This window comes from Neofelis nebulosa, chromosome 2 (assembly GCF_028018385.1).
Source record: "Neofelis nebulosa isolate mNeoNeb1 chromosome 2, mNeoNeb1.pri, whole genome shotgun sequence".
Classification (NCBI taxonomy): domain Eukaryota; kingdom Metazoa; phylum Chordata; class Mammalia; order Carnivora; family Felidae; genus Neofelis; species Neofelis nebulosa.
Window position 1 is genome coordinate 11,453,906 of NC_080783.1, and position 50,480 is coordinate 11,504,385.

The window sequence follows — 50,480 nt, forward strand, 5'->3', positions numbered from 1 at the left end:
ATGAAATTTGCACTTATTTGAAATACCATTTCCTACTGACATTTCCCTTCCGGCTGCCTCGGCATTAATGTAAGAATTATTTATGACTCAGCATTTCCCCACGACAGCTGCCCACAGGACAGAGCATGAACTGAAGAAAAGAAAAGGACCGCGGTGACTTCACCCTGTCCGCGCTGGCCCTCCTGGCTGAGGAGAGGCGGTGGCTACAGGAGGCACGGGCTTCCCTGGGGCCACGTTGGGTTCAGATCCTGCCTCTGGAATGTACCAGCTATGTGATCTTGAAGCTATTGTCTGCAACAGGGGTCAGCAAACAATTTTTATAAAGGGCCAGCTCGCGAATATTTTCCGCCTTGCTCTGCAGATAGTCCCCGGCACAATCACCCAACTGTTAGTGACTACTGTAGCACAAAACCAGCTGAACACAGTGTATTCGTCCCCCAGGGCTGCCAGAATGAAGCACCACAGACTGTGCGGCCTCAACACCAGAAGTTCATTCTCTCAGGGTTCTGGAGGCCAGAAGTCCAAGATCAAGGTGTGGGCAGGGCTGGTTTCTTCCAAGGCTTCCCTCCTTGGCTCGTGGAAGGCCTTCATCTCGCTGTCTGCCTGCGGTGTTTCATTTCTGCATTGTCTGTGTCCCAATCTCTTTCTCTATCTAAGGACATCATTCATATCGGATGGGGACCCACCTTAATCGGTTCATTCTAACTGAATCACCTCTTTGAAGGCCCCATCTCCAAACCCAGTCATATTCTCAGGTCCTGAGGGTTAAGACTTCAACATACGGATTCTGGGGGGACATAATTCATGCCCTAACAGACAGCATGTTAGGTAAGCAGTCTCGCTGTGTTTCGATGAATCTTTGCACAACCAGGCTCGTGGCCACATTTCGCCCGTAGACTCGGGTTTGCGTGCACTTGGTCTCTACTGCCCCCTTCCTCCGGTCCCTCCCTCTCCTTATCCTCACTCACATCCTTCCACCTAAAAGCCTCTCCCTAAGGTCACCAGTGGCCTCATCTCTCTTGCCCCCAGCAGTGCTGGCTCCGCACAGGTGACTCCTTAGTGAGCCTCTCCTCCCTGGACTCTAGTGAGGCCACACTCCTTCGATTTTCTACCTTTCTGGCCCTCCCCTCTCCTGATTCTTTGCTGGCACCTCCTTCTCTAAACCACTAAATGGATTCTACTGCCTTAAAGCCCAGTGCTTTAAGGGGTTCTCCTCCTTTCTTGCTGTGTAATTTCTTCCCCGGTGATCTCATCACTTCCAATGTCAATTGCCCTCTCTAACCTGAGGACTCCCAAATATACAGCTCGAGGCCGTACATCTAACCCTTCCTGCGTATATCCTCTTGTCATTGCTTCTGTAATTTCGTGTGGTGCATCCTGGCTATTTGCTATTTGCTTTTCTTTAACTACGATAATCCCTGAGATAAATTTAGTTCCGTCCTAAAACCATTTCCATGGCTCATCTGCCCTGACTTGCCCCCCTGCCCCACAGTTAAGGTTGGAGCCCTCTTTTCCTTGTTCCCTGAGCACACTGTATGTTTCTTCTTCATTTATAATCACGAATGTGTGTGTTTGATTGAGGTCTGTCTACTTTGGAGGCCAGGACACCCAAGAGAAGCAAGGATCCTGTCTTTTGTTCTCTTGGTATCTGAGCACTGAGCCCAGAGTCTGGCACACTCTGGAGTCTCAATCAATACACATGAGACAATCAAAGAACTTTAAGTAAAATAATTAAATTCTCTGAGATACAGGAGAATGAGTTGACTTCAGCTCAGAATATTTTGTATTAGGCTGTGCTTGGTTAGTTTACCATTTTGCTTATTTTATTTATTTTGGGAGAAAGAGAGAGTGAGTAGGGGAGGGGCAGAGAGAGAGGGAGAGAGAGAGAACCCCAAGCAGGCTCAACGCTGTCAGCCCAGAGCTTGATGCAGGGCTCGAACTCACTAACCGTGAGATCGCGACCTGAGCCGAAACCAAGAGTCGGACATTTAACCGACTGAGCCACCCAGGTGCCCCTGTGCTTGGTTAGTTTAAGATGTGACCCTCCGGAAGGTTTTTCATGTATATTTCCATTCTTTCTATTTTCCTAAATTCTGCCTGTGTGGAAAGTTGAGGTCATTCGAAGAATGAACATCCTGGGCTCTACGTATTTCTTTAGTTTTGTGCATAAAAGAAGGGCTAGAACCCTGGGGGCAGACACTCTTGGTGCACATTCCAAGCCCACTACTCGCTAAAGGTGTGTGACCTTAAGTAACTTGCTTAATCTCCTTACTCATCAGTTTTTTTCACCTGTAAAATGACGATGCTAACACCTGTGTTAAATATATGGCGTACGGACAGGGACTGACACAGTGCTGGCACTAGCAAAGGTTCCTTATTTGTTTCACAAATACTTATGTGCCTACAAATGGGAAGGGTACTGTTTCAGGTGGCGGCGGGGGCGGGGAGGAGGCACACTGCAGTGAGTCAGGGCAATCCTATGCTCGGGGGCTCATGTTCTGGCTGGGAGACAGGCACTAAAGACAAAGCCAGGGGTGCCTGGGTGGCACAGTGGGTTAAGTGTCCGACTCTTGGTCTTAGTTCAGCTCATGACCTCGCGGTTCGTGCGTTCGAGCCCCGCATCGGGCTCTGTGCTGATGGTGTGGAGCCTGCTTGGGATTCTGTGTCTCCTTCTCTCTGCCCCTCCCCCACTTATTCATTTCCTCTCTCTCTCAAAATAATAACTAAACTTAAAAAAGAAAGACAAAGCCAGGCAAGGGTATAGAGGTTGACAGTGAGGGGGCAGGAGGGGAGCATTTTAGCTGTGGGGATCAGGGAAAGCCTTCCTGGTGAGCTGAATGGAAGCAGGTAAAAAGTAGACACCAGAATGAAACAAGGATCCACACATGTTCATTCTTCTCCCCTTTTGCTTCCCTGAAGGCAGAATTCCCACGCCACCTGGTCACCAGGGAGAATGCCTCCCCCCCTACTCATGTCCGTCTGGGTGGGAGCAGTGCCGACAGCAATAGGAGGTGGCATTCAGGGGGCCCTGGGCTGCTCTAGGCACAGATTGTTCCATCCAGCTGGGGGTTAAAGGTCAAGGTCTTGGGCTTGGTTTCCACACTCCAGAAGAGTTGATATGCAAACCAGATTAGGCACAGAGAAGTGCTTCTGTGTAATGGAACTTCTGCTTGGAGAACGATAGGTGAAAATAAAACTTGAAGAAAACCCACGTCTCTTTCAGTTGGGTTTGAGGTAAGAGTGGGCAGTTTGTTTTTTGCCTTTGCTTGCCTCTGAACAGAAAACCAAATGAGTCAAAACACAGCCAGAATGGAATAACTTGAAGCTTAAGAACCTTAAGACTGCCCTGGTAGCTCTCAAGGATTCCTGGGGCCCCAGGGTCGAAGGAGGCCGAGTCGGCCATGTCCCGGTGTGGTTGCCTGTCTTTCCACGCTGCCTACTCCTGCAAGAGCAGGAACCCTTGGCTGAGTTATCGCACCAGCCTGTTGGACTTACAGAACATTTGAAAGACTTCAGATCTTTGTACTCAATAATTTCTCCCCGCCAGGCTCCATATATTTTCTCCTATCTGGTCAATGTGAGGCAATGAGGGACAAAGAACCCTGTCTCCCACGAAGAACCTAGCTCTATTTTGTAACCTTAATAAACTTGAATAAAAGGACTTCCTTCCCATCTCCAGAATCCCTTTCCAGCCAGCCAGCTTGTAGCCACGAGGAGGTGAGTCCTTATTACGTGAGAGATAAATTTGCCTTCTAGGGGGACCAAGAATTGTCAACTTGTAAATAAGACATTTCAGTCAGATAAACAGTTGGACCACAGAGGCAGCTGAGAAATTAGGGAAGGTGTTGATACATTAAGATTGAAGAAGCCGAGGGGCGCCTGGGTGGCTCAGTCCGTTAAGCATCTGACTTTGGCTCAGGTCATGATCTCGTGGCTTGTGGGTTCACGCCTTGCATTGGGATCTGCACTGACAGCTCAGAGCCTAGAGCCTGCTTGGGATTCTGTGCCTCCCTTGCTCTCTCTGCCCCTCCCCACTCGCACGCGCACGTGCGCTCTCTCTCTCTCTCTCTCAAAATAAATAAACATAGCTCCAACACAGTGGGGGAGAGCGCACATCCAAGAACCACCCCTCTCAAAGTGCCAAGGTGGGAGATTCAAAAGTTGATAGATGCCTACTTTAATTCAAAAATGATACATCAATAAAATAAGGGTCCTGAGGAAGAAATTTGGTTCTTCCCATTTTCTCATTTAGGCCAACATTTATGGGGGCCTACTTTGTACAGGACACTCTTCCAGATGCTATAGAAGAAGAAACAGATGAATTTGACCCCCTCTTGGGACTGGAGAGCTTTCCCTTGGGGATGGTATGAGGTGGAGCAGAGAATAGAAAAAGAGATACGCACCGGACCTCTTGGGACTTCTTGTGTCTACGGCCTATTAACTTAAGATCACAACACTTGACCAACTGCCGTGGTTCCATTCAATTCTAAGTTTTGGGAGCATAAACGGTCTGTCCTCCCAGATCCAGCCAATTCCTGGACCCCCCGATGTGCTCCCAATGACCAAGTGTCCCCCCTTGGAGTATGGCCATTTGGATCCCAGCTAGCTTTATCCTTGTTTTTGTTTGTTTGTTTGTTTGTTTGTTTTGGGGGTTTATTTTGGCGGGGATGGGGGGAACACAAGTGGGGGAGGGACTGAGGGAGGGGGACAGAGGATCTGAAGTGGGCTCTGTGCTCACAGCAGCTAGCCCGATGTGGGGCTTGAACTCACAAACTGTGTGATCATGACCTGAGCCGAAGTCAGATGTTCAAGTGACTGTGCCCCCCTCGGTTTTAATAACGAAAGACCTCATCTTAAAATCTCTGTTCCCTCATTTTCAAGGCTGAGCCTCCTCTCTTCATTTCAAGGGGAAAATGACTAATAAAAAGTCAGGAATGATGACCTGGGTATTAGGGTACAAGAAACATGCTGTAGCAGGCTCCAGGTTACCTAAGATGTGTCCAGACTGATTCACAAGTTCAGTCACATTTCTGTTACAGCAGTGTAACGAAAACCAAACAAATTACCAATTATGTAGTCTGGCATCAGCAGAGCTTTTATTATTATTTTTTTTTCTTTAAAGCTTATTTATTTATTTTGAGGGACAGAGAGCACAAGTGGGGGGTGGGGCAAAGAGAGAAGGAGAGAGAGAACCACAAGGAAAACTCTGCACTGATAGTGCGGGAGCCCAAGGCAGGGCTCGAACTCACGAACCGTGAGGTGACGACCTGAGCCGAGATCCAGAGTCCAGTGCCCAACTGGCTGGAGCCACCCCGGCGCCCCCGCCATCAAAGCTTTAATTGGACAAACGGTAGTGCGTTTAGTATACTGCAACGTGTATTTAATATAAGGCTGCCGGAATCCATCTGAATTTAGAAATTAGAAAAAGATGTTCTCAAAAGTGACGTAAAGACTCATCTCTGCTCATTTATACAGAGACTGTCTTCAGGAAGATGTAAGCCCCCAGTGCCCGTGGCTGCCTCTGTTTGGAGGAAGCAGGTGCTCCGGGGAGGAGGTGGGCCTGTAGTGGTTTCTGCCCTGCACTCACCTTTGAACTTTCTGCATTTTGTGCCGTGTGTATGCACTACCTACTCAAACCTAAGTCAGTTTTTATTACATGTTAAGTAATTTTTTTTATTACATACAGAGAAAGAGCTGTAACGCTTATTTATTTTTGTCATGAAGTCACTCCCTCCGACACTTCTCCGGAGTCAGAAATTCTCTCGAGGCCTGGGGAAAATGACGAATCAAACTTTTTCTGACAGGAGAGATGAGCTCTGAAAATCATGCCTGACGGATGCAATGAAGAGTCCTGGCAAGGGACACGGTGCTGACAGGTGAAGGCGTGAGCATCTGACGGGATTCGGACTTTACACCAAAACCAAGATAAAACAAGGAAAAAGACGTGTTTAGAATAGCTTCCTTGCTTCTGTCAGTGTATTCAGCGAATCGGTGTACTTTCTCATCCCCTCTCTATCCTCACTCAGCTAACCGTGGAGTCTTGCTCGTTTCTTCTGAACGAGCTCGTTTCTTCTGAACTGACACGACAGTTGAGAGACCCACTGCTGGTTCGGCACGCGTCGCTGGCTGTGTGCATTTTCCACTGTACGATGGCTCTCTGTGGCCCGGCGGTGACTTGCGGACGCCTCTGGGCCTGGAGATTGTAAGACTGAGCGATGCAACCGGGATTATAGGAAAGGATTAGCAGCAACACAGCCCAGCCAACGCGTGGAGAGAGGGGAGACGTGTGCCTCCAACAGGCTGTTTGACAGAAGTGTGCCGAGGTTTATGTGCGGGGACGTGGCCAAAGAGCCCTTTTTGTGATGCCCTTTGACCTTTTGGGGAAGGTGAGCCTCGTGCTTCCAGGGATGTGTCCCAAACGTTCACCTGCAGCCCTGACTCAAAAGGGATACCGAGGGGCTGGATACAGAGTTTGTCACGACATCATTCACTGTAAGACGAAAGAGGTCTTGGGGCTCCCAGGGGGCTCGGTTGGTTGAGCGTCCGGCTTCGGCTCAGGTCATGATCTCGCCGTTCCCAAGTTCGAACCCCGCGTCAGGTTCTGTGCTGGCAGCTCAGAGCCTGGAGCCGGCTTCGGATTCTGCGTCTTCCTCTCTCTCTGCCGCGTCCCACCCCCTCCGCCCCCAGCCCTGCTCACTCTCTGTCTCTCTCTCTCTCTCTCAAAAATAAATAAACATCAAAAATAATAATAATAAATAATAAAGGAGTCTTTTCTGGGGAAGGTTTATGGGCCTTGCCATCTAATGAGTGGTACATGTGTATGGGGAGGGGTGGCCACAGTTATAGCCTTTCTGTTCCTGTTTCCTCAAAACCCACTTAAAAAAAAAACAACTTGTGACAGAACAGCTTCTAGAATGGCTTCTACAATACTTCAAAGCTTCTAGAATACTAGAAGGCTTCCAGAATACTAGAAGCTTCTAGAACAGCTTCTAGAATACTTAAAAACGCTGGCAGTGAGCCAAATCATGGTGCTACAGGTAGGAATCTGAGGTAGCCATGGTCTCTCACAGAAGTGCTGTGTTACATGGCATTTAGAGGAGTCAGAGTTGGCTTCTGGCTAAAGGGATTAGGGAAGGTTCCGCAAAGAGGGGCTTGCATTGTTCGCTTTGTCGAATAAACCCCAAATCAGTGAATTGCAAGCAGGCCGAGCCAGAAATCATCTCGGGGGCCAAGACCACACGCTTTCCCTGCATCCCCTTGTGTTTGGTAAAAGGTCGCGGCATCCCGGCTCTCCACTGTGCAGTTGGATCCACCGGAGCCAGATGGTCTCTCTAAAAATGTGGCCTGTGGCCACGATCGGAGAGTTGAATATGTGACTTGCATTCTCTTTCAGAGTGAGAATAGATCATATAAGACAGCGCTGGTTGGCCTGGCTCCGAGAGAAAAGAAGCTAATAGATGAAAATATGTGCCCAAGGTTATTGATTTGTGTCCTTATTTATTCATCCTTCCCTCCTACTAGAAAGTGAACTTCAGGAGGGCGGGGGCTGGGGCTAGGTGACCCAGGACTGCAGCCGAGCCCCTAGACTTGGACGTCTGGCACATGGCGAATAAATACACGGTACGTTTTCCTCGAATGCATGAGGGGCTTTCTCAGAATAAAGTTTTGTGATCTGTGATGGATACAGCTGCTGATTCTCTGCAGTCTTGAAGTCTGTTTTTTGTGTGTGAATGTCCCAACAGAGGACAAGTCTTGATGACAGTCAAGGATTGCGGCACAGACTTCCCTACTGCCCTGAACTCAAGGACAAGAATTCCTCCCGGCTCCTGATAGGCTGCCTGCAGAGTCTGACTTCACATCCAGCCTCTTCGATTAGACTTCAGGGCCAGGCTTGCCCCTCCCAAACATATTTTATTCATTCCTTTTAGCTCCGGGAGGTGAGCCAAGAATTCCAGGAGGAGGCGGAGTCCTTTTCCTGGCCCCGGCTGACGTCTGAGCACATACCGCCCTCTAGCGTTTGCCACTCATTTGACAAAATCCTTTCCAACATCCGCTAAAGCCCCGTGAAAGTGAAGTCTTCTAACAGCTCGCAGGCACAAAGATCTCAGCATTCGTGGGGGAGGGAGAACAAACATGCCAGTCTGCCCAGAATAGTCCAGAATGCTGTAAAGATGGCACTGACTATCCAACCCAGAGCTTTGAAAATTAAAAGAAATAACATAAAAGCAGCCTTGTTAGAATCCACATTCAAGGGTTCTCAGACAGAAAGTTCTACTTTGTAATGGAGTTGGACATTTTCCGTAAACTGAAATTAAAATGTTTTTAATGTTTATATACTTTTGAGAGAGAGAGAGAGAGAGAGAGAGAGAGAGCAAGCGGGGGAGGGGCAGAGAGAGGGAGACACGGAATCCCAAGCAGGCTCCAGGCTCTGAGCTGTCAGCACAGAGCATGATGCAGAGCTTGAATTCACAAACCGTGATATGACCTGAGCTGAAGCCAGATGCTTAACCGACCGAGCCACCCGGCGCCCCTCCATAAACTGAACTTTAGACTATGAAGTAGAAGCATGAGGGTGTCCCTCCAGCTTTTTCATGCTCAAGGTATTGCCTTTTGAATCACCTTTCATATGCTTTTTTGTGTTGTTCACTCATTCACACACCGCATACACACACACTCACATACACAGAAATAAACCCATCCGCTGGGTTACTCTCAATCTCAATGTTAAGACTGCTTGTCTTTCTCACATACCTTCTCATGGAGGGAGAAGGACCTTGGACCTCTAACCCTGACGTCCCCTCCTCTCCACCCCTTTAAGCAGGTGCAAGGTGGGTTTCTGGCACAGCCTGACAAGCACCAGAGGCTGAAAGTCTCATATTCGCTGGCCCAAGCGTGGCCTGGAGGAGACTGGTGGCCCAAAACTTCTGTTCTATTGTTTTGGGTTTTTTTAAGACACGAGAACAAAGACACTTTCACCATCAACATTATACAAACCATCTTCTGAACACTCAATTATGTGTTGTCCTGGGTTACATACTATAGATAAAGAAAGAATAAAGACACACTTTGCATTGAAGGAGCATACTTTTTACAGGTCACCTCATATGGGTGCAAAAATGGCAGAAAACTGCAATTAGAATCTCTGGAGGAGGCCCTGGATGCAGTATGAACAATGATCCTGTACGTGTGCAGTGCGCAACCTGAACATCCTTTTGAAGCAGTCCCGGTAAAATACCTTATTGACAAAAGAGCATGAATGCTCAGACTATGCCTTTAAAAACCCCATTTTGGCTGCCACTCAGCAAATTCGAGAAGTCAGGCTTGCCTTCCCTACGTCCCCTTTTGATTCCCATTCAATCAGTACCATGCGTCCTTCCTACTCACCTGTATGCCCTTCCACCTTTGAGGAGAAGGTGCTTTGAGGTGCACCCTGTTTTTAATGGGACAAAATCCCTTGCCTCAGAGGAACAGAGCTCTGCTGGCAAACTCACAGGCCATGTTCGTGACCAGCAGATAAGGGAGATATTGGAGTAGCACATCTCTGATACCCCTTTAAGCACACTTCCTATGTCTGTCTTTGTTATCTCTGTGAAAAGAAGTCTCTCTCTCTCTCCCTTTTAAATGCTTATTTTTTTAATGTTTATTTATTTTGAGTGTGAGAGAGAGAGAGAGAGAGCCAACAGGGGAGGGGCAGAGAGAGAAGGAGACAGAGAATCCCAAGCAGGTTCCACGCTGTCGGTGCAGAACCTGACTCAGGGCTCGAACTCATGAACTGTGAGATCATGACTGGAGCTGAAATCAAGAGTCGGATGCTTAACCGACTGAGTCACCCAGGTGCCCCCCTCCACACCCTCTCTCTTTTTATTTCTTATCCCAGACTCACTGACCAAAGGACACTTGGCCCCAGTGACAGCGTAAATCTGACCTTTGCCTCAAGGGTCTCTGACAGGCAGCCTTGATTACATCTGTGTAATGGGCACAGGAGAAGTATGATTTGTTCTGCACTAAATTCTTCTGGGAAACTTTTTTCTGACTTCTCTTTAAAGTAAATAGAAGCTAAGGGTGGAGGGCAGGACTCTGGGATTCACGGTTTTCTACTGTAAAACCTAACAACGACTCCGTCCTCTCCAGGCCAGTTTCTAAGGTGATGCTCAACCTGATGAGTCGATTAGCATTTCAAAGTGATTCCTGAAGACACCTTCCTCTTTCTGAGACCTGAGGGAGGTCTGTTCGCGGGTGGAAAATCTAAGAGAAGTCTAAATGTAACTGCTATCACCCAAGCCTTGTTCTAACCGAGCCCATTACACCATCCAGAAGGTTCTTTTGGGTCCCCACGTGGCTAAATCCAGGGCACCGTGTCCAGCCCTCCTCATCCTCAAGCTCTTTGTAGGACCTGCCTTCTCAGAGCTGCCCGTTCTCTCCGGAAACGTTCTCTCTTCTTGGCACCTTCCCTGGCTTTCCTACCAGAGCTCTGCCTCTGCTACCACAGGTCCTGCGGGGGCTCCCCTGACCTGGTTCTTCTCTGGGTCTCGGGCACATCCACAGCCTACATGGCATCTCCGTGACATGCTGCACAGGTATTTCTGCTCCTTCACAACGGAGCCCCGATCTTGTCTTCATCCAAAACAACCCAGCAGCAAAACGGCTCCTCCCACACCGGGTCACTCAGAACTGGGAGCAGGTCTTGCTGTCACCCCTCCCTCACCGACCTTGAAGTCCCTGCTAAGAACACGCTCAATCCCTCGACTTCTTTCCCCTGCCGTTGCCCTGCCTACATCCAGCCTGTCCCACTCTCCTCCGGTCACAACATCGCCCTCACTGTCTCTCCTTTTCCATCTCCGTGCCTTTCCCAAGCCGTCTCCACACTGTGGCTGGTGGACCCCCTACCCCTCCCCTGAGCGTACCCCTTGCTCTCAGGAGAGAGTCCAGGATTCCACAGGTCCCACAATGTTCTCCCCAAACCCTGACGTCGCATTGCAAGCCATTCCGCACTTCCTTTGTCCACAGCCCGCAAGCTCTAGCTTTCTTTCTTTTCCTCTAAGTCCAGAACCTTCCTACCCGGGACTCTCTGAACGTGTTCTTGCCTTTCCCTGGATTGCACTCGTTCCTCCACGTTTGTGGCCACGTCCTGGTCACATGTCAGACATCAGTGATTTTCTCCAGGGGCACCTTCCCTGACCCACAAGCTGGGTTAAGATCCCTCTTCTAGGGGCGCCTGGGTGGCTCAGTCGGTTGAGCGGCCAACTTCAGCTCAGGTCATGATCTCGCGGTCCGTGAGTTCGAGCCCTGCGTCGGGCTCTGTGCTGACAGCTCAGAGCCTGGAGCCTGTTTCAGATTCTGTGTCTCCCTCTCTCTGACCCTCCCCCATTCATGCTCTGTCTCTCTCTGTCTCAAAAATAAATAAACGTTAAAAAAAATTTATAAATAAAAAAAAAAAGATCCCTCTTCTATACATCCCTCCTTCATAACACCCCTCACCACTGTAACCAGAACATATCTTTAGTTCTTTGTAATTGCTGCTTTCCAACAAAATCAAAGGACCTTGTGGCTGCTGAACGTCTTAAGGAATCTGCCTGTGAATGTCTATGGGAGAAATAAAATGTTCTACTGAACACAATGGTAGGAAGTAACAAGACTGGGTTTCTCTAGCAATCCCAGAAACGTGAGCAAAGGTGGGCAGTGGGTGAGTGCTGGGGGAGCAAATGGTATGGAGAGGGACCCAATGCAGTGACTGGAAAAAGCCTGTGGAAGAACCGAGTTAGCATTTACAATAAACCATTGTGTTTACCCAGGACTCTATGAGCGGATGCACCTGTCTATGTAAAACACTTCGATGACTCAGCTCCTATTGAACATGAGTTCACGAAGAATTTCTCTTCCAAGTAACAAGGACACATATGGCCAGAGAGCTGTCTGTAAGAGAACTGTCTATAGGAGTGGACAGGGTCAAGCCAGACTTTGGGACGTTGGACATCACCACACCTGGACCCTGACCTGCAAGGGTCTAGGCTCAGATTCCAGGAGGAGGCAGAACTCAGGAAGGCAGGGGATGATGTGGAGGCAGTGCGGGTGGAGGCGGGCAGCCTCCGTCCCGTCCTCTTCTCTCAGAATGAGCTGGCCCCCCAGGCAGACAGCAGAAGCTACAAATGTCACCTTGGAAATTCCCCAAGGTCAATCGTTAGTTGGTAATCCACTCATCGTTTCCAGAGAGGTGACATTAAGGCACATTTATAGCTAATCTGTGTATTCCCAGTCACACGTGGGTGGGAATAAATCCTAGGACAAGACAGAGGCCAATCCAGCACCTGTGCAGTGAGACCCAGTTGGGCATCAGTTCCTCAAGGTCTGCAGCTATCCACTTGCCTAGGCACCCTTGGTTTTTTTTGTTTTTGTTTTTATCATTTTTTTTTTTGAAATTTCCCCAGAATAATAGTAAGTATCTTCTTAATTAAGAAAAATGTTTCTTGGGGCGCCTTGGTGACTCAGTTGGACGAGCATCTGCCTCTTGATTTTGGCTCAGGTCAAGATCTCATGGTTCATAGCTTCGAGGCCCGGGTAGGGCCCTGCACTGGTAGCACAGAGCCTGCTTGGGATTCTCTCTCTCCTGTCTCTGCCCCTCCCCCTCAAAATAAATAAATAAACTTGAAAAAAAAAAAAAGAAAAAACGTTTCTTTCTTATCAGTCAAATAAAGGAAGTCAGAAGGAAGTTCTGCCTTTGAATAGGGCCACCTGCTGTTCCTGCCGCATAATTTATTCTTTTCTTTCTTATTTTGACAACACTTTAACAATGTAAAAACCATCCTGAGCTTGGGGACGGTACAAAACCACACCAATATCAGATCTGATGACAAGCTGACCCTTGCTTTAGGTAAGGAGAAGTAGTAATGAGAACACTCGATGACACTTTATGAGTGCTCATTAGGGGCCTTAGGGGGAGGCATCAGATGGAGGGCGGTGGTCAGAGAGGTTAAGTAACTCCTCCAACTCCAGAACAAGAAAATGCAGAGCCCAGATTCAAACTTGGCCACTTGACTCCAGAACCATGTTCTAAATCTCTGTGCCAAGAGATTTAGTCAAGTGGACTTTACGATGGTCCACTCTTTGTAGGATGTATGCCAGCAGACCTTAAAGGGTGGTCCAGTGGGACTCTCAACCGCTGTAGCACAGGCAAAAGGTTCACACGTGAGCCATCATCCAAAGGACTCCTGAGAACCAGGAGGGAAGGACTCAAAACCTGTGCTCTTCTCGCGATGGGTGCATGGTGCTTTCCCCACATTTGTAAAGTCGCTCATAATTATTTTTATTGCTTATAATTTCTTTAACGTTTATTCATTTTTGAGAGACAGAACACAAGTGGGGGAGGGGCAGAGAGAGAGGGAGACACAGAAATCGAAGCAGGCTCCAGGCTCTGAGCTGTCAGCACAGAGCCCGACACAAGGCTCAAACTCACGAATCAGGAGATCGTGACTGGAGCTGAAGTTGGATGCCAAACCCACTGAGCCACCCAGGCGCCCCTTATTGCCTATAGAATCCAGAGAAAGCTCTCCTTCTAGCTTTGGTTGGGAGTAAGGGAGGGGCTGGGGAGAGACACAATGTTTATTACGTTTCTACTAGGTGCCAAGGCACTGCTGTGAGTGCAAGGCCTCCCTTGCGGGTTCAGGGTCTTCAGCTCTGAGTGTTGGGTCTACACTGAGTGCAGGGTGTACATTGTGAGTACAAGGTCTATACTGTGAATGCAGAGTCAATGTGTGAGTCCAGGGTTGGCTGTGAGTTCAGGGTCTTCAGCTCTGAGGGTAGGGTCTACAGCTGTGAGGTGTTTGCTCTCACTGCAATTACCTTACAGCAGTGGAAGACAGACAATGAGCAGGTAAACAGACAACATGTTCCAGGTACTAATAAGTGCCTGAAGAAGGAAGGTCACCTGAGTGAGAGCATCACAGCGGGGAGTGGCTAAGATCTTTAGAAAGAGTGGATCTTGATGAGAACAGAGAGCCTCTGGAAGACGAGGGGCCAGAGGGTTGAAGCAGAAGGAGCAGTTCTGTACGTTGGTCCTTTCTTTTTTTTTTTTTTTTTTAATTTTTTAATGTTTGAGACAGAGAGAGACAGAGTTATGAGCAGGAGAGGGGCAGAGAGAGAGGGAGACACAGAATCTGAAACAGGCTCCACGCTCCGAGCTGTCAGCACAGAGCCAAACATGGGGCTTGAACCCACGAACCGTGAGATCATGATCTGAGCTGAAGTCAGACGCTCAACCGCTCAGCCAACTGGGCCACCCAGGCGCCCCTCCGTTGGTCCTTTCCACTGCCAACCAGGCGCTGGCCGCTGGGAACCATGTTCTGCAGGCCAACAAGGCCCTCTTCCTCCTCTCAGGAAGAAAGTGGTGAAGGACGGGGGTACAGGGCAATCCACACCCAAACCAGGAAAGACCTTGTAAGGGACCCTAACAAGTCTGGATTTTATCCTGGAAGGTTTGGGGCAGGACTGGAAGTTTAAGGAAGGAGAGGGAATTGAACAGGAAAGAGGAGAAATGGGCAGGACCAGACTGAAGAAACAGAAAGAGGTAAGGAAGTGTAAATAATAATAATAATAGTAATAATAATAATGATAATAAAAATAGTGAAACTTAGAATAACATATTCTGGTAAAGAAAAAAGTGGCTGAAAGGTAATCTGGCAACTATTAGCTAACACCTGAAGGACTCTTTGATTTTTCATTTTTGCCAGATGATTTCTGGCAATAAGAAATCTTATTTTTGCCAGATGATTCTGTGGACGGAGGACCGGCCTCAAGCTATACAAGCATTCAGGTTAGTTACATGGGGGGAAAAATCCTTGATTGCAGAGAGTGGTTAAATAACCTCTTTTCCTAAGAATCTATAAGGATAAGGCAGACAACTAATGATTTTTGGGTGGAAGAAATCTAGTTTAAACCAGTGTTTGAGTGTCCCTAGCAATTAGATCAACACGATTATTGGTTATTTGATCTCATGTGTATGTACATCCAGTCCGTGAAAACTGGGACTCAATTTTAATGCTGTGTATTGATTACCCTTTGTGTGTTCAGAAAGTCTAGGCTCCTGGAGGGGAAGAATACACCATGTGCACATTAAGGAATAATCTGGAAATAATACACCTCATAACATTGTCGTGAGTATGTTATCAACTATGTCAACAGGGATAAGGAGTCACCAGTCATTCATATTATAAATTATTTTTTTTTTTTTAATTTTTTTTTTTCAACGTTTTTTATTTTTTTTATTTTTGGGACAGAGAGAGACAGAGCATGAACGGGGGAGGGGCAGAGAGAGAGGGAGACACAGAATCGGAAACAGGCTCCAGGCTCCGAGCCATCGGCCCGGAGCCCGACGCGGGGCTCGAACTCACGGACCGCGAGATCGTGACCTGGCTGAAGTCGGACGCTTAACCGACTGCGCCACCCAGGCGCCCCAACATATTATAAATTATTTACGGAACATGTGATAGGTCCGCGGCAGGAACCCAGGTAATGGACCCATAGGCGGGGAATGATAAAAGGGAACAGGCCATTAGTGACTCAGCTCTCCCACTGACCCAGACACCCAGCTGGCCAGGTCAAGGTTTCAGCTCCAGCTAATCATGAGAATATCTCAGGAACAAGACATAAGACGTGCTCTCTAACACCCCTCATCTCTCAGCAGCTCTGGGCTCAGAGGGAGACTGGTCCATTCGAATCATGTTCCACCGGACTATAGGTCTCTTACCTGGAGCTCGAGGGGTAGGGTCTCGAAAAGACAGAGAGCTTTTGCCCTGAAGGTGGAAGCCAGGAAAGGAAACCTAAAACTGGACCCCCTTTCCTGGGGCTGAATGCAGCAGGAGGCTCAGATATGGGAGAGAGGACTGAGAAACAAGCAGGGAACAGGCAAGATGAGAGGCGGGCTGGAGTGAGGCCTCCGGTACAGGCCACGCGTGCATGGAATGGACAGAGCCTGTTAGCTGAGGTCACCGGCACCTGGCTCAGAATCCCAGCTTGACGTCACCACTTGGGGGACCTTGGGCAAAGTACGCGACCTCTTTGAGTCTCAATATTTCACCTTGAAATTGGAAGACTGGAGTCTTCATTATCCAGAAGTAATTAGTCCAGAAGGCAGATATAGCTCAAAGTGAACCAATTTAAATAGGCACCAAAGTTGCACAGCAATAATTGAGTCACAAGTTTGATTACAACCTTGTCTTTAAAAATGCAACTAAAAACAAAGAAGAAGAAACAAAATAAGCAACCAAAGAAAAAGGGAGACAAACCAAGAAGTAGACTCTTAACTGTAGAGAACAAACTGATGGTTACCAGAGGGGAGGGAGTGGGGGCACGGGGGAAAGAGGTGATGGGGATTAAGGGCACACTTCTCGTGGTGAGCATGACTAAGATATAGAATTGTTGAATCGCTGTATTGCATGCCTGAAACTAATGTAACCCTGCATGGTAAATACACTGGAATTAAAATAAAAATGAAAAAAAAAATTATCGCTAGGCTACAAAAAAGAAACGAAAAATTATGCATATAAGTTATTTTATTTTAGAGTTAATGAAGCATAGGTTATAATTCCAACTAGGTGCTAATTTCTAGAACAATGAATGACTCAGATGTGATTGCAGGGTTTCTGGCATGTTTTCCTGAGACAACATTTTCCATGCCAGAGGGCTCTGCCAGTTTTTCTGAGGGTTTCTCCTAACATCTCCATAGGCAAAGAATTCTTTCCCCATGATGTGGTATCCAGTTGTCAACACATTCCTTTCAAGAGCAGATAGGCAACGAGCAAGTCTCATTGTTTTTCACTTTAATGTTAACTTTATATACCTTTCTAAAAATTTCTACAGATCATTTCCATTTCTGGCATTACAGTCAACTAGACACACCGAAAAGTCTCCCCTCCCCACAAAACGCTTAGAACATGGGAAGAAATGGAATAGGACTGCACACTGAGTGGGTGAGGGGAGATCTGAAGTGTGGACCCTCAGAGGGTCCCTGTCAATGAAAGGAGGGTTTGGGAAAAACCCTCCTGGGACAAAGTGACACATGTAGTGTGTCTGCTATAGTTTGGGTGGTGGGGAAATGGGAGATTTGCAGATGTATGTTTCATTGTGTGTCTTTCAGTTATTTTCAGCACACATACACACACACACACACACACACACACACGTACTTGTCTAAATGAGTCCACATTGTTCTGTAACTTGCTTTTTCCCTCTTAATTTGTCTTAGAGATTTTTCAATGTGTACTCTATGCATTTATCTCATTTTTTAAAAGTATAATTTTTTTAAAAATTTATTTTGAGAGAGAGATAGCATGAGCACAGGGGAGGGGCAGAGAGAGAGAGGGAGAGAGAGTATCCCGAGCACTGTCAGAGCAGAGCCTGATGTGGGGCTCAATCCCACAACTGTGAGATCATGACCTGAGCTGAGATCAAGAGTCAGATGCTTAACTGACTGAGCCACCCAGGCGCCCCTGTATTTATCTCATTTTTAAACAGCTGCATGAAACGCATGTTATAGATATTATTTAATTTCAAAGTACAAAACCACCCCACACTTATAACTTTTCTTATTTTGCTTTCTTTTTCTATTGAACCTACCACTAATGTACTCAATATTTACCCATGATATTTATGTTTTGTTTCTCTCTGTGAGTGTGGAAGCTTCATAGGGCAGGGATATGTGTTGTGTTTGTTAACTGATTTATCCCATTTGCTTAGAAACAGAGCCTACACAGTAGATTCTCAGTAAATATTTGCTGAAAGAATCAAATTAATGAGCTCTCCTTTAACCAACCCCCCAATGACTTATAAGTTTTCATGACTCTCAACAATGCTGCAAACATCGATGTATGTGCTTCTCTGGGCACATTACAAATTACAAGGTCAAATACTCTGCATCTAAACAATGATGGTCATTGGATTAGCGAGTGTATGGAAAGCGACCTCCATGGGCAAGATAACTCAGTGTCATTTCACTCATGATCATTTCCTGTTGATACCTAATAAATGAATCTATTAAAATTGCTACTCCAAACTTTTCCTGGAGGCTTTTATCATTGCTCTGCCCCAAAGAACATGCAAGACTCCAAAGGAACCATGTGTTTGTTCCCACTTTCCCTTTCACCCTAATCCATGTCCTTCCCTCAGATGGGTATTCTCTTCCCTCTGGACCAAGAATATAGACAAAGCGTGCTCTTGTCTATTTCCTGTTTCATTGCTCTGGGTTGAGCCTTTTTTTGAGGCTATTTTTTGAGCCGATGCAGAGCTGAGCATTTTAGGAAGACGAATGCCAAGGTTCACATTATGTTGAATGTGGACTAAAATCAGGATCCCATTAAGTTAACAACATCGTTAAGATGTTTATCTTCAGAGTAATGTTCTCGGTGAAGTGAGGAATGTGATGCATCAGGGAAATGACCACATAATGGCAACATTAGACGGGAAGAGACTATCTGTGGGGATCCACGAAGCCGGAAGGACCCGTACAAACCAAATGTCTGGTATGGACTACCTCACACCCCAGTGCATTTTCCTAATACGTCATGGCCCCCTTCTAATTTCACATGCAACAACATTCTTCTCCAAAGTTCCTCACTCCTAAAGAATCCCATGAACAGTGAATGACCAGATATTCCATGTTAAAGACGGTGCTCTTGTTTCTTTTGGTGTTTTTTACCTCAGGTTATTTCAGGAAGAACAATGGCCAGGCCACTTTCTAAAAGAGGGTAACTCCATATGAAAGCAAGATCTGAAATGGATCCATTCAAACCCTGCCTCCCATCCTTTGACCGAAGAGGAATAGCATCTTGGGGGTACCCTTCCAGAAGATATGGTTCGGAGCATCGTAACTGACTGCCCAGTGGGAAGAACAAGTCACCTGTTCCCTGGACTACTGTGACTTCTTCCTCCCTTGTCTCACCTTCCAGTGCTGCTAGCACCCCGAGGATGAACACAAAGGGCCTAGAGTGGTTTTCAAGCCTCTCTGGAGTGTGGCCCCTACATTCCTAACTGATCTCCTCCATCCCAGCTCCTCCCTGCCCCTGTGTTCCAATCATACCAGGGCTGTCCCCCGCGCACACCCTGCTCTCAGGGCTGGTGGACGCCCTCCACTTCTCTTTGTGTGCAAGCCCAGCCCTTCAATTTGCAGGGCCAAGATTTGAGTGCAAATGAAACCCTGCGTGCTGCCTGTCTCAGTATTAAAAAGTGATAAGTCCCACCAGCAGATTGTTAAAATATGCTCTGTCCTTCTGCCTTGCCAAATATACCTTCATAACAACCAAATGAAAAAATATGTGTAAATCTGTGATTTTTGGCAAAATACCAAAGGCCTCTGAAGTTAATCACTATTGCATTATGTCTGGGTATTCTGTTGATGGGTCAGGCTGTTTGGATGAGTAGTAAAATAGAGATACTCATAATTCGTACATTATTATATCTTTATTCCAGAATGTTTTCCTTCCAGACCATTCCAAAATGGTCTAAAGGATTAAAAATGAAATGTAACAGTGTTTCAACTATACAAAATTTGGATCTATCTCACCAACAGGACAAAATATAGGAATTGTAAAGGTAAAACATTTTTGAAGTATTTTTCACATGCTTACAAGTTAACTTTCTTGAAAAAAAAATTCTGCAAAATCACCTACAAAACTAAAAGACAAAAAAAAATTATAATTAATGAATATCCGCATTAAAAAATTTTTTTCATACTTTATTTTTGATAGAAAGAGACAGAGCACAAGTGGAGGAGGGGCACAGAGAGAGGGAGACACAGAATCCAAAGCAGGCTCCAGGCTCTCAGCTGTCAGCACAGAGCCCGACGTGGGGCTCGAACTCACAAACCGCGAGACCATGACCTGAGCTGAAGTCAAACACCCAACCGACTGAGCCACCCAGGCACCCCGAGCATCCACATTTTAAATAAAAAATTATGTATTTATTTTTTAAAGTTTATTTTTATTTATTTTGAGAGAGAGAGAGAGAAAGAGCAAGCGGGGAGGGGGGGCAGAGAAAGAGGGAGACAGAGAGAGATCTCAAGCTGGCTCCACACTGTCAGTGCAGAGCCTGACACAGGGCTCAAACTCACAAACCATGAGATCACGACCTGAGCTGAAATCAAGAGTCCGATGCTTAACTGACTGAGCCACCCAGGTGCCCCTAAATCAAAATTATTTAAGTAAAGCTGAAAATGTTTTAGTGTAATTAAATTTTCGCAAATATATGCAGAGGGTGTGTTTAACGTCCATTCATTGCCCAAGTAAAGAATCAATAGCCTGTTTCATGTGCATTACTGCAGAACTGCGTGTAAACAGATCTAAGAGGAATATGTATTGTGCAATATTGTAAACATTGCTCGGCGACTTCCTGCAACTCTTGCGAACACCACACTAACACAGGAGCACCCCGGGAGCAACCGGGAGCACCCCGGGAGCAACTAATTAGAACCCCGGGAGAAGCCAGACACTGGATGCTCGTCACTCCTAAAGTGAGGCTTTACCAGACGAGATCGTTTTGTATTTGTGCCGAGAAAGATTTAGCAACTAAATCTGTCTTTCCTCTTGCCTAAGTATTTCCGTCGCACGAACCCTCCTTCCACACGCTCTGAAGCAACCGGCCCACAGACCTCCGTGACAGAGGCACCCAAGCTCCCATTTCGGGGACACCGGGCAGGCCGGAGGACCCCACTGTCCCGGGGCCTGAGAGGGTTAGTCACCTCGTGCAGCGCAAGCTTAGGCTCACAGGCTGAGCTCTGGACCCTAAGCGGCAGAGGGACCCCCGTGTTCTTCAGTAGATGTCTTGTTGTGTGCTGGTGGCACGTGAGACCCTAACGCGCAGGGCCCAGAGAGCCTCCTGCCCATATCTAAGGCTGCCCCTCGTGCGTGGAAGGCTGCCGTGATTCCTGAGGAACCCTCCCACCCCCCACCCCCAGACCTCCTCTGTGAAGGAGGGCCTATCCCCCGGGCCTTTACAGCCGGGCTCAGCACATCGCACTAAAGTGACTTGTGTGCTCCCACTCAGCTGCCTGAGGGCCTGTAGCCGACAAACAAGTCTTGCTTGTACTTCACTCTGTCGTATTTTGAAGGCAGTACGTGTTGAATTTGCCAAATACAAAATCATATTGAGTAAATTTTTCCAACTACTACTATTATCCTGTTTATATGCCTTGGTGGAAAGCCACCGTGCTCTAGGAAAAGCCACCATGCTCTGGGGAAAGCCACCATGCTTTCGGGAAACCCACCTTGCTCTGGGGACAGCCACCACACTCATGGCCCACATTCCTGGGCTGCACAGCCCCTAGGGTGGGCCTGTCTACATTGACTCACTCACACTTATGACCCTGCCCATGGCTTGAGGAGCACCAGAGGCTCCAACGCTTGACTCCACGGCACAAAGTCTTGCAATTTGGTCTTCTTTTGCCTAACTTCTTTTCACTAACTTTTGAGAGACTCTCCTCATATCTCTTAGTTTATTGGCAGGAAGCATGACAAAGGGTGGCCAAGGCCCCACAGGATTTTCTCCTTGAATCCGGGACATGGGAGGTTTGGGTGCTTCTAACTGGCCAACACGTCAGCCTCAGAAGGTGTTTCCTTTCTCTTAAGAGAAAGGTTATCAGAGAGGACATGGAATAAAAATGGAAAAGATCAGATGTCGTAATTCTAGTCAAGGTCTATAATTCAGATCAAGACTTCAGAGTCAGACTGGCATTGGCTGTGTGGACAAGAAAGATGACAGTAAAATGTTTCAGACCCTCATCGTCTTCTCGTAAAGATGTCTTTAGAACACATAAATTCGGAACTGAAGTAAGCTATGTTATGAGGCCAAATTTTCTCAAGGAAGTAAACCAGAGGCCCTGCAAAATGTGCCCAGGGAAATGGAAATAAACAACAGGGAGGTAGTCAGGTGCTTGGGTCCAGCCAAAGCCAAAGATGGTAGGGAAGGGCCTCCCCCAGCGGAAGGCCCCCCTCGCCGCCTGAGTCTCCCTCCTCCCCTCTCCTGAGTCCTCTCTCCTGACACCATGGGGTTCTGTGGCCGTGCTGGCGGCGGTGGCTGTGGCTGCGGAAGGGCAGCGGCCAGCAGAAGAGCTGGAAGAAACAGTGCCCCGCCTGGCGGCCAGCGGCCCAACCTCTGGGCAGGTGCTGCGGGGGACGGGCTCGGTCCCGTGCCGAGATCTTGACACATTTTGAACTTTCATCTCTTCTGGGCCACCTAAATGTCAAGCTTGGAATTGAAGAGATACCTGACTAGAAGTCAGAAGTCCCAAATTCAAGTTCACGCTCTGCCACAGCAACCTGACGACAAATACATCATCTTAGCCTCCCTGAGTCGTACCGTCTTCCTCACTCGTCTATAAAATAATAAGGTTAAACTAAGAATTTCTGAGGACCTTTACAGCTTTAGCAGCGTACGACTCCATTAATTCTGAAAACTAAATTCACCATGTCCCCACCTCACAGATTCCCTTATTTACCTTGGCTATGGTGGACCTTAAAGTTTGTGCGTATATATATATACACATACACAAATATAAACATACACATATATAAAAACACATGTATCAGCACATATATATATGCACACACATAATATAAACATACGTATCAGCATATAAATATAAAAACTCTCAATCCAATATGATCTAGCAATCAAAATCCACACTGCAAAAAAAAAAAAAAAAAGAAGAAAAGAAAAAGAAAAAGAAAAAAGGCCACAGCTCACTCCTGAGGCTACAAAACCTCACATTAATGAACTCACTGCTTTTTCATATTTTTCTTCTTTTGAAATATTTACTTTTCTGCCTGTGAAACTTCTGCTGCACTTATATTCCTACTTAAACTAATGGTTATGTACTATATATTTCTTACAATTTCTAGTGTTCTCAAATTTTCCTAAAATATTCAAAAAAAATTTTTTTAACGTTTATTTATTTTTGAAAGAGAGAGAGAGAGATGGAGTGTGAATGGGGGAGGGGCAGAGGGAGAGAGGGAGACACAGAATCCGAAGTAGGTTCCAGGTTCTGAGCTGTCAGTACAGAGCCTGACATGGGGCTTGAATTCACGAATGGTGAGATCATGACCTGAGCCGAAACCAAGAGTCAGACGTTTAACCAACTGAGCCACCCAGGCACCCCTAATTTTTTTTTAAATGTTTATTTATTTTTGAGAGAGAGAGAGAGAGAGAGAAAGGGGGGGAAGGGCAGAGAGAGGAGACAGAATCCGAAGCAGGCTCCAGGCTCTGAGCTGTCAGCACAGAGCTGGAAGTGGGGCTCGAACTCATGAACCGGGAGATCATGGCCTGACCCGAAGTCGGATGCTTAACTGACTTTACCCAAACATATTTTTAAAAATAAAACTGCAGAAGTCAAATTCAGTGATCCAGGGTCCGGTCACCAGCCTCGAGTTTGTGGAGGGTCACTGACAGCAACACTGGGGGTGGCTTCCTGGAACCGCAGCTGGAGTGGTACATGCTTGAACTCAGTTATTCCACGTGGGGCTTCTTGATTTCCGTGACTTCTAACTACGGCAGGTGCAGCAGCACCCCAGCGGCCCATTCGGCAGTTAGGTCCTAGGAAGCATTTCTGGAGGCCGGCCTGGAACCTGCCCCCGTCCCCGTCACCAAGGCCCCCAGCAATTTCGTACCCATAATTCCACAATTACCTCTCTGAGACTTTGGAGTTTCTGCAATTGACAATGGTAGACGAAATGCCCCTCGACCGTCGTTCTATGTCAAACTGCAGCCACCCTCCAAAGCGGGGAGGAATCGTAGCTCCCTGCCTGTCTCGATAGAATCCTTCCTTTTCCCGAACACTTGCTGCTTCAGCATGGCATGTGAGAAGTCACTTCTGTCTTTTCTATCCTTGGTTTTTGTAACATTCCTTTTTCGGGGTTTTTTTTAGTTGTAAAAAGATAGAAATCCATTTAAAATAGTGTCAAAGGGGTGACTGATTATAATATAGAGGCATCTGACAGAAAACAAAGACAGAACCTACAGTCAGTCTTCATGTGGTAGGAATCAAGAAGAAGAAAACCTTTGAGAAGCCAGATGGCTACTCTTTCTCTGACTCACTCTAAAGCCACATGGTCTGTCACTTCTTTCTGCACATCTGCATTTTCTCCTCCTCCGCTTCCTTCTTTTGTGCCGACTGGTTTCTCTATTTCCCCGGGGTATGACTCATGAATTTATATGCCCTGGTAGAGATTGTGAGTTGCCCTCCCAGTACCCTCTGTTGCCTACTCGCTCTGCCCCCTGCCATTTTACCTGGGTGCAAATCAGTTGAAATAATATAAAAAAAAAAATAATAATAATACATATAATAAATATTATGTAATCCCCAGACCCCCTTGCAGCTAAATGTTGTCACATGGCTCCATTCTACCCAACGAGACGGCTCTTTAAAAGAAAGAAGGTGGGCCTTTCTCTTCCTTTATCCTTCTGAGTGGAGAATACATATGATGGTTAGAGCTATGGTCGCCATATTTCCATCATGATAATGAAGGGATCAAAGACGTGGTGGGGTCCATAAGGTGGAAGGGTCTCTGAGGAAGTGGAGCTATCATTCAGGCTCTTGAGTACTTACCTCCAGACTGCTTATGAAGAACTAATTTCTGTCTTATGTAAGCCATTATTATCTTGAATTTCTTTTTACGTGCACCCAAAGCCTAATCTTAATTGAGAGGTGTGTGTCCTCCCCATTTCATGCATAACAGACAATAACTACGGTCTTTTCCATTTCCTTTTTTAAAATTTTTTTAAAAATTTACTTATTTATTTTGAGAGAGATAGAGACAGCGTGAGTAGAGGAGGAGCAGAGAGAGAGAGAGAAAGAGAGAGAGAGAGAAAGAGAGAGAGAATCCCAAGCAGGCTCTGTACAGTCAGCACGGAGCCCAATGAGGGGCTCAAACTCACGAACCCGTGAGATCGTGACCTGAGCCAAAACTGAGGGTTGGATGCTTAACCAACTGAGTTATCCAGGCTCCGCACTAGGGTCTTCTTCAATTCTAAGATCTCGGGAGAGATTAGAAGAGCTTAGCTTCTGTATCTACTTGTATTCCAATTAGCAATGACTGGTGGGAGCCAAGTTCCAGAATACAAATGAGGTACAGAAGGTCTACTCATGTTAACTGTGGGGATTGTTTTTACAGAAGGAGGCATATGGGTCACAAGGCTACCTTCAAAGTTGTCTGCTGGGAGGAGCCAAGATGGCGGAACAGCATGGAAGCTTTTTGTGTGCCTCGCGTCCATGAAATACACCCAGACCAACACAAAACCATCCTACACACCTTGAGAACCGACGGGAGGATTAACACAACAATCTGCACAACCTGAACCACAGAATTCAGCAGGTACGCGGCGCGCAGAGGTGAACTTGGGGAGAGAGAAGCCGGCAGCAGGCAGGGAGCCACTTTTGCAGGGGGAGAGAGGACGGAGACTGGGGAGGGGGGAGAATACGGGAAAAGCACCCCTCCCCAAAAGCAGCTGGAGAGAAAGTGGAAAATTGGAAACGGCCGCAGGGACTAAACTAAGAAGGGAGAAAGGAGAAAGGAGAGGGTTTAAATTCCATTAAGACTGTAAACAAGGGGAGCGCAACGGCTGCAACTCCGCAGCTCCCTACCTGGCGGTGCTCTGGCGGGAAGGGCGAATCCCCAGGAGCAGAGTGGGGTCCGGGACGTTCTCGGGCCACAAGGGGAAAAGCGGTTCCACTGCTGGAAGGACGTTTGGTGGAGACGGTTGAAGCCACCTGGTCCCAGCAGACCCCCGAAAACGGCCACATTCACTGGTGCTGGAACAAGGTCATTAAGGGTGAAGCCTGGTGCCAGATGTGTGTGGTGATTTTCCATAATCCCTGAAACACTGCTGGTACACTATCTCGTGAACTTTTTCTGGGGAGGGCTGGCACCTGGCGGCAGTCTCGGGGCACCGGCAGCAGCAGGGTCCAGAGGGTGTTCCTGGGTGCAGCCAACATTTGGCCACTGCTCATTCGGCCATTGCTGGGTGAGACCCTCCCGCAGAGGGACGGAACGGGTCAAAGCCGCAGTCCTTCGGAAGTAAGGGTCCGGGAAAACAGCCAGAGGAAAAGAGAGAGGTACTGCCTGTGGCCTGGTCGCGGGGAGTCAAAGAGCAGGGAGTGGACGACAGCTGAAGACGGAGGACAGACCGGGTAGCTGGGTTGCGCATTTTCACCGCTCCCGCACATGCGCATATGCACCTATGACCACCGCAACAATCCACCCCAGGAGGCTAGCAGCGCCATCTAGTGGAGAACGGAGCTGTTACACTGAGCCCCACCCAACTGGGCCAACTTCGCTCTTCAAGAACACAAGTCTCACTGCTGGCTTAATTTATGGACTATAAAGAGCTACATAGACTGACTTCTAGGGGAAAACGAAGCAATTTCAGTCTTACTTCAATCTGTTAGCAGGTTCATCTATTCAATTTTCTTTTTTTTTCTTTTTCCTTTTTCTCTTTTACAATTCTTTTTCTTGAATACAGAAAGAGAAAAAATTCATTTTTATTTTCAATTTTTATTAAAAATATCTTTCTTTAAGTTTTATTACTATATTTTTTACTTTTGTGTAAATTTTTTTCAAATTCTACTTTATTTCCATCATTTTATTTTAGTCTACTTCCGTGTACTCACCTTTTCAAATTTTCAAACAATTTCCTCTTTTTTCTTTCTTTTTCTTTTTTTCTCCTTTTTGTTTCTTTTCTTTTTCTTGAATGCAGAAAGAGAAAAACCTCATTTTTACTTTCAATTTCCATTAAAAATATTTTTATTTAATTTTATTACTATATTTTTTGCTTTTATGTAAATTTTTTCAAATTCTATTTTACTTCCATCATTTAATTTAGTCTACTACAGTGTATTCACTTTTTCAAATTTTCAAATAATTTCTTTTTTCTTTTCTTTTTCTCTCTTTTTTTCTTTTTCGTTTCTTTTCTTTTTTCTTAAGTACAGAAAATGGAAAAATTCATATTTATTTTTAATTATTATTAAAAATGTTTCTCTTTAATTTTTTCTACTATATTCTTTACTTTTGTGTATATTTTTTCAAATTCTATTTTATCCCCATCATCTCATTTTAGTCTACTTCAGTGTATTCATTTTTTCAAATTCTCAAACGATTTCCCTTTTTTTTTCTCTCCCCCCCCCTTTTTTCCCCCCTCTAATCTGTCAAACGACTTTCAACACCCAGACCAAAACACACCCAGGATCTAGCATCATCTATTCGATTTGTGTGTGTGTGTGTGTTTAATTTTTAATTTTAATATTTTTTAATTTTAATTATTTAATTTCAATTTTTCTACCTCATTAATTCCTTTTCTCCCTTCAAAATGACAAAATGAAGGAATTCACCCCAAAAACAGAGCATGAAGAAATGACAGCCAGGGATTTAACCAATACAGATACAACAAGGTGTCTGAACCAGAATTTAGAATCGCAATAATAAGAATACTAGCTGGAGTCGAAAATAGATTAGAATCCCTTTCTGCAGAGGTAAAAGAAGTAAAAAATAGCCAGAATGAAATTAAAAATGCTCTAACTGAGCTGCAATCATGGATGGATGCAGTGGCGGCAAAGATGGACGAGGCAGAACAGACAATCAGCGACATAGAGGACAAACTTACAGAGAATGATGAAGCAGAAAAAAAGGGAGATTAAGGCAAAAGAGCACGATTTAAGAATTAGAGAAATCAGTGACTCATTAAAAAGGAACAACATCAGAATCATAGGGGTCCCAGAAGAGGAACAGAGAGAAATAGGGGTAGAAGAGTTATGTGAGCAAATCATAGCAGAAAACTTTCCTAACCTGGGGAAAGACACAGACATCAAAATCCAGGAAGCACAGAAGACCCCCATTAGATTCAACAAAAACCGGCCATCAACAAGGCATATCATAGTGAAATGCCCAAAATACTCAGGCAAGGAGAGAATCATGAAAGCAGCAAGGGAAAAAAAGTCCCTAACCTACAAGGGAAGACAGATCAGGTTTGCAGCAGACCTATCCACAGAAACTTGGCAGGCCAGAAAGGAGTGGCAGGATATATTCAGTGTGCTGAATTAGAAACATATGCAGCCAAGAATTCTTTATCCAGCAAGGCTGTCATTCAAAATAGAAAGAGAGATAAAAAGTTTCCCAGACAAACAAAAATTAAAGGAGTTTGTGACCACTAAACCAGCCCTGCAAGAAATTTTAAGGGGGACTTTCTGAGGGGAGAAAAGATGAAAAAATATATATATACATATATACCAAAAGCAACAAAAGATTAGAAAGGATCAGAGAACATCACCAGAAACTCCAACTCTACAAGCATCATAATGGCAATAAATTCTTATCTTTCAGTATTCACTCTAAACGTCAATGGACTCAATGTTCCAATCAAAAGACATAGGGTAACAGAATGGATAAGAAAACAAGATCCATCTATATGCTGTTTGCAAGAGACCCACTTTAAACCTAAAGACACCTTAGGATTGAAAGTAAGGGGATGGAGAACCATCTATCATGCTAATGGTCAACAAAAGAAAGCCAGAGTAGCCATACTTATATCAGACAATCTAGACTTTAAAATAAAGACTGTATCAAGAGATGCAGAAGGGCGTTATATCATAATCAAGGGGTCTATCGACCAAGAAGACCTAACAGTTGTAAACATTTATGCGCCAAATGTGGCAGCACCCAAATATATAAATCATTTAATCACAAACATAAAGAAACTCATCAATAGTAATACCGTAATAGTAGGAGACTTCAACACCCCACTCACAGCAATGGACAGATCATCTAATCAAAAAATCAACAAGGAAACAATGGCTTTGAATGACACACTGGACCAGATGGACTTAACAGATATATTCAGAACAATTCATCCTAAAGCAGCAGAATATACATTCTTCTCCAGTGCACATGGAACGTTCTCCAGAATAGACCGTATACTGGGACACAAATCAGCCCTACGTAAGTGCAAAAAGATTGAGATCATACCGTGCATATTTTCAGACCACAACGCTATGAAACTTGAAATCAACCACAAGAAAATACTTGGGGAGGTAACAAATACTTGGAGACTGAATGGGGTAACCAAGCAGTTAAAGAGGAATTTAAAAAGTATATGGAAGTTAATGAAAATGATAACACCTCAACCCCAAATCTCTGGGACACAGCAAAGGCAGTCATAAGAGGAAAGTATATAGCAATCCAGGCCTTACTAAAGAAGGAAGAAATATCTCAGATACACAACCTAACCTTACACCTTAAGAAGCTGGAAAAAGAACAGCAAATAAAACCCCAAACCAGCAGAAGACAGGAAATAATAAAGATTAGAGCAGAAATTAATGCTATCGAAACCAAAAAAAACGGTAGAACAGATCAATGAAACCAGAAACTGATTCTTTGAAAGAATTAACAAGATTGATAAACCACTAGCCCATTTGATCAAGAAGAAAAAGGAAAGGACCCAAATAAATAAAATCAAGAATGAAAGAAGAGAGATCCCAACCAACACAACAGAAATAAAAACAATAATAAGAGACTATTATGAGCAATTATATGCCAATAAAATGGGTAATCTGGAAGAAATGGACAAATTCCTAGAAACATAGACACTACCAAAACTGAAACAGGAAGAAATAGAAAATTTGAACAGACCCATAACCAGTAAGGAAATCGAATTAGTAATCAAAAATCTGCCCAAAAACAAGAGTCCAGGGCCAGATGGCTTTCCAGGGGAATTCTACCAAACATTTCAGGAAGAGTTAACACCTATTCTCTTGAAACTGTTCCAAAAAATAGAAATGGAAAGAAAACTTCCAAACACTTTCTATGAAGCCAGCATTTCCTTGATTCTAAAACCAGACAGAGACCTCATTAAAAAGGAGAACTATAGACCAATTTCGCTGATGAACATGGATTCAAAAATCCTCAACAAGATATTAGCCAACCGGATCCAACAGTACATTAAAAAAATTATTTACCATGACCAAGTGGAAATCATACCTGGGATGCAGGGCTGGTTCAATATCTGCAAAACAATTAACGTGATTCATCACATCAACAAAAGAAAGGATAAGAACCATATGATCCTCTCAATAGATGCAGAGAAAGCATTTGACAAAATACAGCATCCTTTCTTGATAAAAACCCTCAAGAAAGTGGGGATAGAAGCAGCATACCTCGAGATCATAAAAGCCATATATGAATGACCCAATGCTAATATCATCCTCAATGGGGAAAAACTGAGAGCTTTCCCCCTAAGGTCAGGAACAAGACAGGGATGTCCACTCTCGCCGTTGTTATTCAACATAGTATTGGAAGTCTTAGTCTCTGCAATCAGACAACACAAAGAAGTAAAAGGCATCCAAATCGACCAGGAGGAGGTCAAACTTTCACTCTTTGCAGATGACATGATACTCTATATGGAAAACCCAAAAGATTCCACCAAAAAACTGCTAGAATTGATTCATGAATTCAGCAAAGTTGCAGGATATAAAATCAACGCACAGAAATAGGTTGTATTCCTATACACCAACAATGAAGTGACAAAAAGAGAAATCAAGGAATTGATCCCATTTACAGTTGCACCAAAAACCATAAAATACCTAGGAATAAATCTAACCAAAGAGATAAAAAATCTATACACTGAAAACTATAGAAAGCCTATGAAAGAAATTGAAGAAGACACAAAAAAAAATGGAAAAAGATTCCATGCTCCTGGATAGGAAGAACAAATATTGCTAAAACGTCGATGCTACCCAAAGCAATCTACATATCGAATGCAATGCCTAACAAAATAACACCAGCATTCTCCACAGAGCTAGAACAAATAATCCTAACATTTGTATGGAACCAGAAAAGACCCCGAATAGCCAAAGCAATCTTGAAAAAGAAAACCAAAGCAGGAGGCATCACAATCCCAGACTTCAAGCCATACTACAAAGCTGTAATCATCAAGACGGTATGGTACTGGCACAAGAAGAGACACTCAGATCAATGGAACAGAATAGAGAACCCAGAAATGGACCCACAAACGTATGGCCAACTAATCTTTGACAAAGCAGGAGAGAATATCCAATGGAATAAAGACAGTCTCTTCAGCAAGTGGTGCTGGGAAAACTGGACAACGACATGCAGAAGAATGAACCTGGACCACTTTCTTACACCATACACAAAAATAAACTCAACATGGATGAAAGACCTCAATGTAAGACAGGAAGCCATCAAAATCCTCAAGGAGAAAGCAGGCAAAAACCTCTTTGACCTTGCCGCAGCAACTTTTTACTCAACACGTCTCTGGAGGCAAGGAAAACAAAAGCAAAAATGAGCTACTGGGACCTCAACAAAATAAAAAGCTTCTGCACAGTGAAGGAAACATCAGCAAAAGTAAAAGGCAACCAAAGGAATGGGAGAAGATATTTGCAAATGACATATTAGATAAAGGGTTAGTATCCAAAATCTATAAAGAACTTATCAAACTCACCACCCCAAAAAACAATCCAGTGAAGAAATGGGCAAAAGACATGAATAGACACTTCTCCAAGGAAGACACCCAGATGGCCAACCGACACATGAACAGTTGCTCAACATCACTCATCATCAAGGAAATACAAATCAAAACCACAATGAGATACCACCTCACACCTGTCAGAATGGCTAACATTAACAACTCAGGCAACAACAGATGTTGGTGATGATGCGGAGAAAGAGGGTCTGTTTTGCGTTGTTGGTGGGAATGCAAGCTGGTGCAGCCACTCTGGAAAACAGTATGGAGGTTCCTCAAAGACCTAAAAATAGATCTACCCTACAACCCAGCAATTGCACTACTAGGCATTTATCCAAGGGATACAGGTGTGCTGTTTCGAAGGGACACATGCACCCCCATGTTTATAGCAGCACTATCAACAACAGCCAAAGTATGGAAAGAGCCCAAATGTCCATCGATGGATGAATGGATAAAGAAGATGTGGTGTATATATACAATGGAGTATTACTCGGCAATCAAAAAGAATGAAATCTTGCCATTTGCAACTACGTGGATGGAACTGGAGGGTATTATGCTAAGTGAAATTAGTCAGAGAAAGACAAAAATCATATGACTTTACCCCTATGAGGACTTTAAGAGACCAAACAGATGAACATAAGGGAAGGGAAACAAAAATAATATAAAAACAGGGAGGGGGCAAAACAGAAGAGACTCATAAATATGGAGAACAAACTGAGGGTTGCTGGAGGGGTTGTGGGAGGGGGGATGGGATAAATGGGTAAGGGGCATTAAGGAATCTACTCCTGAAATCATTGTTTCAGTATATGCTAACTAATTTGGATGTAAATTTTAAAAAATAAAAAATAGGGGCGCCTGGGTGGCTCAGCAGGTTGAGCGTCCAACTTCGGCTCAGGTCATGATCTCACAGTTTGTGAGTTCGAGCCCCGCGTCGGGCTCTGTGCTGACAGCTCAAAGCCTGGAGCCTGCTTCAGATTCTGTGTCTCCCTCTCTCTCTGCCCCTTCCCTGCTCATACTCTGTCTCTCTCTGTCTCTCCAAAATGAATAAACGTTAAAAAAAAAAAATAAATAAATAATAAAATTTAAAAAAGTTGTCTGCTATATTCCTTCTCTTCATTTGTAAGTGGATTCCCTTTCCTGCTTTATCCCTAAATATCTTTCCCTTGATAATACAGATTATATTTCTACATTTTTACACAATTTTTCAGGTACCTACTCTTAGCTACAAGTGGAAAGACTACCAAAGCCAAGTGGAAGTAGGCTTTGTTATGGCCACTACCAAATCATGCTACTTAGTTTTGGTCCTCTGGCAAAGAGTCTAGAAGTTAGGTAGAGTCCAACAAGTTCAGGTCCCTTTGAACACCCCAATACCTAAAGAGTTCTGTAATTCAACTCCTTATGGGGATGGAAAAGCATGTGAAGTTGCCTAGTCCGCCTGCTAAAATAAGTAACTACCTCTTCCCATGCAGTTATCTCAGTAATAAATACATAATTTGCTTATATATTATTATAATTCTGTAGCCATATAATCTATATAACTCAGCAGCATGGTAGTTTCTCGCAGTGAACTTTTATAAGATAAATATGAAATTATTCTAGATCACCTCAACCATGCAGAAGTATACAAACCATTCAACGGGACTATCCCCCTTCTCACAGCGCCACTGAAGGGTAGTGCTCTGTCCTGGTGTTCCTTCCGTCATTTTCAGAGGTTTGTGTGCTATGGTGATGGGTGGGGGATGCTTAACCCATTTGGTACGAAGAGTCATTTTCTGTTTGGACCCCAACGTGGAACTAACGCTTCGGCGTCCCTTACCAGACACGCCCAGTGTAACACCTGCCCCATGCCCTCCTGCTTCTGCAGGTTGGGGTGCCACTCTCTGAGACCATGACGCCTGAGCTTGTGGATGACACCGACTCCACTTCTGCACTCACTCAGCCATTCGTCATTCCCAACAGCATCCGCTGCATGCCTGCTCCGGGCCGGAATGGGGACCACTCGGGGGCAGAAGGAAGGCATGGGAGGCATTAGAGCCGCCTAATGTTTGAATCTCTTCCGGACACACATTGGTTTGTATCTCATCACCCACTTGAACTCAAGCATAACTGGCCAAGCAAATGTGGCAAGCATTTCTTGGCCAAGCAAATGTGGCAAGAGGTGATGTGGATTTCTTCTGGACAAAAACCTTAAGACCTCGTATGTAGCTCCCCGCATCTTTTTACTCTGCCTCTATAGTTGTGAGAGCCGGGGGAGAGATGGCTGTGCCTCTGTCAGCCTGAATCTCTCAGCCATTACCACAAGCAGAGCCCTCTTGTTGACCCACGGATGGCCAATTAGCACGAGAACTTTTGTATTTCATTTTATTTATTATTATTATTTTTTAATATTTTTTAAAAAATTTAAATTTGCATCCGAGTTACGTAGCATATCAGCGCAATAGTGATTTCAGGGTAGAATCCAGTGATTGGTCCCCTACACATAACGCCCAGTGCTCATCCCAACGAGTGTCCTCCTTAATGCTCCTTGACCATTTAGCCCATCCCCCCATCCACCAGCACCCCTCAGTTTGTTCTCTATATTTAAGAGTCTCTGGTGTTTTGTCCCCCTCCCTGTTTTTATATTAGTTTTGCTTCCCTTCCCTTATGTTCATCTGTTTTGTATCTTAAATTCCACATGAGTGAAGTCATATGATATTTGTCTTTCTCTAATTTCTCTTAGCATAACACACTCCAGTTCCATCCATATTATTATTTTTTTTAATGTTTACTTGAGAGACAGAGAGAGAAAGAGAGAGAGAGCATGAGCAGGGGAGGAGCAGAGAGAGAGGGAGAGAGGGAGAATCCAAGGCAGGTTCCAGGCTCTGAGCTGTCAGCACAGAGCCTGACATGGGGCTGGAACTCACAAACTGTGAAATCACGACCTGAGCTGAAATCGGACACTTAACCGACTGAGCCACCCAGGCATCCCATATATGTTCATTTTATTATTGAACGTTTTCCAAATAAGGAACTTCCACAGGTGGTAATAATATCAATACAACAGAAAAAAATCATGTAAAATGGATATTCTTGTTTTTATTTTTTATAAGGCATACCAGTCAAATATATTAGAGAAGCATATCTTAAACCCATCTTTTTTTTTTTTTTTAGTTTTCATCTCTTTATTTTCTTGCATAAATGTATCTAACACATACTACAGATTCCCCTCCCCCCCCCCCCCCCCACTTTCCTTGTCCTATGGAGTCACGGAGAGTGACCTTTATCTGTGTTATTATGTGGGTCACAAGGGCAAGTTCGACCAAGAGTTCCTGCAGTTGTGGTTCCTACCTGACAGGAAATTGAGGTGTGCCAACAACAGCAATTATACAAATGATGTTATGATCAGAAAAAGAGGCTTACGTACATAAATGTGTGATACGGCAACTGAGGAGAATAACTAATGACAATGAAAAAGCCTGAGAGGACGACGCTTTGTGGCCTCCTGCTGACAGGGTGCGCTGGCAGGAGCTTGAAATTGTCATTGCAGATGAACACGTTTCTTCGACCACATCAAAGATTGGCTCTCATGGATGTCATTCAATCCAAGGATCCAGAAGGCGTCCTGGTGCTTTACTGTCCCGCCCAGGACCTGAAGTGTTTTGTCTTCAGTCTTACTGGATGACACTTCAAGATTAAGCCAGTGTAGGGGCGTCTGGGTGGCTCAGTCAGTTAATCGTCTGACTCTTGATTTAGGCTCAGCTCATGATTTCAGTCAAGGTTGTGATATGGAGCCCGATGTCGAGATCTGTGCTAACAGCGAGGAGCCTGCTTGGGCTTCTCTCTCTCCCTTTCTCTCTTCCCCTCTCCTGCTGATACTTGCTCTCGCTCTTTAAATAAATAAACTTTTTAAAAAGATCAAGCCAGTGTAGATTGGATACTGGGGTGGACACAAGTTTGTGTGTGGGGTGGGTGGGAGTAGCTGTTTTTAATCATTATCAGGAAATTTTTGTCTCTATCAGGGAAACATTTTATTATAAACTATAAAAGCTTGTTTTTAACAAATACATAACGAAGTGCAAATAAACCCCAATTTACTTCCTTAACAGTTCTCCTAATAACGCCCTGCCCTGCTGGACTCTGAACTACTTCCCGCAATTATTTTTCATAAGTTCTAAACTTTAACTAGAAGGCTCAGGATAAAAGGCAAGGCAGCGCCACCCAAACATCCACTTTGACAGGGTTTCTCGTTGAACCGGGGACTGACCATGACCTGTTGTGAAGGATGGACATCCTGTAATGGGTTCACCTTGCTGGTTCTACTTCTGCTGGGAATGACCCTCAACGCAATCCCTCTAATTGTCAACTTAGTTGACGAAGGCCAGTTTCTTCGAAACCCCATCTCTTGCTTTGAGTGGTGGTTCCCAGGAATTATAGGAGCAGGGCTGATGGTGAGTAACGTTTACTTGGCCTGATTTCGAGAAAGGCCTGTCTATTTTACCCAGCTTCTAAAGACTTTTAGCTTGCTGGTGGGCTACGTCTTGGCTGGGGATGCTGTCAGGAGGAGTGGAATGGTATTAATTTATACTGGCATTAAGTGAAGACCGACAATTTAAGTAAACTGGAGTACAGGCCAGGGGGCTCGGGCAAAAAAATTAATAATTTGATAAACGTTGGTTGAGTTCGTACCGATCTTATTTCTTCACATGTAACGCTGTTCTTCGTTGTGTTCAGGATGTTTTGAATCCATTCCCTCAGCTTTCCTTTGCCAATGCTAGTCTCTAAGTATTCACAGGAATATGGGGTGGGAAATGCTACCCATAAAGGGACTCTGGTTAAAGCCAGAGAAATGAGCTTTTGTTTGGATGTGTGTGTGTGTGTCTGTGTGTGTGAATGATGATGATCATGTTACTGCTTCTGGTCTTATCCCAGACTTATATGAGAACACTCGTGGGTCATTAGATATTAAGCTTTAGATAAAAAATCCTCCTTTGGCTGGCACGCTGGATTTGAGACTACTCTGGCACCAGAAAGCCATTTTAGGAAGCATTCTGCCCAAAGTTGATGGTTTCTTTTCCTTTAACATTGTGAGCAATCTGTTCACCTTGTTCTAGGTAGAAAAAGTTACTCCAAGGGCTATTTCTTCCAACCACCATGGGACTTCTCTTCCAGGCTGAGAGAAAGTGATCAATAGCGCTCATCCGCGATGCAACTGCCAATCCTTGTGTCTGCTTTCTGCCCTTCTAGAAGTTTCTCTCCACTTGAATGGCATGAGCTTCCTTGCATCTGCTTAGACCAGCAGCCAGGAGCAGCTAGCTGGTCAAGTGTTGTTTGTTTGTTTGTTTTAAGCTTATTTATTTACTTTGAGAGAGAGTGTGTGAGAGAACATGTGCCAAGGGCAGAGAGAGACAGAGAGACAGAGAGACAGGGAGAGACAGGGAATCCCAAGCAGATTCCTTGCTGTCAGTGCAGAGCCCGATGTGGGGCTCGAACTCACAAACCATGAGATCATGACCTGAGCTGAAGTCGGACACTTAACCAACCACGCAGGCGCCCAGAGCAGGCCAAGTTTAACCAATGATGGCAATGTCCATGAAAACCCTAAAAGTTCCTAATCCATTAGGGTAACTCATGTAACTTTAAATATAAATTGGTTCTACCATAAACCCCACCTCCGTTGAAAAGAATTTCTTGCTAGCATTAATGGAGCCTCAGGTAGTGATAGTGCACAGCTATGTTCTATGTATGCTTATTTTGGTGGGGGGAGAGGGAGAGGAAGAAGAAAGGGGATGAAGACAGAGTGAAAGACGCACAGAGAGTACCGTTAAGCACCAGCTACTGGGGGTCACGCTTTACACTAGTTCATTTCATCTCTCTGATGATCTGGCCAAGTAGATATTATTACTTGTATTTTGACAGATCAGCACACAGAAGGTTAGGAATGTTAACAAGGTCACATAGTAGGGGTGAAACTCAATCCCAGATGTAGCTGATTCCAAAGGTTTGTTTTCCACCAGTATTAGCACCATCATTCTCAACGACTGTCTCCAACTGACAACGGGGAAAGATGAAATCCAGAACGTAATTCACACACTTAAGTGGCCAGGAAACTGAAGCATACAGAGGTGACAAAATCTGTGAAACAGTTCCAGAGGATCTGGACTTCCTGGTTCTACGATTGCACTTAATCATCCTCAATAAACATTAATGAGGTACCAGAATCACACAAGGTTATCTCTGTTGCGCAGCATTGTAGAAGGTCATCAAAGCAGCAAACAGCTCCTTGAAAATTTCAACATGTCTCTTACAGACTGAGCTTCAAACTCTAGGCTAGGCTCACAAGCAAACTGGTGGATGATAGAAAGGCTCAGAATGCAGGTACATTTTCCTGATCCTTGGCTATATATAGGACCTGGAAGAATATCTTTTTCAAAGGGAATCGTTCAAAATGTGGATCTCTTACTACACTTGTAAATACGAAGAAACGTTAATAAGGAAGAATTCACTGCCTGTGATAGCACTTTTGTCCTAGTTCTTGAAATCTTTCTAAAATTGCTAAGGTATTTTAAACTTTTTTCAAAAATGGGATTTTGCAGGAAGTAGCTAATAATAAAAACTGGGGAATTCATTATTGATTATTTCATAAAATAGACACTCATTTTATGGTTTTATGATTTACTCAAAAGAGAGGCGAACTTTTTCATCTTTTGAAACCATAACCAAGAGTAAAGATGTTGCATAATTATTTTCGACCATTATCTCCTAAGTGGAAAAATCAATACGTGTTATTTTTTTCAGGTACTAAAAAAAAAGACTTGAAGTCCATCCTCTAAAAATAGAAAGGCCATTTTATTTTATATGAGTTAGTTGGAAGTCTCATCTTAATTATGCTTACTCATTGAGTGTACTTATTACATAATGGTAATATATTAAATATCATTAATTAACACAGAACAAGTCTTAACAGAGAACAAGTTGTTGAATGCTAAACACATTAGAAATATTACGTATAACAAGAGCTTTCAAAATATAATTTTTGTATTTATGCTGAACTATGGCTTTGTGTGTTATTCTCACATTCAAGTACATAGAAAAATCCCCAAAGGTTGCATTTTATCAGAGTTTCAATGATCTAAAAGCTCTCTTGTACTTCATTTACCAAATCATATACTACCTTACTTCTAAAACTGGATAAAAGTATGTGTTTCTGTAAGAAAAAAAAAATGAACAATACTACTTCTTTCTAAAAACAAAATCTATTGTGGTGCCTGGGTAGCTCAGTCGGTTAAGTGTCTGACTTCAACTCAGGTCATGATCTTGCAGTTCGTGAGTTCAAGCCCCGCATCAGGCTCTGTGCTGACAGCTCGGAGCCTGGAGCTGCTTCAGTTTCTGTGTCTTCCTTTCTCCTTGCCCCTCCCCTCCTCGTGCTCTGTCTCTGTCAAAAATAAACATTTTAAAAAATTAAAAAAAAATCTATCGAGATTTTTAATTTCACACAAACTCATGCTTAGGAATTGAAGAGAAAGAGTATTCTCATAATTAATAATGATCACAGGAGATTATCTGGAAGATTTATAATTCAGTCACCTATGTACACATATACTTTCACATTTTACTGTCCATGGGCACCTGGCTGGCTCAGCTGGTGGAGCATGCAACTCTTGATCTCAGGGTTGTGGGTTCAAGCCTGCCATGGGATGTAGACATTACTTAAACAAAAATCAAATCAAATCACATTTTACTGTCCATTTCATAAAGAGCCCCTCCAACTCCCAAAACTCTGACTGGGCAAAATGGTTGAGATACAGTGAGTTATTAAGTTACCCATAATCACGTAACAAAGATGTGTTAAGATGTCATGAACCTGGGGGGCCTGGGTGGCTCAGTCGGTTGAGCCCCTGGCTCGATTTTGGCTCAGGTCATGATCCCAGGGTTGTGAGATGGAGTTTTGCATCGGGCTCTGCTGACAGTGAAGAGCCTGCTTGGGATTCTCTCTCTCTCTCTCTCTCTCTCTCTCTCTCTCTCTCTCTCTGTCCCTCCCCATCTCATGCTCTCTTGTGCTCTCCCTCTCAAAAAAAAAAAAAAAAGATGTCATGAAGTCAACTGGGTGAGAATTCACATACTGTCAGTCATTGTTATGTTATAAAACACCTTTGCAAGGGAAAAGAATTATGAAAGAAGATGTTCAGCAGCTCTGAAATAAATTAATCCTCAAGAAAGTTAGTTTAATTTACATCGATAGGGAAAATGGAATGATTTATCCATTTAAGTTGTAACTTAATGTTGTTCCAACTTTAACATATTCATTACATTTCTAAATCAGGGGCTAGGAATTTTGTTCTATAAGGAGCCAGACAGTATTTTAAGCTTTGTGAGCCAGACAGTCTCTCACAATTACTCAACTGTACCATTGATGTGTGAAAGCAGCCGCACAAAATATGTCAGTGAATGGGCATGGTTGTATTCTGATAAAACTTTATTTATAAAAAAAAAAAAAAGATGGGGGGGGCACAGTGCCGGTTGTGTCCTAAATGATTTGTCCTGAAGTTCAGAAGACAGTATAGCTTATGAATACAACAGAAGAAGCTTAGTCTATCAATGCTGACACCTATTTGGGGGCTGAAGTTTCTTTTCCCTTTGGGGGTTCTCAGCTATGCCCCTGAGTGGCTTGGCTGTCATACCTACGTGCCTCCTGAATTACAAGGGTGTTGGTGTTCAAGGCAATAGGCACGCAAAGCTTGATAACAATACAGCATTCCCCACAAGTGATGTGGAGTCAGCACCTGGTCAGGGTGGGGTGAAGTTTGTCAGGAAGGCTGCCTTGTAAGGTGTAAGTAAATCTTAAACCTGTTCTAAAAGGACAAAGGTGGATGGGGGCTTAAAAAGAAGCATCAGGGAAGGAACAGTTAGAAGAGGAGGGTGGGAGGAGCCAAGGGGGTGTGTGGGAGGAAGGATGAAGTGGGACGGGGGCGGGGGAAGGAGGTGAATGGACAGCTTCTCTGTAGGAAGAGAGGAGAATTGTCAGGATTGGCCAGGGTGGAATCGTGGTGGAGTCTGGGCTCTGGGGGCATCTGGGTGGCTCAGTTGGTTAAGTGTCCGACTCTTGATTTCAGCATTGATAGCGCAAAGCCTGCTTGAGATTCTCTCTCTCTCTCTCTCTCTGTCTCTCTCTCTCTCTGCCCACCCCTCCCTCTCTCTGCCTCTCTCAGAATAAGAGAATAAATAAAGAGTCTGGGGTCTGGAACCCAAATGTCCAGCTTTGGCTCCCAACTCGTCCACTCTCCTAGGCAAGTCACTCGAACTTTCTGTGTCTCAGTTTTTTCACGGGTAGAATGGGAATAATAATAGTTCCTACCTCAGAGGATTGTTATGAGGCTGGCATGAACTAAAACATGTTCAGCACCTACAACGGTACCTGGCCCCTTGTTAGAACTCAATGAAACATTAGAAAGCAAGAGTGGAAGGAAAAAAGAGAGAACTACTTTCAGGGCAGCTATGCTGAGAAGGCAGAAAAACCTCATGGCTAACATTTCTTAAGTAGGAGGAAGTAATTCACATGTCGCTCTTCAATGATACGACACTTTCTCCGGGAAGAATTTCTAGTCAGAGCCGCTGACTAGGTAGTCCTAAAAATTGAAGCCTCATCCAGAAAATGCGGCATCATTTCTTACAGCTTTCCTCAGCATTGTGTATCTCCCTCGACACAGAATGCATTATAGACAGGATTCCTGAACATCAGTGTAAAGTGAGATCATTACCCACCATGGACACACGGGCAGAAAGGAGAATGTGGAACCAAAAAGAATGCTCGGATCATAAGCTTGGTAACTAGCTAGACAGTGGTGACCTTGGGGGGTATGAGGAAACTTAGGAAATGGGAGAGGTTGGTGACAGAATTCTTACTTCCCAACTGCCAGCCCCACAATTTCCTTTCTGGGCGCTTCCCAGATTAACTCATGCGATTTTTGGGAAATTGGATAAGTGGTTGTAGATTATAGTAACTTAAAACAAGAAGAAGAAAAAAAAAGAGAAGAAAAGGGAATTTTGGATGGTGCAAACAATTCTTCCAGGAGCGTTCCTTCCAAAATGATGGATAAATAACTCATTCTATTCCATTTAAAATCCGAGTCTCTCTAAAGATGAGAGTAGAGCCAGAATGTAGATGGGAGGGTCTGAAGCCGTTATCCTGAACTCCCTCATCTTTGTGGTTGAAACGGGGACCCCGATATCAGGAGATGTTGCCAAATTTCCCCGTTGGTCCTCTCGAGACTTGATTTCCCGCAACTTGGCGGGAGTGGGGGTTACTGCTTTTTCATCTGATGAGAAGACACAATGCTCATCCTGTCTGCTGATGTGATTTCCAGGTCATTCCGGCCACAACAATGTCCTTGGCAGCAAGAAAGAGAGCGTGTTGCAGCAACAGAATTGGAGTGAGCACAGTCCCGTCGGGGCCAAAGCGCATGAGCAGTTGCTGACAGAGCAGCAAAGCTTCCCAAACCGTCAGTGGCAGGACCACAGGCTTAGCGACGTGCCATTTGCAACGATTACACGATAGTATGGAAAGTGTGAAGTCTTTCTTTTTCAGTTTCTTTTTTTTCTCTCCCCACAAAAATTTACCTTTGAGGTCCAGTCTTCAGACCTTTCCTCAATCTTCAGTTGTCACTAAAGGTTTTCAAAGAAAGGGGATTTGTAAGTCATACCCAGAGCCCCGGTCGATTTCATAATTCTCAAATGTTTGTTATTTTTTGCGGCGCGTATAAAATACTTTGGGAAAGTGTATCCTCGGTTCTGTGAAAGACTGGCTTGCTGCGATCGGGAGAACTGTCCTTATGCGGTATAAAGAAGATAACGGGTTATTTTCTCAAACATGTAGTATGTACCTATTATATACAAAATTGTGGGTAAGTTAAAAGTAAAGGAAGTTAATACTTATTAACCTTCTGTTACTATGCTCAGAACACTTCCAACTCGACAATCTTATTTAATGCTCTCAAAGGCACTAAGTGGGAAGTATTATGATCTCTGTTTCACTGACCGAGAAATTGATCCTCAGAGAAAGCAAATAATTTGCCAGCGTAGCCAGTAGGTGAATTTGCATCCAAATCCATCAGACTCCAAAATTCACAATCTTTACACTATTTATGCCGTGACCATTGCTATTAAGTAACACCGAGGGCTTCCAATAATCTCTAAGGAAGGGGGATCAATTAATAAACAAGCAGTCACAGTAAATATTCCTGGCTGAGCTGGCTCCCAGAGATTCAGTATTTTTCAAAAATACCCTAGGTGATTCTAATTGTGATCCCAGGGGTGAGAACCAGTTTTTTAAAGCATACATACTTATATCTGTATTACATATTTATATCCATAACAGAAAATTTATATTTTTAAAATTTACCTTTTGACATTTGATATTTATCTAGGCTTATAATTACTTTCTAATTGTTTATAGTCCATCTTTGTTCCTGATACACTATAGGTATTCAGTATATATTAGTTTTCAGTTTCCCCCCTCTGGTACTTTTTTAAATCATAATTTGCAGTTTGACTTTGTATTACCTCTCTATTGTACTTACATTCTTAAGAAAGACACTTGAGATATTTCTAAATCCCTGAGCGCCAAAATGTCAGAACACTTATCTAGATTTTTCTCTCAAATCATATTTCCATTAGGAATCTTTTGTTCCCCGACATATCCTTTAATGGCAAATTAGTCATCTTTTCAACGATCATTTTTCTTTGTCCTTGGAGGGCAGTGAGTTCAGAATAACCAAGACGCCTTTCACGCCGGTGTTGGGCTTAACACACCAGGCTTTGCTCCCCCACACCGTGCTTGAAAATCACTGGAAGTCATGCTTCAGCAACATTACAGATTATTACGTGCCAACGAGCTGCAGGAACTCTGGAGTGCCAAGGCGGTGGTGGAGGAGGGGCGTGTTGAATAATACTGCTCATGTTCTATCAATGGTAGTGAGGCTGCCTACTTAATTAAAATTTCCAGCTTATATTGACTAGATGCAATAAAGTGTTCCTAAGCACTTTTCTCACTTGGTGGCAGCTATGGGAAGCCTGCGTTTAAGTCAGACCAGGCATCTTCCAAGTCTAGAAAAGACCAAAGCGTCATAAAAGTGAGAAAGGCTGGATCTTGGGGTGGGAGATGGGGTCACCAAGGCTTGGCTTCTGTATTAACTGTTCCTACTATCTCCCCCGACTCAACTGTTCCTTGCTCCTTCCCTTTGTCGCTTCTTGATTTTGTTTCCAAATGCTTTGGTTTTGCTGAGGCATTTAAATGAACCCCGACTCGGGCAAATTCAGATCCCCAGAGTCACTTTTCTAAAGCCAGGCCCCTTTGTAGCGATGAGAAGTCAGAAATAATAAATGACCTAAAACATCAACAGCGCACTTCTTGATGAGCAAGTGAAGCATCTTGCACAGGCCACAGTAGTACAGAAGAATCCGGATTGGAATTAGACTCCAAATGCATCATTCTTCGCTTTCGGCTGGAAGGATGGTGTCGTGATTAAAACCCGAGCACTAGCATTTCTGTGAGATCCTGACAAGTTCACCAACCTCCCTGAATTATAGTTTTCTCATCCATGAAGTGGGAATAATTGTATCTATCTCTTGGGAGGTTATTAAAAGGGCTAAATGATATATGTAAAGCCCAACATCCCACAACATACACTATGTAGGTAACTACTTATTCTGCTTACGCATTAGGTCTCCTAAACCCTCTAGGAGTGGCAATATTATCACATCAAAGGAAAAGGACATGTACCCCTTCCCTTCATTTCTGTAGACTTTAAGTCGTGATTATCATTGACTAACAACGTCACTGAAACAATATGGAGCTTCTTTTTGGAAAAGGTAGACCTATACAAACTTTCGCTTGGGCCGTAACATTTCCTATGGGCAAATTTGACACTTTTTTCTCCTTTCTCTGGCTCTCGTTCATGAAATGAAAGATGCTTAAAGGCTTGTAATCTTTGTCTCGAACACAGTATGGTTCTCCAAGGGGGGGCAGTTCTGCCCCCGCCAAGGTGACTTTCGCCAATGTCCAGGACACTTTTGGTTGTCAACAATTTGGAGCCGGGTTGGTGTTGGTGGGCGGTAGGGGGCGGTGGGGGGGAGAGGAATGGTACTAGCATCTAAACCCTGTTCAAACACTACACTGTTGACTGATCCCTGCACAATGCAGGGCCACTCACAGCATCAGGACCAAATCTGGATGAAAGATTTGGGAGTCAGGAGACCAGACACCAAAATGTGTGTGCTTAAGATGTAGTCAAGGTTCTGTGAAGTAGAAAGTACACAGAACGGGGAGAAGGTACCAGATTTCAGTGGTCCCTTGAAACGGAAAAGCCTCCGGTATACAAAAGCGCAGAGTTCCCAGAGACAGTGGCAAGCCCCACAACCTTTTCGTGAGTCTAATCAAATGGCAGGGACGTCACCCTCTTTGTTCTTTTATAATTCAGACCTAAGCAAACCGAGATCTTAAGACCTGGGGCTGCGGGGTGGCCGGGGAACAGCAGCAGTTGAACCGAAGCCTGCGCGTGATGCTGAGACTTGAAACAGACCAGGAGCAAACGTGTAAGAACATGTGCCGGTCGGCGCCTCCTTTGTTTTTCAGATGCTTCTGTCATCACTTCTGAATGTGATCACAGTCATTGGTGCTGTGTACTGCATGTTAGTATCTCTCCGGGCTCTCTCGGAAGGCCCTCTCATTTGTAACTCTCAAGTGAACAGCACTTCCAGTTGTGAATTTTCATTCAACAACTTAAGGTGAGTCACCTGATTTTCACGGATTGTCTTACATGCTGCAGCTAGTTACACGAGAAGAGTGTGGTGTTGACATGGGGCCAACGTTGTTCTTTGATGGCGTGGCTGGGACACACACTCTTAGGGATTTAGCACATTTTCCCCGATTGGCACAATCTCACAGAAACGGAGGAACCACTACGTTCAGAATGCTTTGGGGGGTGATCCTGTCTAAAAGGAGTAGTTGCCTCAGATGGCTCATCCTGGTCTTTTAAAAATCCGTGGCTGCCTAGGTGTATGTGTATCAAGAATTCCGAGAAACAGGGGCGCCTGGGTGGCGCAGTCGGTTAGGCGTCCGACTTCAGCCAGGTCACGATCTCGCGGTCCGTGAGTTCGAGCCCCGCGTCAGGCTCTGGGCTGATGGCTCGGAGCCTGGAGCCTGTTTCTGATTCTGTGTCTCCCTCTCTCTCTGCCCCTCCCCCGTTCATGCTCTGTCTCTCTCTGTCCCAAAAATAAATAAAAAATGTTGAAAAAAAAAATTTTTTTAAAAAAATAAAAAAAAAAGAATTCCGAGAAACATACGCCAGAAATTTAGCTTTGATCTTTGGAGAATGGTAACGGAAGATGCCCTGGGGAAGTGAAGGGAGCATTGACTTTCTACACTTCTGAACTAACTAAATGTCTAAGTCCTAAGCGTATGTTACCTTTATAATTTAAAAAGTTGACTAAAAACACAACACATAAAATCTAGAACCTTCCTTATAAGCCCTAAAAGAAACAAAGCAGTCAAAAGATTCATGCACTTACTATAAATATACCGTAGGCACGGGAATGAATCCACTTTAACGCCTACAGCCACAACACTGAAGTTACTTGTAAATGGCTCATTTCAGTCTTGTAAGATGGTTCTGTGCCTGAATCTAAGCACTGAATTTGTAAAACTGGAAGAACAGAACAACCTAATCCATCAGTTACCTATAGGTTTCTCAGTTTGGAAAATAATCAGAATTCACTTTTGGAATTATGTGAAAAAAAATTTCCCCCTCATTTCCTCTTATCTTGCTACATTAAAAAATAAAGATCTCTCGGGGGCACCTGGGTGGCTTAGTTGGTTGAGCCTCCAACTTTGGCTCAGGTCATGATCTCACAGTTCATGAGTTCCAAGCCCCACATCAGGCTCTGTGCTGACAGCTCAGAGCCTGGAGCCTGCTTCAGATTCTGTGTCTCCCTCTCTCTTTGCCCCTCCCCTGCTTACCCTCTGTCTCTCTCTCCAAAATAAACATTAACAATTTTTTTAAATAAAAAATAAAAATCTCTCAAAATTTGCAGACTGCAGTTGCCGTGAATCAAAATTCAAAAACATTCCGTTTCCTAATAGATCCGAAGTTTAAAATCAGAGATTGTAGGCAGAGGTGCTGTGCACATTTAGTCCTTCGGAGAGGACAAGTCAGCATACACCAGGCTAAGCTCTGCAGATAAGAGTCACTCTAGTTGGGGACACAGACAGTTACAGAGAGTAAACAGTTACAAGAGCGATCCTACACTTGCTGGCAAACCGCAGAAAGCACACGCCTATTCTATGCGCTGAAAATACTGTCATCTTCCCCGGATAAATGTCAGCTTTGGGATCCAGAAATGCAAACTGTCTAAGAACACTTAGCCTTACTCCATAGTAAACTGAGGAAACATCATCTTAGGACGGTTCGTGTTAGGGCTAGAAGCTCTCATTTTCCAGACCTGGTTACAGTGGGCACGGATGGATGGTAATCAGACATACTGAACATGCCTTTTGTCAGCAGAAGTTGCACATCGCGCTTAAGAGCAGATACATCATTGCAGTTTTGCACGAAGGATTGAGCTCCACGAAAGAGGTGCCTCCTTGATTTGCATGTCTTTAGCAAGTAGAATGCCTGTATAATTAGGTTGAACCACAGGAGATGAATATCCAACCATTTCTGACATAGCAAATTTCATATGGTTCAACCTAAGAGCAGGCACTATAGAATGATGGGCTATATAATCAACAAAAGTTTTGTAGCTATCAGAGTACATGGACACATGACCAGAAACCTCGAACTTAGCTATAGTTTTTGGGCACAGTATTTCAAAGTAGTTGTGTGTGTGTGTGTGTTTTAATGTTTATTTATTATTGAGAGAGAGAGACAGAGCATTAGCATGGGAGGGGCAGAGAGAGAGGGAGACACAGAATCCGAAGCAGGCTCCAGGCTCCGAGCTGTCAGCACAGAGTCCGACGCGGGGCTCGAACTCACAAACCGTGAGATCACGACCTCAGCCAAAGTTGACGGTTAACCGACAGAGCCACCCAGGTGCCCCTTGAGGTACTTGTGTTTTATTATACTCGTCCTTTTCTGTGAGTGTAAGAAACAGCACAATGCTGCCTTCTTTCTTCATGGTGATGTTCCTGAATATCTTCTCTCGTTTCTTGCGTTTCAGCAACATCCATCCAGAATCCTTCGATCTACAGTGGTTCTTCAGAGAGTCCTGCATGGCTCCTGCTGAGGTCACTGATCCCACCCTCAGTGGCACCAGGGCCAGTGATGGTGGACGCTATAGCTTGAACTTCAGTTCTAAAGAAAACAGACACAGGACGATCCATTTTTCAGTGTTCTTGGGCCTGCTGCTTGTGGGGATTCTCGAGCTCATGTGTGGGCTCAGTCAGATGGCCATCGGTCTTCTCGGCTGTCTGTGTGGAGTCACTAAGCGGAGAAGTAGGATTGTGTAGTTTTGTGGCAATCAGGTGGGAATCTTAGCAGTTTGAATCATCTGGGGATTGCGTTTAAAAGACTCTCTTTCAGAAGTTCAATAGCGGAATGCGTCTAGGAAGCTACAGGAATCTTTTTAGGCCAAAAGTCACCTTTGAGGTGGTTAAAAAAGAAAAAAAAATCAGCCTTTCATGTATCAAGCAAGAGCAATCATCAGTGGTTGACTTGGAGGAAAGGCAGAGAGAAGTTTTCAGTTTGTTTTGTAGCTTTCGGTACTTCTGTACTATTTGAATTTTTAAGGACTATATTCTTGTGTGTGGAGGGAGAAGGGAGCGAGGGGGAAGGAAAAGGAGGTGGGGAGGGAGGGAGGACAGGAAGGAACAGTTGTCCTGGAAGTGAAAATATAGAACTTGTTTTACTATATTTCTTTATACTTAAAATAAAAATAGAATAAACAGATAACCTGAATGTTTTTAGACCTAATTTCTAGCTCACGATATGGGGAAGAGGACACACTAGGACAAACCCCAAAGGTGGGGCATTGAACAGACAATAGCCCCGTTTTCAACAAGAAAATATACGGGAGAATAAAAGGCGTGATGGGCAGAGGGTGCTACTCTAGATTAAGAGGCCTGATTCAATGAAATGCATCTTGCGGACTTTATCAGGGATAACTGGGAAGACGTGTACAAGGACTGGTTTGGGGGGCGATGCCTGGAGGGCTCAGTCGGTGAGTGGGCGACTCTTGATCTGGGAGTTGTGAGTTCGAGACCCACGTTGGGCGTAGAGATTACTTAAAAAAATAAATAGGGGGCACCTGGGTGGTGCAGTCGGTTAAGCCTCCTACTCTTGATTTCAGCTCAGGTCATGATCACACGGTTCTTGAGAGTGAGCCCCATGCCAGGCTCTGCGCGGACAGGCTGCTTGGGATTCTCTCTCTCTTGACCCCTCCCCTCCCCTACTCATGCTGTCTCTCAAAATAAACATTAATAGACACGTAGATGGATGGATAAAGAAATAAATAAGAATTGGTTTCAGTGATGTTCTTAAACAATTATTGCTAATATTTTTAGGCTTGACAATGGTTTAACGGTTATACAGAAAATGTTCTTGTTTTTGAAGAAATGTAGATTTACATGAGTGTTCTTATTTTTATTATTTTTAAAAATGTTTATTCATTTTTGAGAGAGAGAGAGAGAGCATGAGCAGGGGAGGGGCAGAGAGAGAGAGGGAGACACAGAATCTGAAGCAGGCTTCGGGCTCTGAGCTGTCAGCACAGAATCCAATATAGGGCTTGAACCCATAAACCGCAAGATCACGACCTGAGCCAAAGTTGGACGCGTAACTGACTGAGCCACCCAGGTACCCCCGTGAATGTTCTTATTTTTTAAAAAATGTATATGTACATGTTTGGGGGGGAAATGTCATGTTTTTAAAATACTTCAGCCAAAAAATGAAGCAATGGAAAAATGTTAATTGTTATATTTAGGTGACAGGTGTATCGCAATCCATTACATTCTTCTCTTTTCCCGTTTGTATTCTTTCACGCTTGAAAATAAATGCCTAGAAAAAAACCAGTCTTTCGAAAGCTGCTCTCTATATATGCCAGTCTTTAAGAGACACGATAACAAAACCATGCATGTACCATATTATAATGTTGTAAGACAGATAAAACTAAAAATCCCATTTTCTGAATGTGATCATTCCTGCATTTGATTTCAATTATGTATGTTTACTGGGCTTCAGGTTCTAGAAATAATTTTCAATACCTATATTATAGCCGTCCCCATGCCCAACTGGTAACACAGGAACACACAGGCATTTCTTTCTGGTTCTGTCTGCTGCATAAAGACCCTCTCCCCACGCCCCCACATATGCTTATTTATCCTTAAGGTCTGGCTTTAGTATCTCCTACTCCAGAAAGCCTTCCCAGGGCGCAGGATTCCAACCAAGGTAGCACTTATCAAACCACGGTCATCATACCTGTCACAACGGAACGTAAATGTTGTGTGTGTGTTCCCGCCGGAAAATGTAAGAGAACAGGAACTGTGTCGTTCTCAACCACTTAGCTCCTTCTCGCTTAGCTCTTTCTTAGCTCTCGCTGAGCTCTCGTTAGCTCTTTCTCGCTTCGGAGCCTTAGCAGGGCCGGTCCTCTGCCCAGCCCCCGGCCCCCACTCATATATTCTCCGGTTGCACCCTGTTCATTCTTAAGATTGCAGCACAACCAAAAACAAACAAACAAACAAATAAAAAATATCACTGTACTTGAAAAAAAAAAAAAAAAGATTTCTGCACAACCATCAACTTGTTCTCAGGGGCCTTCCCTCACCACCTAATGAAGATTTCCCTTGACTCTCCCTTTTAGCATTCCGTCACCGATACTACTCATCACGATGGCAACAGCACTTTTATTTGTGGCTTCTTACGTTTCACTCCCCGCTCCCCCCCCCCCCCCGCCCCCCAACACCATATGCTCCATGGGTACCGAGATACGTCTCTTTTATTCACTCCTGGTATCCT

The 50,480-nt window shown here is 44.4% G+C and overlaps 1 protein-coding gene and 1 pseudogene across 2 annotated transcripts; both read left to right on the top strand.

The window, feature by feature from the left end:
- The first annotated feature begins 9,172 nt into the window (after window positions 1–9,172).
- LOC131505703 (protein mago nashi homolog) lies at window positions 9,173–35,188 on the top strand (annotated as a pseudogene).
- Window positions 35,189–35,717: 529 nt separating this feature from the next.
- Window positions 35,718–48,271, top strand: TM4SF20 (transmembrane 4 L six family member 20). 2 transcript variants are annotated; one of them, XM_058702600.1, is made up of 4 exons: window positions 35,718–35,930; window positions 41,844–41,909; window positions 45,110–45,261; window positions 47,692–48,271. In XM_058702600.1, the coding sequence occupies exons 1-4, from the start codon at window positions 35,748–35,750 to the stop codon at window positions 47,978–47,980; spliced, it is 690 nt and encodes a 229-aa protein (XP_058558583.1). In that variant the 5' UTR covers window positions 35,718–35,747; the 3' UTR covers window positions 47,981–48,271. The 2 variants fall into 2 exon arrangements, with proteins under 2 accessions (XP_058558583.1, XP_058558592.1); XM_058702609.1 differs by lacking the exon at window positions 41,844–41,909.
- Window positions 48,272–50,480: the final 2,209 nt, after the last annotated feature.

What these genes read in the sequence shown, in the direction of transcription:
- TM4SF20 (XM_058702600.1), top strand. Translation starts at nt 35,748, where the DNA reads ATGACCTGTTGTGAAGGATGGACATCCTGTAATGGGTTCACCTTGCTG. An exon ending in TTATAGGAGCAGGGCTGATG is followed by an intron (nt 35,931 to 41,843) that starts GTGAGTAACGTT and finishes TGTGATTTCCAG; the next exon opens with GTCATTCCGGCCACAACAAT. An exon ending in TTTTCATTCAACAACTTAAG is followed by an intron (nt 45,262 to 47,691) that starts GTGAGTCACCTG and finishes CTTGCGTTTCAG; the next exon opens with CAACATCCATCCAGAATCCT.